Genomic DNA, 72089 nt, shown 5'->3' with positions numbered 1-72089 from the left:
AAGTAATTTTTTTGGTATTTTGAAAAAAGCCTCCATTGAATTTATTTTTATTTTTTAACATGACTGTTTCTTGGTCACTTCACTAAGAGACATTTATTGCCAGCAATTGTAATAAAATTGTATTCATTGCGGGTTTAATCTGGAGCAATTCAAATGAAACATTCAATATGTTCTCCTTTGTCCTCCTTTTTGTCTTTCTATGTCCTCCTTTTGGTACCAATGTATCTGGTAACCCTATTCATGACCCAGTTCATGGATCCCATTTTGCCGAAACAAAATGAAACACTTAACTTTTTTTGTCTTTGGCATTTTGTTTGCTTCAGCAAAATGGGATGCCCTCCTGCCCATTTCCCACTGCCCCCATCACCTCCACCTATATGTTCCTGCTCCTACTCCCCTTGCCACTTACAAGGAGCCAGCCACCGACTCTGAGCATGCACCCATGGTGGTGATGGACACAGAGGCTGCTGGAGCAGGTAGGGCTCACTGTACTGAAAAAATGAACTGCAAACTGGCCAGTTTTTCTGGGGGTTGTACTGGTTTGTGGTTCATAGCTATGAACCATGCATCATCACGACCCACCAGTTGTCTGGTTTGTGCCCGTTTCTAATTCTGACTTATGGTGATCCTTTTCAAGGTTTTCCAGGTAGAGAACATTCAGAAATGGTTTATCATTCCCTTTTTTTCTGGGGGCATCCTGGGACTGTGCAGCTTGCCCACAGCTCCTTAGGCTGGCTCTAGTTGCAGGGGGCACAATGAGCAATTAAACTCCTAACCTCTGGCTCTGCAGTCAGATACCTATACCTTAGCGATTTAGCCAGAAAAAAATCAAGAAAGTGCCAAATCCTGCGGATAGCAACATCTTGATCCATGCATTGGCCCGACAGATGCATAATCGGATCATTTCATAAATCAGCTTTTGTGGATTGAAATTCTCAAGCAGCCAAGTCTGAACATTCATTCTCTACAACCTTTACACCCTTCCAAAACAATTCAAAAGAGTTCACCTGCCCTTTGAAGCAGATTTGAGGGATGCATGTGGGACTATAGAAATGGTCACCCTCCCTTGTTCCACTGATGATTGAAGCTTAGAATGACCACTGCACTCCTAAACCACTCCATTTCTAATACAAACACATGGATCATGGAAAAACTTCAGTCTGATCTTTGTCAAGGACCCTGCCAGTATTTGTGTGTTCCTAGTTTTCTGGCAGAAGCTGCTTCTTACCAATAGGGAAATGCAAATAGCAATATTTTTATACAAACCTAAATCAGACCCCTTGGAAGATAGAATAGTAGGGATTCAGTTTACCAGTTTCAAACAGCACTTTGTCAAAAACACAGAAGTAAAAGGGATATGTGCTCAAGAAGTCATGTGCATGCAAGCGTCTGGACTGTGCCTAGTTAAGCTTCATCATTTGGATCCAGGAAGAGACACCACAAGCTCTCAAAGGCCTTCCTCCTTCACCCTCCCCACTCTCCCTAGGTGCTTCCCGAAATATTGCTTTGGACTGTTTCCCAGTCCTCCAGAGCAGATGTTGAAGGCATTTGAGGCTGTGTAGGATTACTTCTTCCTGGATCCATGACGATTTACTGTCAGTGAAAGTAGAGAACTGGATCTTGGCCAATGGGAATTTAAGTTAGACATGAGTAACTCACCCCAGTGATTTCAGTGGATCTACTGTAAAGTCTGGATTCCACTCAGTGCTTTCAAACCATGTAGATATCATCCTTGTTAATCATACACATTGGATTAATTATGTGAAAAACTATGGAGGATCTTGAACAGTTTTTATGCAAAATGATTCAAACAAGAGACGTCAAGAAATGAGATGTCTGAGCTTCATCATGGTCCTTCTTTCTGTAAAATGAGACTATGATCTGGACTTTTGGATTTCCCCTTTTTTAAAAAAAATCAATTCCCCTGTTGGCCAGACAAAAAAGAAAACAACAACAACACAACAATATTTAAATCCCTTTCGTCTCCATGAAATACTTGAAGTTTAACAATTCTCAGAACTTTTCCAACATTTAAAAATGCTTTTATGCAATGTCAAATGTGTACTTTTTTTTGACAGGTAAGTTATACACCTAATTAAAATAAAAAGGCAAACGTACTGCAAGGAGCTGATTGTTAGCTTCTCTCTTAGCATTGTGAAGAGAAGGAGGCAAGGAGGAGTGTAAAGGCCTTACGTCAAAACAGTTTAAGCTTTTCACCTAGCTGTCTGTCAAAGTGAATCACTTCCAAGAGACAACAAATTATAAAACATTTCCTTAGGCTAGCAAGAAATGCAAAAAGGTAAATTAATACATAGGGTACAGTGTGATGCAACAAAGCAATCTGCTGGTTAAGACTGATTTCAAGTTTTGTAAATAGTAAAATGAACATACCAATTTAATAATTACATGCCATCAAGTTGATTCTGACTTACAGTTACCCTTGCCAAGATTTAAGATATAAGAAGGGGGTGGGGTGAGGACTAATAGTTGGGTTGCATGTAAAGAAATTCTTCTTTAGAGTTTTCATTGGCCATATATGTATCAGCAGAACTATAGGGCATAGAGGAATCCATGTCTAATAACATATCTAAACTTAAGGGATATACACTGATGCCTGGGCCTGTTCTTCACCCCCATTTTAGGGACACACTTACCCAATCCCTGTCTCTGGACCCCACGAATATGAAGGGATGAATATTTAACAAATCAGCAATTTTAGACTAATATTGCAATCAATTTTTTTATTCGTCTCCATGTCTAATTGGCGTACACAGATAAAATAAAACAAGCTTGCTTTCTACTGCTTCCACAGGTAGGCCCTGAGTCATGCTTAAGCAATATTTGACAATTTCAGAAACCTATGAGCTCACTCTTATTGGAGGCTTGTAAACAAAGGTTGTATGACTGCCTGTCAAAGATGCTCTAGTTGTGGCTTCCCTGCATTAGCGTGGGACTGGACTAGGGAATATTTTGCGCAGACTTCTATGATTCTGTGGGTGCCTCATATTTCTCTGGTGGACCTCTCATTTCAGTGCAGCCACCAGGTTTTGAAGGGAGTTTTGGACAAGATACTGTCAGCAGGCATTGATCTTCCACCTTGCCATCATCCTTTTGTTTTCTGTCTCTGCCAATAATCCCCATCACTCTTGAGAGGGATCGGGGAAACAAAGAAGCAGGCAGTGACAGTTGTTCCTTTTGCTCATTTTCCTTGCTTCAGGGTGTATTCCCTTCAGGTCTGCATAAACAGGTAGCAATGGCAAGAGGAGGGCATCAAAGCAAATATTGATTCAGCTTAAAGGGGTGGGAATAAGCAAGAGCAGGGCTATGAGTAAATAATTTGAATCAGAAAGAATGGGAGAGCTGAATAGGCTGGAGTTGCCATTGCCTCTTGGACTGCTGAGTCCCTTGCCAACTTGGTTTAGGTTGTTACATAACCATGAATAAGAAATGACTCATTCTGTAAAATTGTGTTTGCAAGGTTCATCAATAGATATCTAAGTAAGCAAATAGCCTCATAAAAGTGTTACACAAGCATCTCTGATGGTCAGTAGTGGTCCTCTATTGCTGGTATGGAACTTTGGCATATTCACAATAAAGTCAAATCCTAACACTGACCACATTTGTCTTTCCTACATTATATACAGTATATATTATGAAAACATGATTTATCAGTGACAGGACACCACCAGTAGCTTCACATTTACATGTAAGCATGGTTTGCAAACAGGGCAGGGAGTGTCAACCTCATTTGAGGAATAAGTGCTCCTATCTTGGTCTGTGAACTGAACCCTCTTACATGGCATTTTCTCTATTAACTATATGTCGTTTGGATTCATTCATTGCTGCAATTCCCCCCTCTGTGTCTTTTTCTTTTTTTGTTTGTTTGTTTGCTTGTTTCTGTTCTTTCTTGCTATATACCAACCTTTTCTTCTTAATAAACTCTTATATCTGGTTGCCAGCTGCGTGTTGTCAATGGCTCATACAGCGTTTTGGCTGGGGGAGCTAAGCAGGCCATCTTTATTCCCATTTGTTTACTTTTTAAAAATAAAACTAACACATTTTTAAAGGGTCACAGTCTATTGCAAACAGGCCTACAGCCAATTGCAATGTCACAGACATTTAACTTTTAAGAGCAGCAAATATTCTCATTTGCAGTTAAAACATCTTCTATCAAGAATAACAATTTATTCACCCATAAGGACATTCCTTTAGAATTCTTCTTTCATAACTCAGTTGAACTGGTAGAAGAAAGCTACATTGGATAAAATAATTTTATTTATAGTTCATCTGGATGGTGTGCCCAATCCAAGACATTTCTGTAGTGTGGAATTGCATGACTGATCAAACTGATTATTTTTACGCTATGGATTGATGTGAAGTCCTTGTATGGGAACGATTTCTCAAGAGGTCTGTTTGTAGCTGAGAGAAAAAGAGCAAAGGAAACAATAAACAGAAAGAGAATAGATGGAGAAATTGAATTTTCTGATGGATCTTTTACAGAGAATAAAATTATCCTTGATAATTCCTCCAAAAGAGCTCTTACTATGTCAGGGAATTATCTAAAACAACATATTCAGTACTTGCTCTAGAGAACTATCTTTTTCTCTTTTGAAAAACAAAAAAATGTCTTCTGTATGAAGTAAAGAATGAAAGCGTAGATGATTTTCAGTGTAATTTTGCATCTGTGAGGTAATGTATATTTCCTTATTAAAATCTCCAGATGGTTAATCTAAAAACTACAATGCATAATTAGCTTGGTAATATATTTTCCACATGAAAATATAGAATTAATGGGGAAAATTCTGATGAGAAAGATAATAGTAAAATAATTAGCATTCTGTTTGTGCCGGTGTAATTTGAAATAACAGATGAAGCATTATTTTAAAAAATAATAGGCATTGGAAGTATCTCACAGTCAATGTCAAACATTAATTTAGTTGTTTGGCTTCACAGTATGCCATGTGACAATTAATTCAAGTTTTTTTGGATTCGCATCTCTGACTTCAGTTACAATATTCCAGAATGAGAGACTATATTGTATCCCAAACAGCATGGCACAGTATATTGTAAGCTGGTAGTATTATGCACAGATCAATGGCATTTTCCAATGGCATCATTTTTTTAAAAAAGCACACTACACTGCCTAGAGCTTTCTAGCATTCTCACATAGAGCTGCAAGCAGGATAAGATTATATTTCTTTTTCTAAAAAAAATAAAAAACAAATGAAATGCCATATGGCATTTCAATGAATTTAAGGAGAAGCCTAATCTTACACACACACACACACACACACACACACACACACACACACACAGAGTGTGGCTGGCATCTTCAGAGGACAGCACTCTGCTGTCCTCTGAAGATGCCGCCCACAGAGACTGGCGAAACGTTAGGAAGAACAACCTTCAGAACATGGCCAAAGAGCCCGAAAAACCCACAACAACCATTAGATCCCGGCCGTGAAAGCCTTCACAAATACAAATAAGATTCAACTTTTCATACTGACTTCCATGCCCTGTTTCCCTGAAAATAAGACCTAACCTGAAAATAAGTCCTAGTATGATATTTTTTTCAGGATGCTTGCAATATAAGCCCTACCCCCAAAATAAGCTCCAGTCAAGTAAAACCCCGCCCTTCACCATTGTGCAGCAACCAGAAGAAGATGACATGACTGTATTTGAATAAAGGTAGATAGTTGTACCTGAAAGAAATAAAACATCCCCTGAAAATAAGCCCTAATGCGTTTTCGGAGCAAAAATTAATATAAGATCCTGTCTTATCTTTGGGGAAACACGATACTCTGCATGTAATCAAGTAATGCATTCAGGTAATGCTCCTAGCTAGGGTAACAGGATGTTCACTATAATTCTTCCACTGGATAAAACAACCCCATATTCCATCCAGGTGGGGACAGCCAAGGGGCTACATGTTCACCTGAAGCTATTTAAGCATGTGTGTAGGAGTATGAAATAGGTAGGCCAAGGATAAGGGAACTCATAGCCCTTCAGAGCTGTTTTGAACTTCTAGAATTTCTCAGTCTTGGCCAAGTGGGCTTAGACTAATGGGCAATAGAGTCTTACAACAAGTAGAGGGTTGGTTTGCTCAGTGCTCAGGTAAGCATTAGCCATGGCCTGTTAAGAGTTGCAGTCAAGGCTTTAGTTTGAGAATGACAAGTTACACACGTATCGAATAGAAAAGAACAATTCTTTGCCTTGACAATAAATCATTGTACCACAACATTAGGGAAGATAAATCACAAAGCTTTGTACCAGCTTTGTTTTTGCATAGAAAGCTTCAACTGGGACTTAATTTTTATGTTTTTGTTTTTATTTTTTTGGCCAGCTGTGAATTGAACATGTCCTGTGCTTTAAATGTAAAGGTCTTTTTAAAAAGTGCTTTCTTTCACCTCCTGTAGAGTTAATGCACTTTGTTTATTGTGTTCTTGAATATAAATTAACATATATTTGTACCATCACATCAAAGATACCCTTGGGCTCTACAATCATACACCCACACACAAAATAAACAAACAAGTGCACTTTGAGGAAGCAGCCTGCTGTGGGCATGCAAATCCATTCCTGAAATGACAAAAAAAAAAAAAAAAAGCTTTCAGTGTGATTTGCACCCGGTAGCCATTGATTGGCCTTCTGTTTCAGAGAGAGTTTGGGTGTGCAGAGAATGGCAGATTGGCCAGTTGTTGTGGCAATTATGAATACAGCTCCTTCCCACTTGCCCAACCAACTGTGCATACTGTAGGTGGGCTAGTCTCCCCCCTCCTCTTCTTTGGCAATTAAGTTATTATTTCCTTCAGGTCGTTTCAGAGAAGAAAACCCTCCCTCAGTTAACTTTTGACAAAAGGGGTGAGACAAACTGCCAAATAAATGTTGAATTAACATGCTGGGCCTAAAAATAAATATTTGCATAAGAGCAGGGACCTATATTGTTAGAACAGCAGATATGGTGACAACTAGGGAAAGTACTCCCATCTCTCCAAGCGGGGAGGCGATTATGTGGGTCACTGCTCCTGTCTTAGTTTCATCACAATCAATACATTTACAGTGTTAAAATCCCAAGGTTCACTCAGCATCCAGAGGAATAGCTGTGGTCAACTTGTTTTCCTTCCTTCAGTAGCATTTCCTGAGAGAGAGGTGCCTCAGCAGTCGGATCTCCGGCTGCTGCAACAGCCAATGTGAAACTGTAAGAGCTCTGCTGGCACAATGTTGTGCTCTGGCCATAGCAAACAGGATTCTGGTTTTGCAGATTAAACCTGTGTTTGCCCTCTCATGGCTAAGTCTAAAATAAAGCATGCTAAATATAAGATCTGTAGATGAGGAAACTCACATGCAATGACAGCAACACCAGGCATCTTTTCCCCATTTGGGGGAGCATTTCTCCAAAAATGTGATAAATGTATCTAGTTTGACACGAAGTACCACAACTTCACAGGATTGAGGATTAGGTTGAAGGCTGGTGAGCATGTTTTATATGTTTCTGCAATAATTTTGATAGTATGCAATGCAATCTTGGGTTATAAAAAATGTCCTAGTCTCCAGTGGCTTTCTGTGAAGTAAACAGCTACTTGCCAGAGATATGTTTATGTTTAAGCTAACATCTTTTGGTTATGGTTTTCATGGGATTCATCACAGGCAAACACACACACACACACACACACACACACACACACACACACACACACACACACACACACACACACACACACACACACACACACCAGTTCTTAATAGAAATACCTCAGAAAATGACAATTTTCAATTTCAACATATGGACCTTGTACAGAAAGTATGTTTATAATAAGACAGAGATGATGGAACTCATGTTTAGACAATGGCAGATGGAAAGTGCATTGGGATAAGCTCTTGCTGCTTAAAAGGAAGGATATTAATGCCGTCCTCTGTGGAAATATCTTCTAAAAATGTAACAGTGCATATCATCATGGAAATGTACTCTGAAGTATCTCTCTTGGTATGAGCTGCCCTTCAGGATTATGAAAAAGGGTGAACTTTTGAAAAATGACTATTTCTTAGGACAAGGGTGCACAATATCCAGCAGTCTAAAGGCTGTACAAACTGACCCTTGGAATGTGGGCAGCCAGACCCAGTCCCACCGCTTCTCCACTTCAAAAATACTCTTCTTTAAAGAAGCCTCATTTAAAAACTTGAATGCTTCCCCTCCCCCACATGCTCTTTAGTAGGAAGTCTTTTAAAATACTATCATAAGGTCAAGGATGTTGAAGTGCTAACTCCCTCCACATATGGCAAAATTTGTTGCCACAGCTCCCAGAGGCTATAAGGTTGCTTTTTAAAAGCCATATTTTTTAGTTGGGGGGCCTTGATAAGACTGTCAGTTGCCAGAGGCACTGGAGGAAAATTTGGGCCATGTGGCACCACATACATTCTGAGGACTACATATTTCCCTTGTCTCAAGCTTAGATGTGAACTGGGTGATCCAATGCCACAGCCCAACAGCATGGGAGCATGCTGCAAAGACGTTTCTGTGTTAATTCCCCTCTGTACAAAGACAGAATGGCTAGCGTTTGTAGGAGAGTTTGTCAAATTGTAGCTTTATAAATTACCACTTGTAAGAGTAAGGAGGATGGATGCTAATAGAAAGCTCCTGCTGAACCCGGATAAGACTATTAATAAATTAGCTGTGGAAGAATTGTAGGAATTGGACTTGATTCTGCCTACTGTTGGCACTGTTTTCACATACATTTTTTCCTCCCAAGCCAAGATGCCTCTTAGCTTAAAATGTCCACTGCTGCTTTGCTTGGTGTTCACCCCTGTGCAAGGGGTGCAAGCATAATCATCCTTGCTCACCCTGGTTCCCAAGGGAACAGGGCTCCTGCCAGCCCGTGATGCACCTGGAGCCTAATTCTGGACTGCAAGAGCAACTTGCTGCTTAAGTCCTGTTTCTCATCAGAACCTGGAGTTCCAGACAACTCCTCACCCCTGTTGTTCATAACATTGGAGGCACTACTAAGGAAAATAAGAAAAGAGGAACAAATTAAAGGTTTAAAATTGAGAAGCAACACTTTAACAACCAAACCAGGCCAATTTACCAAACTTGGATTGAGGCAAGCTCACGTTTTAATAACCAGGCAGTCTTTTCCTCTTAAAAGAGAACCATTTTGACATACCGAATCAACGCCTCCTCTGATGGGACCTTGAGCTGCACATATAGTCGACACTATGTCATTTGTCTAACAGGGGGAATTAACATAGAGCAAAAATATGTGCTACACCGCCCAGATGGCTTAATTCAGAGTCAGAGCAGTTGTGAAGGAATGCTAACACATTATAAAGTCCAGGAAGCAAACATTTCACCCTGAAGAAGACCCCATATTCTTCTCAGAGAAGTTTTCTTATAGATCAAGTGAGATAAAACTTATAAAATAAGGCAGGATTTTCTGGAGTATCCAGATCTTGAAGTTTGCTGGTGCTCAGCCTTGTGAAATGAAGAACAAAGCTATTTGTTTATACAAGCTTTTCAGGACCCTTTTGGAATAGACAATATGTAACTATCACATAAGGGTCTCTTTCTTTCTTTCTTTCTTTCTTTCTTTCTTTCTTTCTTTCTTTCTTTCTTTCTTTCTTTCTTTCTTTCTTTCTTTCTTTCTTTTTTTTGTGCTATTGATGTTTTGACATACTGATTTCTTTTACTTTTTGCTAAGCTGCTTTTTAAAAACAAATGCTACAAACTGTCTTATTTTTCTTACTCATGAAATTACTGGACCCTGTGATTAGATTACAATCGACAGCACTGAACTCTGATAATGTGATAAGAGTTAAATCTTATCTCTCACGCAGGGTTTAATGCTAAGGCGAAGGAGCTGACAAAGGCAGTAGAAATGAGCACCAAGTCTTACCTGGGCACCCCCATTGCCATGTGTTGGTGGATCCTGGGCTGGTGGTAAGTGCTGGAGGGGATGGAGCTGGGCTGGTATGGTGGCACCCATGTAGTGTTAGCTGGGAGCTGGGGAGACCAGAGGACAATGGTGAGGGATTCATCCCCCCCCCCTGCTGCTTCTCATGGTGGGGGAATTCAAAATGAAGACTGCAGGGCAGGTGGACCAATAAACACCATGAGTGCTGTCCTCTGAAGATGCCGGCCACAGAGACTGGCGAAACGTGAGGAAGAACAACCTTCAGAACATGGCCACAACAAAACCCACAACAACCAAACACCATGGGATTTGGTGCATGGGTATTAGAGGTTATTAGTAAGGTGTCCTGCATACTATTGGGTTTGATGTTATTTTGGTTAATTTTGTCACAACTTTGTTAGAAGTTTGGACCTGGACAATATGATGGCAGCAAGCAGGAGACTGTTCACCTGGGATGGTAAAAGAATCTCTCTGTGGGGGTGGGGCCCTGCCCACAAGTGGTAAAGAGTCATAGAGTGGTGTGCACTCACATGGTCTACAGAGGATTGCTACTCCTGGTGGAACCTTCAGCAGCTGCTGAGGAGGATGGTGGTTGGCACTGGAGGTCATTCAGACCTCTTCATGCACTGGATCCAACTGCCCAATGCAAGGCCACAATGTTGTTGTCTTCTCTCTCCAAAGGATCGTCTATTGCATTCCTTTCATGTAAAGGTAGACAGCCTGGTGCCTGCTCAGCAACTAGCAACTAGACATCCTGTCATGTTTAGGGATGGGCATGAACAAAAAAGAAATAGTGGTTCATCGTAGTTCATGGTTCATGACTTCTCATGAACCACAGACCATGAACTTTCCAAAATTTAAACACACACACTTACTGTATATGCACAAACTAGTTTATTTCTTTAAAAAATCATCCCTGAGGGGGAGAGGAATCTAACCTCCCCACCCCCACTGCCACCCACCTGCCCCCTTCCCACTGCCCTGTTGCCTCCCTACTGGGTCCTACCTCTTCCTCCTCCATCGTTGTTCCAGCTACAAATAAGTGATCCAGCACTGCGTGGTCCCCATCTGGTGCTGCGTGGCCGCTGGACTGCCCATGTACAGCAACACAGCCTGCCCCACCCCCTTCCCACTGACCCCATCAACTCCCTACCTGATCTTGCCTCCTCCTCTTCCTCTTCCTCTTCCTCCACTGTTGCTCTGGCTACAAATGGGCAATCCAGTGCCAGATGGTCCCTATCTGGCACCACACAGGGCTGGGTTGCCCATTTACAGCCCCACAGCCCTCACCCTGCCCTCTTCCCACTGCTCCATTGCCTCCCTACCTTGTTCTGCTACCCTTCCTCTTCTTTCTGCCTCATCGTTTTGGCTGCAAATAAGTGATCCAGTGCTGTGTGGCCTCAATCCTGTGCAACATGATCACGTGGCTGCACAGCTTACAAAGAATGTTGGTCCCAGCTGATCTCCACGATCAAATGGGACCCTGGTGCGTGCTCATGGAAGCCAGGCTGCTGTCTCTGCACATGCACATGCCTGTCAGCTGATGGGGGGAACATGCACAAAGACAACAGGCCCAGCTCCTGGAAGGGAAGCTGGGTCACTGTCTCTGAAGATGGCCACGGCAGAGGAGGAAGATATGGTGGCAGCACAAGGCAGGGAGGTGATGGAGGTAGTGGGAAGTGGGTGGGGGCAGGCTGTGGGGTGGGGGGCACAGGAACCAGGAAGTTAATTAAATTACTGAAAAAATTAATTGGTTCAGTTCATTTTGGTTCATTGGTTTTGATGAACCTAAACTGACCTGAACCAATGAACCAGCGACTTTTGATGAACTTCCTGGTTCAGTTTTTAGTTTGTGCCCATCTCTAGTCATGTTCTTCCTCTTTCCTTTCTATCTTATTGTTGTTTCATGTTGTCAAGTCTCAACAGACTTATTGTGACCCTAGCACCCTTGCACCATCAAGTTGGAACTGATTTATAGTAACCTAAAGAGGGCTATCAAGGTAAGTGAGATATTTAAGGGGTGGTTAATACTAACAGAGTAAAATCAGCAATATGCCAAACTGGTCCAGTTACTAGGATATAATCACAAGAATATTCCCAGTTTCTGATTTTGCAGTGGATTCTCTGTATTTTCACACAAGACATCAACATGCTGATTCACATATGAAGGAAGCCAGAAACATTTGTTTAGAGGCTGTTCCATATAACCAAGGAAAAGTTACTTTAAAAAAATCTATTCTCAACTACTGTTGATTTATACACACCCACACCACACAAAAAATAACTTCATGCATGGACCAGAAACTTTGAAGGGGGATCATTATATGTCTGGCAATGTTTTGGGTTCATAATTGAATTGAGCCATATAAGCATATAGATCTGAGTGCAGAAAGATCTGAGTGCTTATATACTTCCAGACTTTCCAGTCAACACAGGAAGATTGGAGTGGAGACATAAGGGAAAGTGATCTTGGGGGGCGGAAGTGGGACAATATGTGCCCTGCTCTACATCTATGTGTTCAACTAAGATGATTCAGCTCCAAAGAAATTGACCGTCCATAGCTAGTTCCTACAAGGATGGATCTCTGTGGGCTATCACCATAGACTGCTTTTGCTTCCATTATTCCTCCCCAGCCAAAGGAGAACTAGGAAATTTTTCTGTTTTGGAGTAGAGTTCCCAGAGTCCTCCTGCCAGCATGGCTACTGTCCATACTGCTGAGGGGATTCTGGGAGGTGCTGTCTCAAAAGAGGTTTTTTCCCCAAGATAAATGTGTAAGAGATCTTTGTGTTGCATTATAGGAATCTTGTTTTTCTTGCAACAAGAGCTGACAGTTTGGTAAAGATATTTGCACTTATAGGCCCCTTTCAGGATAATGTTGTACAAGGCAGTAGTATGTATTTTGGTGCAAAAGGAAAAAGACAATGAAGAAGTGGACTATTCACCTTGTTCCTACTGGCATTTTGCAAGACCAGAAATCAAAAACATATTAAAAGAGAGCCAAATGGCTGCACACATCTGCATTCACCTTTGGGCCGGAGAAAGAATGACATGAGGGCTGACCCTTCCTTGCAGCATGGTGAAGTGAACCGCTTCAGGCAGCACCACATGGGGAGAAGTAGGGGAAGGCAAATTTCTGAAGATGCAGCTTGATGGTCCAAAATGGGTCAGGGAATCAGGGAGGCATCATTTATACTCCTTTTGAGGCAGCAAACCATCTTGCACCACAAATAATTAAGTACTTTGTGAAATACCTAATAAAACCACCACCAAAAAAGATGGAGAGCCTTCAGAAGAACCACATTTACCTCACTGTTACTACTGTCTGCTCAACCCTCCCTTTCCCTCCTCAGGATCAGCATTATAGCAAAGATAACTTACCTCTTCCAGTTCTTGACAATATTTTGAACAGGGAAGGTAAGAATCCTTCTAGAGATTAATTTTTCATATCAGGATGAGGTGTGAGCAAACAGTGATTCACCTCATCATGCACTGAAAATCAATCACACCATGCAATGAAGCAATCAGATTATCAGTTAGCTGTTCAGCCAATTGAAATGTACATTGAACTCCCTACACAGACTTGGTCAATTTTCAGGCATGTCAGTTGACCCAGAAACAAATTCATTAGATGACTGATTGTCTGGAATTTGTATTAGAGTGGATGAATGAAGAGTGAGAGAGAATTATTAGGCCAATTATTTCTATTTGCAAAGCATTTAAAGTCCAATTCACTCATGCCTCCTTATCAAGTGGGATCGGCAAATCATGCATTGACTTGCATGTGTAAAATAGTTCTCATATATGGAACTTAAGGCAAAACCTTTGTCTTGACCCACATTACAGTGTGCTCAGAGCTTTGCAGCAGTTGACACAGAGTGCAATCAGATGGATTTTTGTCCCTCTATTTGGTCTGCTGCAGTGAGGGGTTGATTCACTCCTTTTGCTGGTGATCAGAAGATGTAAATGCTACAGTGAACTAGCCTATTTCCAGAGTGTCCCTACCCTCATCTTTTTGGCTCCCTGGCAGAGGCTACTGCTGTGGGTTTTCATGCAGGTAGGATCGCTTCATTTTGGTTCATTTTAAAGATGTGTGATTACTGGGAGCAAACCAAAGTCCAGTTTGTTGTGGTAAATTTCCCTTCTGCTTTCTATTTCCCTACATTGCTGAGTGGTTTAAGAAAACAGTTTACCCACTTAATGATATTGGGAAATTAAGCACTTACCAAAATCTCTGTGGAGAACAGAGGAAGATAAGTTTTTTTTAAAGGAGGAGGAGAGAGGAGAGGGCAAAAAGAGATCCTTTTTTGGTTTTTTTTTTTGTCTTTTTTTATTATTTTTATTTTTTGCTTTCTTAAGGGAGTCAGACCAAATAGACTCACCTGAGGGGCATATGCTATTTGGATGCAAGGGTTGCACCAGATGGCATGCCAAATATCTATTTGACCTTAATTGTTCTTATTTAGCCTAATCCAGCTCACTCCAATTGAACTGTACACACAAGCCTACACTTAGCTATGAGCTAGTCTCTAACTGCAGAATCCATTCATCATGTTTTTTTTTTTGTTTTTTTTTTGGAGGTGCTTTCCTAAGAGGTGAAAACAAGTCTATTTGTCATGGTACATGACTTCCCCAGTTACCCATCTTGTGTTTAACTTGGTTTGGTTTGTAAACGATTCCTGGAAGTTAGCATCCAGGTCTAATTGCCGAGGCATGTGTCTTTCACAAAATTTCCCACTGTGATAGAAAACAGGCTAATGTAGAAAGTACTCAGTAACATCCATGTCTAGTTTGACCCCAGATGAGGAATAAATTAATGCATGCCTAGTGATGGCATGACATTGGCAACTTGGAGTTTTCTGATAGGGAAAAGTTCCAAACCCCACCTAAGGTTTATATAAGCTGAGTCCACACGCCACTTATGCCCAGGCTCATCTCAAACAAGCATACTCTACAAGAGATTAAATAAATGAAATTCAGAAGACTTCCATCTCCCAACCAAGAAAAAAAAAGTTTCCTAAGGTTTTTGGTTTTCATTTGAAGTGAATCTCTAAAGTTTGCTTCCCTAAATGTACTGCAATCCACTTGGGTTGCGTATCATTTTAAATTTATTCCTGCATAGTCAGGGAAATAAGGTAAACACTGTGAAGAGAGATTCAACTTAATACAGACATTATATCTACGGTAGCTGTGAAAGGGAGATAATAAGCAATTTAAAAGAAGATACAATGGAAATAAAGTAAACCTCAGAGAAGATGGTAGAAAAAGAAAGTACGACATGTGGAAAAATCTATCACGGAACCCTTAACAGAAACATATATTTGTAATCTCTCTGTGAAATTTAAATTAACCACAGTTCCTAACTCCAAACTTAAAAGACTAGTACATGTTAAAATTCAGCTGGAGGGGAATCTTAAACTCAAAATAATTTCTCAGTTATTTTAGAACTTGCCAAGAAAGCCAATGGTGATGGCTTTGAATAAGGGTACAATCTACTTATTTTAAAAAAGGAATCTCATGAAATGGAACTCATATTGCACCAGAGAGACATGGGGAAAACACTGCTATAAACCATACTGTTCTCACTGGAAGAAATATGTTTGCATAATGTATCAAAGCAAGGCAGGATATTTCTCATTCCAAGAGGAAATTAATATTTCATTTTGAATTGAATATTTGCCATGCAACTGTGGGAAAGGTCTGTATTTGTTTTTATCTCTGCAGTCACATTTTTAATATCTAAATGACAACCCAGATGAAATTAACACACATTTATTCTACTGGTGATTTTTTCTTTAAATTGAAACACAGTAGAGTTCTGCACCACAGTAAAAATCCTGTTAGAATGACACTATAGACTTCCAATTGCTACATCAAGAAGACATGCAAATCTGTGATGTTATTATTGCATTCTACCTAACTATTACAGAGTTTTGTAAAATGCCAGCAATATCTCATTATACCATCACCATCTCAGTATTCAGTGATGCACTTCATTTATCAGCTTAATCTTACATTTCATCTTGTGTCACAGAAAACAATAGCTTATCCCAATCACACTGAAGTTGGTGCCATTTGTGGCTTTGTTTCTAACAATTGTTTGTCTTCTTTGGATATCACTGTGGGTGTTTGATCTGTCACATATCATATCCTAAAGGGAGTTTGATCAACGATGCCTCAGAGGAGGAGCTTTGCTCTGTTCCATGCATGTCCTTTGGTGTACCTGGAGCGGAGGTTGTGACAGGGACATTATTTCTACATTCTTCCTTGTACCACTGACTTTGATTTGCTAGGTTTTGTTTCCAAGGGGCACTTTTACATGGATAGGGCTTTACCCATCAGATGTTGTATCTCATGCTTTGTGTCTTAGAAGTTGAGGTCGTTTCTAGAATGGGCCTCATAGATCTGAACTGGAATAGTGAGCATTGCACACTGCAGCTTTGTGTGTTCTTGAAGAAACCTATGTTGATTCAAGGTAAGAGGGTGGTCTTTGCCTTTCTGGCCAAGACAGGAGGTCTAACTGATATTATAGCTGACTTTCAGCCCAAGGAAACGCTGGAAGGCTGGAACCACGAGGCAGGTGTCAAAAGCAATGAACACTGTCATTTGTTACCTGCTATACTGAGAGGGATTCAGGCCAGTTGTTAGGAGATCTGCATGGATAATGATGAATTGCTGCTATTTCATGCAGTGACAGTGATTGCATTTTTCAGTGCCCTAGAGGTGGGAGAGTTAGTGGCTCCTTCTTGGAGAGATGAGTCTCATAAGGCTCTTGAGTATAGGGACATCCAGCTTGGGATAGCCATAGTGATCAGAAAAGGAAGGGAGAAAATGTTTATTTGGAACAGTGTGGTGACAAAGTCCTATACTTGGATCTAGCTGTCTGGGACTATTTGGTAGTTCAAGGGGCAGAAGAAGACATTTCTTTTGCCACTTGACTGGACTTCCCATTCCTCATTATCACTCATGCATTAGACATTTGATACATTGGATTTATTTAGGTCTGTTTTGGAACATGTTCCTTTAGGATTAGGACCATGTCCAAAGCAGCAGCTGTGGGTATGAAGATGCCAGTAATCAAGCTGCTAGGAGAATGGAGGCCCAGGTTTGCTTTTGGTTTGAAGAAATCCTGGTTCTGACTAATTGTTTCTTTTAGGAACAATTTTGTCTGCCCCGGTGGCAGACACAAACTAATTTGTGGCTATAATATCATTTGTCGCATAGTAGGCCATGCCAAGAAGATGGTGACGGATGCTCAGTAGGGCTCAGCATGTGTGCTACCATTGAGTGGAGAGGGAGGAGAGGCAAACAGAAATGGTGGGCAAAAAGAGTTGCGCTTCATACTTCCTGAATTGCTGTGGCAGGAATGCAGAAGGATAGATAGGAATTGTGAACTATTAGGGAACTACTTTTCAGTGAAGGGACCTCAACAGAATGGCCTCTAGGGTCATGTGGTTCAGGAGTTCTGGTGTAGGGGCAATGTTTTGAGATGAGAAAAGTTATTATGGCCTCTTTTGAATCTTGGGATTAGAGGAAGAAATAGACTTGGCATTATCTCTCCAGATTGTGAACGTCCAACAGAGCCCAGGTGGTAGCATACACCGAGTGATGCATGCAACTGCCAATGTTTATTTTATTTATTTATTTATTTATTTATTTATTTATTTATTTATTTATTTAATTTATATGCCGCCCACACTACCCAAAGGTCTTTGGGCGGCTTACAGCATTTAAAATACAATAAAGATATGTACAATTAAAATACAATTAATATATATATAAAATTGCCATCAGACCCACAGTTAACATTATTTCAGTTAAAAGCCTTCTGGAACAGGAAGGTTTTGACCTGGCGCCGAAATGTCATCAGTGTCGGCGCCAGACGAATCTCAGTCGGGAGGGCATTCCATAGTCTGGGGGCAGCTGCCGAGAAGGCCCTTTGTCTGCAAGCCATCCCTCTTACCTCCTTGAGGGATGGCTCTTTCAAAAGGGCCCCCTGGCTAGATCTTAACTGCCGGGTAGGCTCATATGGAAGGAGGCGGTCCTTCAGGTATCCAGGGCCCAAGCCGTTTAGGGCTTTATATGTCAAAACAAGCACTTTGAATTGGGCCCGGGCAGCAACTGGTAGCCAATGTAACTTGTACAGAATCGGCTTGATATGTTCCCTGGCGGCCACACCACTCACCAGCCGCGCCGCTCGATTCTGAACCAGTTGCAGTCGCCGGACCGTCTTCAAAGGCAGCCCCACGTAAAGCGCATTGCAGTAATCTATACGGGATGTTACCAGTGCATGTGTAACTGTCATGAGACTCCGCTCGTCCAGGTAGGGCCGTAGCTGGTATAGTTTCCGCAGCTGGAGGAAGGCGCCCCTGGACACCGAGTCCACCTGGGCTTCCAGTGTTAGACTGGGGTCCAGAAGCACCCCCAAGCTGCGGAACCTGTCCCTTAGGGGGAGTGTAACCCCATTCAGGGCAGGGAGATGGCCCTCCAGCCTGTCTGGCGAAGCACCCACTAACAGCACTTCCGTCTTGTCTGGATTGAGTTTCAATTTATTGACCCTCATCCAGTCCATTATCAGGTCCAGACACGAGTTCAGGACAGAAACCGCCTCACCTGGATTGGTGGAAAACGAGAGGTAGAGCTGAGTGTCGTCAGCATATTGCTGACTCCTCAGCCCAAACCTCCTGATGACCTCTCCCAGCGGTTTCATGTAGATGTTAAACAGCATGGGGGACAGTATCGAGCCCTGAGGAACCCCATGACATGAATGCCATGGGGCAGAGCAACTGTCCCCCAGCACCACCCTCTGGACACGGTCAGCCAGGAAGGAGCGGAACCACCGTAAAACAGTGCCCCCAACTCCCAATGTTCTCTCTTTTATTGCTCAGTAATCTTTCTAATACATCATCAGCACTTACAAGACCTCAGACCACATGCACACACACGCACGTGTGCACGCACACGCACACACACACCTCTTTGTCTGAAGGAAAATCAGCTGTGGTAAGACTAGTTTCCCTCATCTCAGCTCTGCTCCATGGCAGCTGCTCCACCCCATTATAAATGGCCAGCAGGACTTAACAAGAACAATTGCTCTGGACTTTACAGTACCCAGCAGTTAATGGGAACATGCATGGGAGCTAGGCTAGGCTTGTGTGGGCTTCACTGATCAGTGTACATCAGTGGTCCCCAACCTTGGGCCTCCAGATGTTCTTGGACTTCAACTCACAGAAATCCTGGCCAGCAGAGTTGATGGTGAAAGCTTCTGGGAGTTGTAGTCCAAGAACATCTGGAGGCCCAAGGCTGGGGACCACTGGTGTACATAATCAGGGTACGAAGTCACTTCCCAGTTAGTGCAGACTTTGAAAATATTCTCGGAGGCCCTGAGTACTGCTGCCGCCACCAGAGACACTCAGTCATAAAATGTGTTCAGACAAGAAGTAAAACAATTAACAAGAGAGGCATTGTGGCTCTAGGGCACAGCCTTTGGTAAGTTCTCTAAATCTGAAGCTGCCTCATGATATCAGAAATTCAAACTGGAAGGGGCCTTGACAGCTGGGGAGGTTCACTATTGGTCTGTTCCAAGTGATGACATATGCTGGAAATGGACCAAAAAAAAGTGATCCTACCTGCACCAAAAAAAGGTAGAAACTTCTGACAGGTTCTCAGAAAGATGTGGGTAGGACAGCTCTGGAGGGGTTTGGTTCACCAAACAGCGATACAAATGCCTATCTGACTGAGTCCTTAGTTATGTACACACCCTCCTTTTCCGCCACTGCGTTTCTGCCCTAGTGTTCTCCTTATATGGAGAGCTAGCTATGGGGTGGGGAATATATCTGCTTTTGCAGACTGCCTAATTATCTGTGTTCTTTTGAATGGTTTTAAGGTACTGGAGAAGTAAAACTGACCAATATTTAAGTTAGATTGAGTCTTTGGCAAGTCTGTATATGTCTCTAGTGAAATCCCTTAGGATACTCGGATTAAATGTGAAATTAAATAAAAAATATATCTGTAGATGCAAAGTTGTTTCTTAATTGACTGTTTATTTCTTCGTAGCAACTAGCAAAAGAAAGCAAGAGTTATTATTATTTTTTAATTGCATGAAAGGTCTGGAGAAAAGAGTATTAGAACATCAGAGCATATAGCCATTCCGATGGACTGCCAGAAGCAAGCCGGCAAGATTTTCTTGTCAAGGACATGTTGACCTCTTAAAATGAGATGCTTTCCCACAGGAACTGGTGGAAGATACAGCAGAAGGGTCTAGGCTCCAAAACTAATTGTAGAGAAATCAACACAAGGTGACTTTTCTCATGCTTTGGATTCAACATTAATGCTGTGCAGCAGGACTGACTCCTATTTGGTCACACAAGTTAACATTCAGCATGGTTCAAGATATTTGCCTGGGTCACTATGATGAAGGTTTCAAGAGATAGGCTCACAGTGACAATCAATGAAGCGAATTGGTGCTTCTCTGTTTAGCTCAAGGTTGACCATTAAAATGTTCTGAAGTTATTTTGGTTGTAATAAATCAGAAGATACATTTGGAAGGCTGTGACTCTTATAAATAAAATGAGCTGTGCTGTTCCTTGTTTGACATTTTGTTTAAATATTTACATGATTTTTTTTTAAAAAAAGAACACTTGCTAACAAGATCCTTGCAGTCCAAAAGACAAGATGGGATACTACTAAAATTGATGAAACTGCCATTTTAACAGTACTGTATAACATAATTAGTTTAAATTATGACAGTGGGATTTTGAACAAGCAGCTTTTCATGCTGATTTGACAGAATTTAGCATACTTCTTACATCTTTCCTTTAAGAGGGAAATGCTCAAATTAATCTGATTTCCCTGCTGCCATCAAAAGTAGTTCTTGCACTAAAGAAATCAAATGAGCCCATAATATTTGGGCCCATAATCTGCTTTGAGCTTATCTCCTCTGCCAAGCTTCAAAGGGTTGAACAGCTAATTTTCCAGCCAAGATGTAGCATAGGACATGACACTGTAGTTCCTTTCCTGTCTTCTGTCATTTCAATAGTTGAACTACACTAAAAAGTTGGTTGGAGTGGATGATGGGCAATCCAACTCTCTCTCATGTGGGCTATACCTGGCAGAACATCTGCTTCAAATGCATTCTGCCCACACTACTTGTTCAGCCCAGGTGGGGCGGTTGAGGAATCTGACCCTAAGAGAGGCCCCAAAGGAAAAGACCAGAAATCATGCCTTCTTGGTTGTTGCACCACATTTTTAGAATCAATTCCTGCCTGATATTTGCCTGGCCCTTCACTGGCTATTTTTAAGAGATTATTGAAAACCTGGTTATTTAGATAGGCCTTTGAGAGCATACCACCAACAGAACACAGAACACCTTCCAACCCCTAAGTTAGCGATCATGCCATCTTGACTGCTTTTATTAATTGTTGGTTTTGTGTGCTGTTTTTAAGTTCAGAATGCTTATAATTGATTTTTAATGCTTAGTGTATGTCTGTTCTTCTAGATATTTCTAGACATTTGACCTTAATTTATTTTAGTTTATTATGTTGATTATTGTCTTATTTTCTGTTGTGAAGTGCCCAGAGTGTGACCTTGGTAGCCAGAGGGACAGTATAGAAATCAAATCAAATCAAATCAAATCAAATCAATCAATCAATCAATCAATCAATCAATCAATCAATCAATCAATCAATCATTCCTTTTGGCCACTGTGTAAACTATGTCACTGGGTTCAGCTAAACACAGGTGCATAGTCCTCTGCAGACATTTGTGCAGCAAGGAGTAGTCTGGGGAGCAGAATTTAAATGCAAGTACACTTTACAATCCCACTTAAGATCTAGTGTGTTCAAGTGAAGACTAGAACAGATATTAGGTTTGAGGGCTCTCTTGCTTTTTAAGCCAAATGGGGTCCAGTGCCTTTATTCTAGAATCCTGCCTTGTCTCCATCACTGTGTGAAAGAATGCAAGACTGGGATTGTTAGGCATTTGTTTCCCCTGCCCAGATTTTCACATCTCTCAAAACTGTTATTTTCATAGCAAAACAGTGAATCTCATGAAAGATTCAGCACAGAACTACTTGGCCATCCTCTGCAATTCACCTATGCAAAGGTTATAGCATCATGCATTAAACATGACTCTTTGTCTTGACCTATGGTCAGCTAGAGTAACACAAAGACATAAAAGGGACTGAAGATGCACACCTCATTAAGAGCAATAGCTCTTACGCTCATGTTGTGCCATCTGTTTTGGGAAAGTAAGGTGGTTTCTTGAATCAATAGACATGGCAAGAATTCTGAGAGAGTATTTTTTTTTCCTAATAATTATGGTATCCCAAATGGAAATTAATTGACTGAAAAGGTTCAGAAATAGTTGGAAAATCTGTTTAGAAATGTCCCCATCGGATATGACTCATGTTGTAATAAATGGAGATGATAAAGTGAGGAAAATTATAGCTCTTAAGTGACAGCAAATACCACCCTCTCTCTTTGCAAGCCATACGATTCCCAAGGAGCAAGGCAATTTATAGGCTTTTAATGAAATTTCTAATGCAGAACAGTAGAATTATATTGTGCCCATCAGTCATCATTGAGGCTTATTTTTTATTCGTCTTTTCCATAAACATAGCAAACAGTAATTAACTGATGTTTAGGCATCATAAAATGGGCATGCTCATTGTCTTGAAAAGTGGCTCATTTGTGATTCTCATGAGTTTTCCAAATAGATGTGAACAATACAGTGAACATTAACTTTTTGGTGCCATTGATATCAGATGCGGAACTCTTCCCTTGAAATCAATAGGAGTTAGCTGATTTTGATACTGTTACTCACCTACCTAGTCCTGGGGTGCCAAACTATAACTCCCTTCTAGTTTTCAGACCCAGCAAACTAAACAATGTCTCTTTGATACTTTCATATGTAAAATTGTATGGAAATTATGTATGTTATCTTACAATGGGGGTAACTGACTAATAACACAGGGAAAGAACCAGGTTGTTCTTGCACACATCATAACATTGGCTCCAAACTGGCGAAAGGGGAGGGGGTTCCATGTTGCCAGCTGATCCCTATCTCAAAGCAGTCAGTTGGCAAGGGAGCAGTTATATGATAGCTTTGCAGTGGTATTTGTAGGCAAAATATATTCATCTCCACACTTCGTGTATATAATTTTTAAATTTTTATATACTTTACCTTTTATTGAACTAATTCTGGCCAGATAGCAAAGAGTGCCTCTTTTGCAAACATTAGTACAACAATGGTTGTTGTGGGTTTTTCGGGCTGTTTGGCCATGTTCTGAAGGTTGTTCTTCAGTTGTTCTTCTTTGGCCGTGTTCAGAAGGGTGTTCTGAAGGAAGAACAACCTTCAGAACACAGCCAAAGAGCCTGAAAAACCCACAACAACCATTAGATCCCGGCCATGAAAGCCTTCGCAAATACATTAGTACAACAGTTTGTTTTTCTTTGGTAAAGAATCTTGATGGTACAATTGTCCAAGGAAAATAGATCAACCTTGCCTTAATCTCAAGGATCAAGGATTAGTTTACTTTGTTATTAGCATTTTTACAGTCATCATACAAAATGGTTTAGATTAACCAGGATTTGAACTGGAGACTTCCTGGCTTCTATACCAAGAACATAGTGAGAAGATCGGGAGAAAATGTGGGCCTTGCCAGGTTCATGAATTGCTTCAAACCAAAACAGCTTTCAGTTTTCTTGTGAACCAAAAATACATACATACATACATACATACATACATACATACATACATACATACATACATACATACATACATACATACATACCTACCTACATACATACATACATACATACATACATACATACATACATACATACATACATACATACATACATACATATATTGAACCTTACTGCCATGGCCGTGCTGTGCACTTTACCTGCTTTTTTCAACCTTTGAAAGACCACTATCTCTGAGGGCAAAGACAGCCAAAACCTGTCACTCATATTTATAACTGAAACTATGGTGTCCAGAGAAATTACTCAACAATTATTATTGTTGTGGTGGTTGCCTTCTTTTGGAATAGATCATTGTTTGTTGTCTTGCTCCTGCTTTTGGGGGCTACTTTTGAGGGTTTTGTAGGGTTTAATTTGCTCTTGTACCAGTTACCTGAATGAGAAAACTGAAATGAAAAAAAATATATGAAAGATTCAGTATTTTTGGGTTTAGTGAAAGGGCAGGTGCCCAAAAGACTCCAAAATGAATGTGACATGAAATCCCTCCCCCTTATCTGCTGCTGCCTCTAATCGCAGAAGTGGCAGCTTGTAAAAAATTAAGAGAAGGGGATTTTTATTTGTTTGTTTGTTTGCTTATTTATTTAATTCCTAACCCACCTTATTCCTTGTAGAGAAACGCAGGGCAAGATGGGCAAAGATAAAGAAGTCTGCTGAGGTCATAGTAAATGTTACTGTAAAGTAGACAAAATGGTTTACCCACCCATACTCCTTCAAGAATAATAGGACTCTCTATAACCTTGTTTTTGAGACCAAGAGGGCATTTTCTAGCATTGCAGTCTGCAGCACACTTATAATCTAAGCTCCATTGCAAATGGCTGTTGAAATGAGAAGAAAGCAAAGCATTTGTCCTGATCATGATTTCCTGTGTTCATGTCATTCTGCCAACTCCTGCGACGTTGCTGGAACCAGTTGTATTGGCTCTTGCCTTTCCATTGGACCATTTCAGCAACGTGGAGAGGGGGGATTTGCTGCTTGGGTAACAGCCTATCCTCCATATTACTTTATCCAGGCTTCATGCTCTGGAGAGGACACTTCTCGATACAGGGCATGTTATCATGGTCTCTCGAGACTGAAGGATGTCTATGATGATTTCCTGTGGTAGTTCCACTTACAAGAATTCTTACATGTGAGGCAGCACAAGCTACAAGGTACCCTGTGCTTGGAAACATACTGGAATCGCACAATTACACTAAAGGTGTAACTTTTGGACGCAAATTACCATAAATTAAGAGAATTCTGTAGATATAAAGTCTACAGAGATTTCTTAAATCAACGACAATTTGTTTCTAAAAGTTATTATTCTAAAAGAAATTATTATCTCCTGTGATCAGCAGTAGTTGTTTCTAAGGGTCAGCCTTCCTTCCTACATCACCAGCAGTGACGACCCTTTGAAGTCCAACAGTGATATTTAAATAACATAATCTCCCTTTTGAGCAGTTTCACTCCATTAGCTGCAGGGAAATGTGCTAAGCAAGTGTCTTGAAGGGGATTACCTTCTGTAAAAGGACTGACAATGTAGCAATTTAAAAAGTTTGGGGATGCATGCCAGCACTTTGCTATTATTTTAAACCATTCAGCTCTATGATCTTCGTATCAGTGGAATTATTATTTTATTCCATTATTATTCCATATCAGTAGAATTATTATTACACTAACAACTTGTTGCTTTCCTAAAGGGAATAAGAAATGAAATACCTTATCTTGACCACCCCCTTCTAGAGAGCCGATCCTAGTTCTAATTCTAAGAATGTTTTATCTCTTCTGGGGACCAAAGCTGGTATGTAAGACATGTATTTTGATGGAAAACTACAATATTATGCATTCAGATTTCAGTAATGACATTTTCAATATCTAAGCTGCCTTTTTGCTTCCGTACAATGTGATCTGAGAAGAAAATGAAGAAGTAAGAGTGTATCAGGGATGGAAGACAATTTTGTTCCAAAATACCTCATGTGCATCTGTCTACCTCACTCACTGAATGACAACTCCTTGAATTCTCAATCTCATTTTAGCTCTTGGTTGCTGAATATATGAAGCCATCACATTCTGAGTCAGAGTATTGTTCCTCTGTGGGCTGGATAGTTTAGTGTTATTTGGGAGTTCAATTCCGCACTGCGCCACCCAGGAGAAGAGCCAGCCTGTGTAGTCATGGGCAAGCTGCACACTCCCAGAGTGCCTCCAGAAGAAAGGAATAGTAAACCACTTCTGTGTATTCTCTAACTAGAAAACCCTGGAAATGGTCACTATAAGTCGGAATTGGCTTTAAGGCACACAACAGCAGCAACAACAACTGCTACAACAGCTTGCTCCACTGGTGAGCTTGCTTGGCTGAGTGGAGCTGCTTTGCCCTCCCTCCTGAGATAGAGTAAGACACATTAGTCTCGCCAAAGCTACCCTGGAAGGGAGGGAGAGGGAGCACCTTATTTAAAGCTGCTCCTTCCTGGTTTCAGCCTCTTTTGAGGCCTGTAACCTGCCTGCCCACTCTCAGTTCTAGTGTGAATTTTACTGGTCACCTGTGGGGGGCTGGATAGGAATTTTTGACCCACTTCCTGATTGGCTGATGAGAGCAGGGGTTTTTCACCTATCCCACACTGGCAGATTATTAGGTGGCACTTCTCTTTGGCCACACTAGAGGGTGGTGCTGAATGAAGATGGATTGGTGAGTTCCCTTTGGAACACAGGGGAGGATGTAGCACAACCAACCTCCCAGTGCTATAGATCATAAGATTACAGCGCAGGGAGGGAAGATGTGCTGGGGCCACCTGAGGGGCCAATGGCTGCCAATAGATAGGTGGCTTGAGGGCTGGGGGCAGTCAGATTAGGGCTGGCTGGGGTCGCACTCTCTTCAGGACCACACAACATCGGGACTTGGGATCCACCCATTTTGTGAAAAGGGTCCAGTGAGACCTGTTACAAACCTAATTCTGCACTATGGCAGGTACATCTCTTTTGGTTGATTCTGCTTAACATTATGGTCAGGTTAATAAAGTGTGGCTCTGGTTTACCCATCTCCTCTGTCTTGCCTTATTATTCTGGGATGGGAGGGCAATGTAACCCAGTTGTGATCAGCAATAGTTGTATCAAGTCTCCACTAGGAATCTTTCTGAATGCCTTTGCGAAGGCTTTCATGGCCGGGATCTAATGGTTGTTGTGGGTTTTCCGGGCTGTTTGGCTGTGTTCTGAAGGTTTTTCTTCCTGACGTTTTGCCAGGCATCTTCACAGAGTGCTGTCCTCTGAAGATGCCGGCCACAGAGACTTGCGAAACATCAGGAAGAACAACCTTCAGAACACGGCCAAAGAGCCCGAAAAACCCACAACAACCAAGCTTTCTGAACTCTGTGGCTCAAGGTCTTTATTACATCCTGTATAGGAGCTGGGAACTGCATTGGTGATTTTCTATATTTTTTGCCACTGAGCTATGATTCACTCCCTCAGAGTTTCATTGTACTTCAGATATGTTTGCAAACAAAGCAAAGCACGAGACTGTTGAAAGGAGCAAGATGAAAACATAAAACACGCTCTGGCAGTTAGAAAGACATCATCTGGAAACTGAGCTGGATTCTGCAGAATGAAAAGGGAAAGCTTACTTAGAATTCAAAGGAAATGAGCAGAAAAAGTGCTTTCATTATTGCCAGCTAGATGAGCTTTCAAAAGAAACAGCAATTCAGCCTTATTTTTATTTATAAGAACTATTCATATTGGTTTGATTTTCTCAAGGAAAAAAACCCACACAGTTCTTTGCTTTCTGTACACATGTTTTATTTCTTGATAAGACTCACTTTAGAGATGTCAAGATATTAGAAGACCAGGATGGGGAAGTTCAAGGTTTGATATATATTTTCAACTTTAGGTTGATTTTTGTTTTCTGTAATAAAAAATCAGCTTCAGTATTATTTTCATATTTCCTCAGACTACCTATAATTGAGAAATATAGGCTGATGAACAACTTCTCATTTCTAACCAAAGTAGTGGATTGGAGAGTCACATGACAGCACTGTATATTTTTGGAGGAAATTGATCATTTAATAATCTTAGAACTGCAGAGTTAGAAGGAACCCTATAGATTGAGTCCAGCCTTGCAAGGAGGCACTGTGGGGAATCAAATACTCAGCCTCTGACTCCACAGTCAGATACGTTAACCACTGAACTAATGATCAGATACCCAAGGAATCCATTGTCAGATACCTAAATGGCTGAGCTATTTCTTTCAATCTGGCTTCTCCTTGGTTTTTGGAAGCAGCAAAGGATGACAGCTTGGTGCAAAGTTCCAGGTTCGATCTGCAACATCTCCTAGATAGGGCTGGGAAAGATCCTACTTGAAACTTGGGACAGACACTGCCATCCAGTGTTGGCAATACTAAGCTGACTCGATGTAAGGCACATTCACATGGTTTCTATAAACATAAGTGAACAATATGCTTGACTAGCTCTGGAAATGTGTAACAGCTCGGGAAACATGCCCTGTGCTTGTTCCATGACATTGCGTGGTATAGGTAGTGACTTGGTGGCTTTGCTAAACAATCTCTAACAGGGCAAAGTAGTGAGCATAAAGTCCTTGGAATCCTCTTACATCCCTTTGTGATCTTCTTTGTTGTCTCCCATGGTATTCTTTGTTATCACCATTGGGAATGGTGGTCACAGATGTTGCTATGCAAGCATCTGTTTCCTACATTGTGGGATGGTTCTGGAAGAAATAGCCCTATTTACTTCTCTAGGGGTCTACCTAATCTAGCATACTTTTAGAGATCTATCTACATGAAATCACAGGGTGAGGTACTTTAAGATTTTGGACCATTATGTCATTATTATGGTGACACTGTTGAGTTGCCTTTCTCCATTTGTTTAGTTTAGGAATTTCATTTGTTTGTTTGTTTGTTTGTTTGTTTGTTTGTTTGTTTGTTTGTTTGTTTGTTTGTTTATTTATTTATTTATTTATTTATTTATTTATTTATTTATTTATTTATTTATTTATTTATTTATTTGCCTCTGTGCTTGCCATCCTTACTTCTGAATAATCAGACCTTTGGATTTGTGGGTTGAGCAGGATAAGCTGCATTTTTCTACCATACTGATTTTCAATATAATATCTGAGTAAGAATGGAATGGAGTGGTTTTAATGGGGATAATTATGTAAACAAATAGATTTTGAATGCTGTTCACAGCTTCAATTGGGAGTCCTTTAGTGAGCACCAGAATATTCGTTTTGACCTATAAAGCTGCATACGATTTGGGTCCAGACTAGTTGGATCCAGCCACATGTGACTTGGGTTCAGGCCATATATATGAGCTTCCCTGGATTATAAGATATTTGAGGGAGGTCTTTCTCTAAGTTCTGCCACCCCCCATGGGAGCACCTAATAGGAGCACAAGAGAGGGCTTTTGCAACAGATTAGAGACCTCCTTTTTATGGTAGACTAGTCTTACTGCCCTTCTTATCATGGAAGGCAAAGACCTTTCTCTTCAGAAGCAACACATGTTCAGGAGACTTTTAGTGAGTAACTGTCTGCCAAGGAAGAACCTTTTATTGGGCTTAGGTTACAACTTGCTATTTTAATGTGTTTTTAAATTATTTTAAACTGTTTCTGTTCATTATTCTAAATGCGCAATAAGTTTGCTTTTAATTTTGTAATTTATCCTATTTTTAACTTGTCTTAACATTTGTCTTTTAAACATTTTGCAAGCTGCCTTTGGTGAGGTATAAAGAGAACAAATAAAAGAATGAATGTAAGGAGCAGGAGAAGGCAGGGTTAAAGACATATTGTTTGATGGTACCTTAAGGGTTAGAAACACTACCTAGCCTTTGTAACTTCAGGTTTAAAGTTAAGTTACTCCCATGAGCTTCCGTTTCATAAATGATGTATTGCTTCTATACTAGGTGGATGATGAGTGCAAAGCAATCCCATAGTGTTTTGTTTCAGTCAAAGCCAAATTCTCCCCTGACACAGTCACGATTTCTGTCCATTGACTTTTCTGTTTGCAAGTTGTCTTGTTTCACCTCCGGTCTTTAGTTTATCTCTAGTTTTAGCAGGGACAAATCTCTGCAGTATTGGCAGAAAGTGTCTGTTTTGTGCACTAGACAGTTCTGCCTTTGACCCCTTGGCTTTGCCTTAAGTGACACCTTAGCCCCATCTCTTCCCCACCGGCATCAGTGCTGCTGAGATAACTTTGTTCCTGGACTGTAGCTGATGTAAGCTGATTAAGTCTTTCTGCCTAATAAACAAGATCTATTGATTTCTATGGAGACATCATAAAGAATACAAGAAGTCAGCAGGGAGCAAAGTATATGTTAGGGAGGTGGGGCTCTGAAAGGGCATTTGTGTGGCTGGGAAATCGGCTTTTAAAATACATAGCAAGGGGTTGTCCATTGTTCTTTCTACCATATTATATAAACTGCTAAATAAGCTCAGTGGTTTAGGTACCTGGCTATGGAGCCAGAGTCTGGGAGTTTATGTATGTTTATATGTATGTATATTTGTATTTAAGTACTTATATATTGCCTTTCTCCCTTTATAAGGGACTCAAGGCAGTAATGTTCATATGGCACCTTGCATTCAGCTGTGTTCATAAGTTCATTTTTGCTGCATTGCCATGCACACAATTAAATGTGGACAATCAAGAGACAGAAATGTAGAAATGTTCCATACACTTAAAGGTAATCATGTGCATTGCTGTCTTTACTGGTAGTCAAACGATATATGTGATAAAGAACTGAGAAGCATATGCACGTCATTAAAATTAAACGTTTACTCTGAGATGAGTTTTCTTTTTTGACAGCATCTTTACCAATTCTCTTTTTGAGATTCCAACTGGCAATTCTTTCACCCAAAGCTTTCAAACACATGGTTGATCACTGTAGGCACACAGTGATGTGAGTGGGAAAAGACCAGCATTTCAGCCCATTCAGCTGCAACAGCTGACAAGACTGAAGGCATGGATCAGTTTGGACAGTAAGGCAGAACACGTAGTTTCATTTGAACAAGCTGTCTAGTCAAACTGGAAGTGAAGAAACAAAGATATAGCAGAGCTACAGAGCTGTCCTTTAACTAACAGATCCATGTGATGGTCCATCAGTTCTGTCATTTTGCATATGGCCTTCAGTCCAAGGAATTACAGGAAGAAAGACAATAAACCCATAACACAACTAACTTTGAGTACATACTTTACATTGGCGTCTTTTCAGGTTGACATAATTAGAGTAACAGTACCATGTTTGGTTATTGTAGGTTTTTCGGGCTGTCTGGCCGTGTTCTTGAGGTTTTTCTTCCTAACGTTTCGACAGTCTCTGTGGCTGGCATCTTCAGATGTCTTTTGCAAAATATATTGACCACACTAAATAATGGTGTATTTAGAGGTGCATATTTTTGTGGACATGGGATGGAACAGAATTTTGGAAGAACACATATGAAGCTGACATGGAACAGAGAGAGAGAGAGAGAGAGAGAGAGAGAGAGAGAGAGAGAGCAGGCGGGGGGTGGGAAAGGGATCTATCACTCCACCCCTGTGTCACATACATTCTCACTTCTTTATAAAGGTTATATACCAGCTTCACACAACAAGCAAACATTTAATCACAGACTAAATTTATGTAGTACTACAAATATGGTATCTAGTGCTGTCTACTGCAACCATTCAAATATAGTCATCAGTTGTCTGAGTGGAAACTTATTGAAAAATGCTCAAAATCCTGTTACATAGCTTGCACCTGCATAAAGGCTAATGACATAATGAGAAGGGGAGAGTTTCTGGTAATTAAAGACTTCTTCCTTCTGTCCTGGGGCTTGACTGTCTCACAAGTTTGTTCTGTGCAAACTGTGAGAGCTTCAGGAGGGAAAGAAGTCTTTAGTTGCCAGAAATCTCCACTGCCATCTGACATTTCTAGAGGCAGACCTTTTGGATAACAATTTCTTCCTTCTGCCCCAGTGCTCCCATGGCTTGCACACATTGAAACAGATTACTTGTGAGTGGCACAAGTGTGGGACAGAAGAATGATGTTTTTAATTACCTAAAATCTCTTCATCACTCTGCCAAAGGTTATACAAAATGGTTTCAGCCAGTGAAGTCTAACTCTTGATAGGCTTGTCAAGAATTGCACTGTGAATGCTGCAGCTGCTTCTCACATCTATGTCTAGAAGATGACATTCTAGGTAGAGAGCTGCTCTTCAGCACATGCTATCTTATTGTTATTTTTAACATGCTTTTGAAGAACTATCCTGCTTATCAGGAGCCCCAGAGAAATGTTCAGTAATGTCATAAAATCACAATAGAACAAAATCTTAATGAAAACATTTTAAGCAAGCCAGAACAATCCTAATATCCATCAAAGGGGACAGAACAATGCTCTTTGAATCCTCTGTCTAAAAATCAAAGGGACAGAGCGATCTAATCTCAATAGTTCATGTTAACTCTGACCTGTTGTGAGGGGAAAACATGAATATTTGTGGACTGGAATTTTGCCTAAGTCATCAAGTGACATATTGTAAATCCTATTTGAAATGCTCCCAATATTGAACATCTGAAAGCTTATTTCAAATTTATTGAGTAAAATGTCAAACCACACATAGAGTTGGATAGAGGCAGAAATGTCACATGTATTCTTATTACAAAGTAGATGACTTATAAGGTATAGAGATCCAAAGCCAGGCCTTGTTAATAGCACGCTCTAACTAGCAGCACAAGTAAACAAACACCTGCAGTTTCGGCTCTAAGAATGAAGCTATTGCTTACAGTACATGAAAGATCAGCCCATAATCCTCTTTTCTCTGCCATGGTAACCATGCTATTTCCGATTTCTGTTTAAATATTTGAAATGAGGTGAGAATTTAGAATGAAGCTGGAAAGTTCCAGACCCTATATTTATAGATGCAGCCATTTATTAACTGAAAAATTCACCCTCTTTGGACTCAATACAACGGGCAGTGCTCTGCCTTGGCAAAGAACTGGCTATAGAAGGGGAAAAATATTCCCAGAGTCCAGCAACTCTGTAAAAGATGGAGCGTGTCTCCGTGATGGACATCCACATTAAGCACTCTCCTTTGCTGGAGCCAGGAGGAGAGCAACTACTTCTATCAAACTTGTTCAGAATGGATAGAGGGGATAGTTAGAGGTTATATTTTTGCAGCAATGTGGTGGTATATTTTGAACTGCAGGGACTCACTGAGATATTCCCCATAGCCAAGCACCCCAAAGGCCATTAAGAGTATGTTGCACTTGGATTGGTCAACCAATTAGTTCTAATGCTTTTCATATTGTAAAGGAGAAGGTCTTTTGTGAAGGAGTTTGTTGTTATGTACCATCATGTTCTTTGCAATTTATGGAGACCAAATAAATAAGTAACCTCGCAAATGGCTTGTTAACAGTCTTGCTCAGCTCTTGCAAACTCAAGGTGGTGACTTCTTTTAGGGAGTCAAGCCATATCATGTTTGGTCCTCCTCTTTTCCTGCTGCCTTCAGCTTTTCCTAGCATTATTGTTCTCTCCAGTGAGTACTGCCTCTTCATGATGTGTCCAAAGTATTTCAGCTTCAGTTTCATCATGCTTGCTTCTAGAGAGAGTTCAGACTTGATTTGAACTAAGACCCATTTGTTTGTCTTCCTGGTGGCCCGGAGTATCCACAAAGCTCTGCTCCAGCACTGTATTTTGAACAAATCAATGTTTTTCTTGTCAGCTTTCTTCATTACCCAGCTTTCACATCTGTGCATAGTCATTGGGAGTAAAATACTGTGGGTGCTGTTGGTCTTAGTCTCCAGTGACATATTGCTACATTTAACTATATTTTCTCATTTCTTCATACCTGCCCTTCTGAATCTCAATTGTCTTCTGATTTCATGGCTTCTATCTCCATTTGGGTGCATGGTTGAACTAAAGTATACAAAACTTTGACAATTTCAAATTTTTAATGGTCAACATTCAAGTTATGTATTTATTCTGTAGTCATGATTTTTGTCTTCTTAATGTTCAGTCTACAGTCCTGCTTTTCTATTTTCTTCTACCATCCTCTTCAGGCTATTTTGGTTTTGGTCAATAACATACAGTGGTGCCTCACTAGACGATGATAATCCATTCAACTGAAATCACTGTTTAGTGAAATAATCATCTAGCGAAAAGCATTTCCCCATTGGAATGCATTGAAACCTGTTTAATGCATTCCATTGAGAAGAATCGTCGTTGTCTAGCGAAGATCAGCCACAGGAAAGCCACTTTGTGAACCACTGATCAGCTGTTTAAATAGCTGTCTTGCGAAGCTTAGGTGCCAAAAACACCTGTTTTGCAAGCGCGGAGGGAGCTGTCAAAATCGTTGTCCAGCGACAATTGGTTTGCGAAGCAGAGACCAAACATTGTCCAGCGAAATTCCCCGGTAGGAATCACTGTTTTGTGAATCGCTATAGCGATCACAAAAAGTCAATGTCTAGCAAAAAAACTGTCATGGGGGTAACTGTCTAGTGAGGCACCACTGTAGTGCTATCTGCATCCCTTACACTTTATTCTTTATAAAAATTATGGCCAGCTCAGAGAGGCCCACACTAACCAAATTTTCCTGGTATGGATAAATTCCAGGAGGGCCAAATGTGCTGATGGTTAGGGAAAATCTTCTTGCCCGATACCCTTGTGATCTGTAATTGCAGGAAAATAACCACTCCCTGCTCCCTAGCTATTGTGACGACAGCAGCTAAACTAGCACCTTAGCTCAGAGGAAATGGGGAAGCCTGAGAGTGGTGACATCATTGTCCTTACTAACCACAAAGTGTCAATGATCTGATCCTGCAGAAATCCATCCACCTCTCAGCCCTGTGGCTGTTTGCTATCATAATTGTGTCAAAGAATATAAAAGTCTGTGGGCATGCGGAAAGTGACAAAATCAACCCTACCAAAGAAATGTTTTTGCTGTTTTGACCTTGTAAGCCTCAGCTCCTCCACCACAATGCTATATCTATGTCTTTCTCACCACAGGTTTGTCAGAAACAATTTCTGTCAATGGTAGATGCTGAAGCATTTGGATAGTTAAAGTTGATGTTCAGGATGCCAAGAAAGGAGAAGTGGAAGAGTCTTACTTTTGTACATCAGCAGGAAGTATTTGATGTGAGGAAAATATTTCAAACATATTGACCGAATTGTCATTCTAGTGGAGATATGTATGGCTGACATTTAGCGATGAGCGAGAATTTTCTTTGTTTTTTTTCTTTTTTAATAAATTCTCACATTGCTTCAGACATGTAGGAGAAAGAGCTTGAGTTTCCGAAAACGTTTAATGGTTGCTGATGAGGAGAATCATATTCAGGTGGAAGACTATAAAAACTAGCTTTACAGCTCTCAGTATGAAACCATATTTGTGCTACTGGATTAAGATTTGAAGACCCAGTATCTGGACCTCTTAAAACAGAGATCAGAAGCAAACTCACCCTTAAGCACAATTGTGTTTTTATTGGCTGGATAGCTCAGGTGGCCGCACAGCTGAGTTAGATTTCAGTCACTTTAGGTCCTTTTTAAGGAGAAAGGCAGGGTAAAAAATATTTTAAATAAAGATATATACATAACAGAAGCAAGAACAAACAGAAACTTGGCTAGTAATTTCAAAAATACTTTCTCATTTAAAAAAGAAAAATAACAACAACCCTAAAACCTATTTCCATTGGATTGCACTCCTGCCTGAAGAGAAAGGTCTTTGGCTGCTTACGGATGGAAAGCAAATATATATATATATATATATAAATTGTCTAAAAGTGGTTGCTCTTTGTCCTTCATTTTTCTAGTCTTCTGATTTTTCTTTTCTGTTTTTTTTTCCCCTTTATTCTCCCTTCTGTTTCATGGTTTGGAATGATTTAAGTATTGGAGAGATATTAGCTGAATGAAAGAGAAATGCAGGGAAGCAATTTTGAATGTTTAAACTGAAAGGATAGAAAAATCAATTTATATTTAAATTTCTCTTTTTAAAAATCCCAATTTCTTGTAGAACTATGGGGGAAAGATGTATAGTCTGTTCAGCACTGATATCAGCCTCATTATCAACCTTGAATTTGTGTAATTTTACCCTGCCTTTCTCCTTAAAAAGGACCCAAAGTGACTCACATCATTAAAAAAACAATATTGAATAACTAAAAATAGTAAATATAAAATATTTTAAAAGAATTACACAAATATTATATTAAAAAGGTAAATCATAGCAATGCTAAAAACACATTTAAAAGCAACAAGCCACAACAGTCCATTAAAAAACTCCTCTCAGATATCCACTCACAAAGGGAAGGCCTCCCTGAAGAGAAAGGTCTTTGTCTGCTTACGGATGGAAAGCAAATATGAGGCCAGCTTGGCCGTCTGTGGCAGGGAGTTCCAGAGTCCAGGAGGAGCAACAAAGAAGGCCCTCTTTCACCAAGTGCACCTGTGGAGTGGTGGACTGAGAGAAAGGCTTCCTCGAAATATCTTAATACCCAGGCAGGCTCATAAAGGGAGACATGATCAGGATCCCTAAGGGTGCATCCCAAAGTCCTTTTTAGCGGAATGAGCAGGATGAATGAGTAGTCTCAAAGGTAGCTGAATGGCTTATCACATTTTCAAGCAAATGAACACATTGCCATTGGAAGATGGCACCCTTGTCTAACTATTGGAGGTAAGGGAAGCAATGGGCATTGCTTTATGAAGGGCCATTAGGTTTAGAGTCCAAATTCCCTAACTGCACCACTGAATCTTAATGATTCTGAAAGCTTAACAGATGACATTTGCAATTGCCTTTTTTTTCAGCCATTTGTCACAATGCAGCAAAAGAAAAAGTTAAATGCTTTATTTATCATGCTGCTGCAAATAATGAATTCAGGAGGGAAGCCAAATAAGGCAGGTTTGATTTTTGGCTTGTGATATAGATGTATTAGTGTTTCTGAGAAACAAAATAGTATTCCAATCTGAAATGCAATTTATTTTATTTTCCAAAATCAATATACTAATTCTGAAAATTTTAGATTTCTTATTCCAGACATGATATCATTTTTTAGAGCTGCAGGATGGTTCCCACCATTCAGAGGACATAAAAATTGAGCAGTTTATTTTTCATCTGCAGCATTAACATTTATATTGAGTTGAATGGGCAATATAATCTGGAAAGAAGGAGGAAAGACCGTTTATTCCCTATTTTGCAAAGTTCATCTGTTTCCTATTTACCGAGAGATTATTTGCCCTGATTTCATTAAAATGGAAATATATTTTATAGCAGTAAAAGGAAGATTAAATTTCAAACTTGCTTACACACACACACACACACACACACACACACACACACACACACACACACACACACACACAGAGAGAGAGAGAGAGAGAGAGAGAGAGAGAGAGAGAGAGAGAGAGAGAGGATATCTGTAGAAGGATATTAATGAATACAGAAATTTATCTGCATACATAAATACACGAAACAGTAGATGTTCAAAAAAATCTTCCTTTGGTCACGTATTTATTAGATGGTCCCATAAAAGTCATTCAAGAATAAATCAATAATAATAACAGCCTTATCGTACGTTGTCATTGAGAAGAATGAGCCAAGAATATTAAAGTAGACTTTATAATTATTTCAACAATAATTCAGTAGAGAAAGCCATACATTTGTAAAATATAGCAGGTACACACCTAATTTTAGATATTTTTTCTGCCCAATTCTACCTCTGTAGTTCCCTTCTGTGTTTGCTGAATATTATAGGAATGCAGGCACCTGCTTTAAACTGAATCAGGCCATTGATCCATCAGGCCTAGTAATGTCAGCCCTGACTGGTAGCATCTCGGTAGGTTTTTTGGCAGGATTGTCTTCACATTCTGTTTGGAGATGCTAGGGTTTGAATCTGGGACCTTCTACATGCTCTACCAGTTACAACCTGTCTCTTTACATTCCTCCAATTTTTTTCCAATGCAAAATCAGACTTGTGACATAGGAGGGGATGGAGCTACAGGGCTTAGGATATGAAACTCCGTTGAATTCAATTTCTGCTGTGTTATTTTTATTTTTGAATTCTTTTCATTTTCATTCTTCTTTCCTTCCTTCCATCCCACATGAACAACTTGTACATTTGGGCAAATACTTCAAACATAAACTGAAAGGAGATCCTCTCCCCCCTGAACTGGTTCAGTTCAATGGATATAGCTCTTCTCAGCATGGAAAACATCACATCATGCCTGCCTGCCATGAGAAGCCTCTCACAAGAGAAGAGAAGAAAAGAAAAGAAAAGGTGGCAACCCTAATTCAGCACCGATATAGCTGAATATATTAGGATTTACACACAGACTTTTAAGGGTGAAGCACTCAACAGCTTGCTGGATGAGTCTGTCATGTGAATTTTCTCCCATTCAAATTCAGAGCTGAAGGAAAAGGATTGGTGGTGGTTTTGTTTGTTCATGGATTTTATTTAATTTTATTTTTGAGGGTAAACTCATAAAAATGAAGTGAACTAAAATTGTCACCAAGCCCAGCTGCTGTGGTTAGCTGAATCTTATGGTACGAGTAGAGATGGGGACGAATATAAAAACGGATTGTGGGGTTTTTTTGCTGATTTTTTTTGCCGATTCGTCAAATATTTGTTGATCCGTATTCATAAAAATATAAATCTAAATGAATATTTCCCTCGGTTTTATTCATCAATCTGTTAATGTTTGTATATATTCATTACTTTTTTGGAGGTCTCTTTGAGCTTGCTGGTGCCAATTAGAAGCTCTGGCGAATTAGGATAGAGATTGTGGATTGGCGTGTCCAGCAGCCAATAGTGCTGCCAAGAGGTGCCGAGAGGCTGTATATAAGCTTTTCCCCTCCAGGCGTTGAGCACTTCTGTTCTCCGGAGTGAGAACAGTTGCTGTTGGCTTGCTGTTGCTCTGGTGGTTTGGTTTCACTTTTGTGGCAGCAAAGCAAATGAACATGTCATTTTTCTTTTTCAAAATTATCATTCATCATCATCATCAACAACAACAATTGTACTGGGAATTTGGGAAGGGCTTTTCAAGTAGCTTAGGCTACTTGGAAGAGCTTTTTTCAAACTCTTTTCCCCCCGGAGGCTTGTGTCATGTCATCTTCAGGCAAGTGGAGGCTTGCATCTGAGGCACAGTGGGTGGGGGGAATTTGTTGGTGTGGCTTGTGTGTTTGTGTGTGTGTTTAGCTGGCAGGACTACATTATTCAATCAGTTTTCAAAAGTTTAACTTGGGACTTGGATGCTTGTATCTCAGGCACAGTGGGTGGGCGGGGGGGGGTGTAGCTGGATCAATCCTTTCTTCTCCTTTCTCCTAAAATGAAATTGGTGTGACTTGTGTGCGCGCTCGTCTCTGACTGAGACTTAGCTGGCAGGGCTTTTCTTTTCAGATTTTTTTTGGCTTTTTATTCAGCCACAGTGGGTCAGGAGGGGGGGAATTTTTACTAATTACATTATACTGAGGGGGGCGTTGTTTAAGTAGGGAGGTCACATTTAAGTAAAAGAATTAATCCACCACCCCATCATTCAAAAAATAAAATTTGCATGGTCACTCCCTCTCTTCATTGTTTATTATTATTATTATTATTATTATTATTATTATTATTATTATTATTATTATTATTATTATTATTATTATTATTATTTGTTTAGTTGGTTTGGTAGCCAGGCAGTAGAAAATGAAGGGATTTCTTCACGGCCAATCCAAGGGGAAGAAGGCTGTGAAGCTACGGCAGTGGCACCATGTCCATCATCACCATGTGTACATCTACTACCACCACCATGACCACCACTGTTCCTCCTCTGGTGGCCTTGGAGGCAAGCATGGAAGCAGAGGTTCCAGAGGTGCCTAAAGAACTGCCACTCCTCTTCCTAGAGTCTGAGGAGTTACTCGTTGTTTCTGAAGATCTCCAGTCTGATTTGGAACCAGTAACGGCAGGGCGGGCTTCACAGTTCCCCCCACCCCTGTCCGCAGGGTAATCTATTCCTTCCTCCCAGACAAGCAACACCCCTGGGACAGAGAGTTCTTCCCAGGCCAGCAGTCAGGGGTGGGTCCTCATTTGGGCAAACATGGCAGAGGGGTCATGCGGGCTCATTTCATGATGCTCAATGACCCACAGCTGGCACACTGCAACGCCTGCCTTGTGGTGGTCCAGAGGGGGCCAGACCCCAGGCATCTGTTCTCCACCACCCTCCGCCAACATCTGGAGAGGCACCACCCAAGGCTCCTGTCCAGGGAAGGCACTTTGCCCATGCAGTCTGGGAGATGAGAAAGAGCAGCTCCAGGGGAGGCAGATGGGAGGCAGGAGGAGGCACCTCCTTTCAAAAGGGTAGCCACAGGGGTTTCTGGGGCTGGGAGCATGAGGCAGGCCACGCTCCATGAAGTGGCACCCATTGGGTCCGCTATGACCCTCAGCTGGTGGTCGAAGGGCAAGGCCCAGCAGGTGGCCACTTGTCTTATTGCCGAGACGATTGCCCTGCTCAGACTTCCACTGTCTATCATGAAATGCCAAGCCTTCCACAGGTTGCTGCATTTTCTTGCCCCTGGTACGACCTCCCCTCACAGAGAACTCTCAGTTCTAGAGTGCTGCCCTCGCGCTATGACTCTGTGAGGGAGGTGGTCCGTGATCATTTTCATGGCTACATGGGTGCAAGGTGCACTTCACAGCGGACCTGTGGAGTGGAGGTCAGCACAGCTACCTCTTGCTCACAGCCCACTGGTGGGAGCCAGAGGACTTCAGTAGTAGCAGATGTGACATTCAACTGTATGAAGCACCTACTTTTTGTGCCCTCACAAAGGTTCCAGTCTTTGTTTCCCTCACTGCCACCAGTGGATTACCTTTATCCACAATATATAATTTTGGCCACCTCTTCCAACCGTAAGTTGGAAATGACACAAACACAGAAGGATTTCACCCTCCTTACAGAAATTGCAACTAGCTCCCTGTTTTGCACAGTGTCAACGCATGCCAGACATTCCGTCACAACTTTCAGTCAAGGCCATTTGAAGCATTAGTGGTACTGGACTCTCCCAGTGTGGATTTCCATATGGGAATGTGAGCCATACCCTGATTTGGAGACTGTGAGCCCAGCCTCACTCTTGGGTAGTAAGAGGAAATAACGTACCAGTACAGATTTGTTTTGGGCTAATATCTTGCCACTAATGGACATACACTTGCATTGGGGTTGAGCGAGTGGGGCAACGGAAGGCAAAAAGGTCACCCAGTGTCCGGGTCCTTGCCCTATCCTATGCCCAATTTTGCTACCAGCTATAGACAATAAATCTGTGGGCATTCCTTCAATAGTTGTCTCTGGTTCTTCCTCTTCACTGTCCTTTCTACAGAGCATCCCTTTGCCATTCACCCCCCCCACACACACACACTGGATTGGAGAGACAGAGTGTGACTCTGCATACAGTACATACAGACCCTGCCCTCCCAATGAACACTTTGCGTTGGAGGACAAGTTAGCTTGAGAGCAATATTTCAACTATTTGGAATTCTGGTTTTCTTGATTCACAGGAATTTAATGTACTGAATATTTTAGTCTTAGAAAGTGTGCGTTACAGGTCATTGTCAGTAAAGATCTACTTGGGGGGAATTTCATTCCACTGCATATTATGTTAAGCTCTTCCTCCTCTCATTCCTCTGAAGTCCTGATTTCCTTCAACAGCTGTAGACATGACTTGGGGCTTGATTTCATGTAACAACAAGAAATTGGGGTTGGCACTCAGTAGGCTCAGGGAATATTCATCAGATCTGGGATGAGGTAAAATAATTTTACTTGGATACAGCTGTATGTGGATACTGAGTTTACCTAGTTTCTTCAGCCCAGCCCTCATGATGAGGTTTAGATAGGAAGTGTAAAGGGTCTCATGATAATCATGGCCTTTGCTGGTAACATTAGCTCCACCTGCCACCTGGCGGTAAAACAGACATGCTAGCCATAGCTGGACGGGAGACTTTTGCCTGGGGCTCTCCTCCTTTCTTGGCCAGCAAAATGCCATAATCCCTTTTCCTCTCTAAATCTCAGTCTAGCCCATTGATGTTGCTCACACTATAGGAGAGGAAGTGGGGATATCCAAAATGGATCAAGCTCAATGCCACTATCCCTGGTACAGGAAAAGCATTTGGGATACATTTTTCCTTCTGCACCCCATATTTTGGTACAAGTGAGGTCCCTTCCCCTCCAGAAAGACAGGGCCAAGATTTGCATAAATGCCCTGAATGAGGTTTCGTTTTGTTTGCTTTCTTTTGCACTGATGCCTTGATTCTATGACTTATTATATAGCACAGGGCACATGCCCCCCTTTTTGTGGTACATCTCAGTTTGAATTCTGTTGGTTGCTGGAGCTGATGGGGTCACAGCCCTGTTTTTAGAGACTGGATCTTCCTTATTGATTTTATCAGGTTGTTTTTTCTTGTGATGCTGAGTCTGGATTCCTATCAGTAAAAAAGCTCTTTTTTCTCCCTCTCTCTTTCAAAATGCTGTTCCATAAAATTGCAGACAGACAGGGAATTATATGACTTACACCCATTGAAGCAGCTTGCAACTTGTCACATAAAAGAGCCTAAACTGTTCCATTACTAGTGACACATCATCTTTATTTAGCTTAGATGCTATCTTGGTTTTGCACCAAATCTCTTCTAGGCATACTATGGGTGATACAAGGCATAATCCACTGCCCTTTTCTTTGGGTGACACTCCTGAACTGACAGTGATGCTTAATGCATGCTATTTACTAAATGCCTCATCATCCTACTGAAGGCAGATGGGAGACAGTTATCAACTTTTATTGCAGTACTTTTTCCTCCCACTTACTCGGACCACCTCCTGATTTCATTTTTCAAAATGGGGATAGAGTGTGTGTGTGTGTGTGTGTGTGTGTGTGTGTGTGTGTGTGTGTGTGTGTGTGTGTGTGTGTGTGTGTGTGTGTGTGTGTGTGTGTTTAAAAGCTATTTACGATATTCAACATTGTCTGCAGCTTTTAAATTGAAGTGCCAATTCACCGATTTAATTACTTCATCCCAGATGCCAGACCCACAGTAAAGAGCGAGGAGTGCCTTTTTACCCTTAGACAGAAAGCTGTTTCTGCCAGAAATGAGGAACAGGAAAAATACTGGTCAGGAGGGGAGGATGAAATATATTGATTTGTTGATAAATATTCAGAACAGCACTAGCCTGGCCTCTCATGTACCCCTTCTGTCAGGCATCGCAGATTGGCAGCATCAGGTAGCATTTGCCATGGCAAATATTGTTCCAGGTTTTTATCAGATTGACAATGATCCTGGGTTCTTTGAAGCCATCGATTGGGTAGTTCCATATCTGAATGCCTTGAAGGAAATATATGGTTTTCCAGTATGGTCTACCTTCAAGTCCTATATTTGAGGCCCTCAGTTAAATATAGTTCCATCTCTAAAAAAAGAGAAAATATGACTTTCCAGCATGATCTACCTCCGAGTCCTATATTTGAGGACATTGATAAATTAGCTCCATATCTAAATGCCTGGAAAGAAAAAATATAACTTTCCCTTGTGGTTTACCTACCATTCCCTTCTTTGTCTTCATGTTCCCAGTTTTTTCTTTTCTTTTTCTTTTTCCTTTTTCTCTTTTAAAAAGGCTGTGCATTCATCCGGTGCCAAGGATGAGCCTGGCAGAAGCTGGGAGAAATAGTGTACCGGGAGAGAGCTTCTTCTGGAACCATTTAATAAATGGAAATACATATTTGGTAGACATTTCTCCTTCAGAAAGCAGTAGCTGAACTCTACACTGTAAGGACAAAAGCTGTGACAGATCCATAAATAGTAGGCAGAAATAAATATTGAAACTTGTGTTCCAGGGTGTAACGAAGACCGCCTAATCAGGGTTCTTTTAACTGTGGATTTCTTGCATTGGAAATGGGTTAGGCTAGATGATCCTGGTGCCCCTTCCAACTCTCATTTAGTTTAGTCATTTAGTCATAGTCTGACTCTTCGTGACCACATGGAACAGAACACGCCAGGCCCTCCTATCTTCCACTGCCTCCCGGAGTTGTGTCAAATTCATGTTGGTTGCTTCAATGACATTGTCCAGCCATCTCATCCTCTGTCATCCCCTTCTCCTCTTGCCCTCACACTTTCCTAACATCAAGGTCTTTTCCAAGGAGTCTTCTCTTCTCATGAGATGGCCAAAGTACTGGAGCCTCAGCTTCAGGATCTGTCCTTCCAGTGAGCACTCAGGGTTGATTTCCTTCAGAATTGATAGGTTTGTTCTCCTTGCAGTCAAGGGGACTCTCAAGAGCCTCCTCCAGCACCACGATTCAAAGGCATCAATTCTTCGGCGGTCTGCTTTCTTTATGGTCCAGCTCTCACTACCATACAGCACGACAGGAAAAACCATAGCTTTGACTATTCCGACTTTTGTTGGCAAGGTGATGTCTCTGTTTTTTAAGATGCAGTCAAGGTTTGTCATCACTTTCCTCCCAAAAAGCAGGAGTCTTTTAATTTCGCGGCTGTTGTCTCCATCTGCAGTGATCATGGAGCCCAAGAAAGTAAAATCTGTTACTGCCTCCATATCTTCCCCTTCTATTTCCCAGGAGGTGATGGAACCAGTGGCCATGATCTTAGTTTTTTTGATGTTGAGTTTCAGGCCGTTTTTTGCACACTCCTCTTTCACCCTCATTACAAGGTTCTTCAATTCCTCCTCACTTTCTGCCATCAGAGTGGTATCATCTGCATATTGGAGGTTGTTGATATTTCTTCCAGCAATCTTAATTCCGGCTTGGGATTCCTCCAGTCCAGCCTTCCACATGATGTATTCTGCATATAAGTTAAATAAGCTGGGGGACAATATACAGCCTTGTTGTACTCCTTTCCCCAATTGAACCAATCAGTTGTTCCATATCCAGTTGTAACTGTTGCTTCCTGTCCCACATATAGGTTTCTCAGGAGATAGATAAGGTGCTGAGGCACTCCCATTTCTTTAAGAACTTGCCATAGTTTGCTGTGGTCCACACAGTCAAAGTCTTTTGCATAGTCAATGAAGCAGAAGTAGATATTTTTCTGGAACTCTCTGGCTTTCTCCATAATCCAGCACATGTTAGCAATTTGGTCTCTAGTTCCTCTGCCTCTTCGGAATCCAGCTTGTACTTCTGGGAGTTCTCAGTCAACATACTGCTGAAGCCTACCTTGTAGGATTTTGAGCATAACCTTGCTAGCGTGTGAAATGAATGCAATTGTACGGTAGTTGGAACATTCTTTGGCACTACCTTTCTTTGGGATTGGGATGTAGACTGATCTTTTCCAATCCTTTGGCCACTGTTGAGTTTTCCAAACTTGCTGGCATATTGAATGTAGCACCATAACATCATAATCTTTTAAGATTTTAAATAGTTCAACTGGAATGTCATCACCTCCACTTGCCTTGTTGTTAGCCAGGCTTTCTAAGGCCCACTTGACTTCACTCTCCAGGATGTCTGGCTCAAGGTCAGCAACTATATTGTCTGGGTTGTCCGGGATATCCAAATCTTTCTGATATAATTACTCTGTGTATTCTTGCCACCTCTTCTTGATGCTTCTGTTAGGTCCCTACCATTTTTGTCCTTTATCATGTCCATCTTTGCACAAAATGTTCCTCTAATATCTCCAATTTTCCTGAACAGATCTCTGGTTTTTCCTTTTCTTTTATTTTCCTCTATTTCTTTCCATTGTTCATTTAAGAAGGCCCTCTTGTCTCTCCTTGCTATTCTTTGGAAGTCTGCATTCCATTTTCTGTAACTTTCCCTATCTCCCTTGCATTTTGTTTCCCTTCTCCTCTCTGCTATTTGTAAGGCCTCGTTGGACAGTCACTTTGCTTTCTTGCATTTCCTTTTCTTTGGGATGGTTTTTGTTGCTGCCTCATGTACAATGTTGCGAGCCTCTCTCCAAAGTTCTTCAGGCATTCTGTCCACCAAATCGAGTTCCTTAAATCTGTTCTTTACTTCCACTGTGTATTCATAAGGAATTTGGTTTAGATTATACCTGAGTAGCCCAGTGGCTTTTCCTACTCTCTTCAGTTTCAGCTTGAATTTTGCTATGAGAAGCTGATGATCAGAGCCGCAGTCAGCTCCAGGTCTTGTTTTTGCTGACTGTATAGAGCTTCTCCATCTTTGGCTGCAGAGAAGATAATCAATCTGATTTCAATATTGACCATCTGGTGATTTCCATGTATAGAGTCGCCTCTTGTGTTGTTGGAAAAGAGTGTTTGTGATGATCAGTTTGTTCTCTTGACAAAACTCTATTAGCCTTTGCCCTGCTTCATTCTGAACTCCAAGGTCAAACTTCCCTGTTGTTCCTTTTATCTCTTGGCTCCCTACTTTAGCATTCCAGTCCCCTAGAATGAGAAGAACATCTTTCTTTGGTGTCAGTTCTAGAAGGTGTTGTAAATCTTCATAAAATTTTTCAGTTTCAGTCTCCTCAGCAATGGTGGTTGGTGCATAAACTTGGATTATTGTGATGTTGAAAGGTCTGCCTTGGATTCATATTGACATCATTCTATCATTTTTGAGATTGTATCCCATTACAGTTTTTCCCACTCTTTTGTTGACTATGAGGGCTACTCCATTCCTTCTACGGGATTCTTGCCCACAATAGGAGATATGATAATCATCTGAGCTGAATTCGCCCATTCCTGTCCATTTTAGTTCACTGATGCCCAGGATGTCGATGTTTATTCTTGCCATCTCCTGTTTGACCATCTCCAGCTTCCCAAGGTTCATAGATCTTACATTCCAGTTTCCTATGCAATATTTTTCTTTGCAGCATCGGACTTTCCTTTCACTTCCAGGCACGTCCACAGCTGAGCATCCTTTCGGCTTTGGCCCAACCACTTCATTAGCTCTGGAGCTACTTGTACTTGTCCTCCGCTCTTCCTCAGTAATATGTTGGATGTCTTTCGACCTGAGAGGCCGATCTACCAGCGTCATATCTTTTAGCCTTTTGTTTCTGATCATGGGGTGTTCTTGGCAAAGATACTGGAGTGGCATTGCCATTTCCTACTCCAGGTGGATTGCATTTAGTCAGAACTCTCCACTATGTCCTGTCCATCTTGGGTGTCCCTGCACGGTATAGCCCATAGCGTCCCTGAGTTACTCAAGCTCCTTCGCCATGACAAGGCAGCAATCCATGAAGGGGGTTCCAACTCTACAGTTCTGTGATTCCTACACAAAAACAATGATGGCGATCAAAAGCTGGGGGAAGGGATGTGTGAATAAATAATTTGTGAAAGTTTGAGTTTTCATGACAGGAAGATGAAAGTGCAGACTAAACAAAACCCCTATGATGCAGTGCAAGGAGACATGTAAAGATATAGATATATATTGAAAAAGAGGGGAAAGGAACTGAGAAACACTGAGAGGAATTTCAATTATATGCATATTTAGCCATTCACATTGAAAAATATGTGCACTGTTTTGTATGCACATTCTTTTACTGCATGTTGTTTCTCCAATTCAATGGGCTGAATCACAAATCCTGAATTAAATCAGGGCAGTTTATACTAATACAGATTAGGTCTAATCTGTTCAAATCAATGAGTTACTGAAAGCAAATTAGTCCAGGTGCAAAAGAATGATTATGTCTAGACACATGAATGTGTTGATCCCAGAAGCTATATTCCACACTTGCTTTAATCAGGTTTCACTGTTCTGTAATGAAGAGGGGACTACTGCTGATTTTTTAAAAAGTGTAAAGTAAAAACATTAATCTGATTTCCTAAACTTTAATATTAGATAATTTCAGCTACTTTCGTTTGCCCATAACTAAAAAGCCTGCTCACTGTGTGCTCACTGGAAGGACAGATCTTGAAGCTGAGGCTCCAGTACCTTGGCCATCTCATGAGAAGACTCCCTGGAAAAGACCCTGATGTTGGGAAAGTGTGAAGGCAAGAAGAGAAGGGGACGACAGAGGACGAGATGGTTGGACAGTGTCATTGAAGTTACCAACATGAATTTGACCCAACTCCGGGAGGCAGTGGAGGACAGGGGGACCTGGTGTGTTCTGTTCCATGGGGTCACAAAGAGTCATACATGACTTAACAACTAAACAACAATAAAAAGCCTGCAAATCAACAAACTGTTCCCTTGATCTAGCTGAAAGTCAGTTTTCAACTGCCTTTCCCTTATTTCCTATCAATCTGGAGCACAGTAGGATATAAACATTCTGAACATAATACTATCACTCTGAACATAATACTGTCAATATGAAGAAGGGGAGAAAATGCAGATAACTAATAAGATGCTTTTGGTTGTCTGAGAGTATTGGAGATCTATGATGTTTACTGAATGAGGATTTCTTTTTTTTTCCCCTTGGGTTTCTTTCTCAGAGTTTTCTGTTCCTTCCTGTTTGCTTTTCTTCCCTCACTATTGGACATATAGGGAGAAGAGAAAGAAGTGAAGATGATGATGATGGCAGTGGAAGCAACTTAGCAGTTTGCTGGCTGGCTATGAGCAGAAAGAAGAGCAAGACGAAGAAGAGGATGCCTCACCCCACACTTTAGAGGTCAGCTCTTTGGTGGGAATTTCTTGAATACCTGGGTCCTCAGAATCAAGAAATATCTGTTTCTCAAAAGATACAGCCTTCAAATTGTGATATCTGAAGATGGTCCCTTTCTTTCACTGCCAGCCAACCTGCCAACCAACTAGGAAACCCTTGGTGGGTGAGCAACTACTAACACCTCCGCTGCTGCTTTCTCCTCCTCTTCATCTTTGATTAGGTGCTTCTGCTGCCGCTGCCACTACTACCAGCCTCCTCCTTCTCACCATCCAATGGCAAGGAGGAAGGAAGGTCATTGGAAGGAAGACATTGTCATCTCTTCTTGCCTGTCTTTTCCCTTTCATTTCTAATACCAAAGGAATGGGGGTGCGACCGTTCCTACACCATAGGGGCTGCACACACAGAAATATATGCATGGTATGCCACTTTGCTCCACACATCAGGCACCAGGAGAACATATGCTGAAAGCCAGACTGGTACTTCTGTTTCTGTTACACCCATTTAATCTACCAAAACCCAGTTGGTACTTTTGAGAAACTGTACACCAAAGATGATAGGATATTATTGCACGGGCCTGGAAGGCAAAGATTTACTTGCAGCATAGGACCATGGGTTTATGTTGCTGATCATACAAAGGCTTCCCACGTGCTCCCTAATATTATCTTACCTTGAAAAAAATGTGCCTGCTGTGCCATTGTTTTAATGGAGGATTTTAAAATCTGTGGGTTGGTGTAATTGATGTACACATGTGCTTCAGTAGGTACTTTTATTTCAGCCAGAACATAACGAATGGGTATACAGAATTCCAGTCTGTATATGGCTGGTAATGTACATGTAATCCACTTAAACATCAATTCCCCACTTGATAAGTACTGGAAATGGGCTATGCTGTGAAATATTTTTTAAAATAACTTACCACAGGTAATAAAATAATATGGTTAATGACATTATTAGAATCCAGATAAGCAAAATTACAAGGATAGATCAACAGAAAGAGAGGCAATAATGAAGCTATCCAATCTGAACGGTTAGATAGCTCATTGGTTAGGTCTCTGGCCACAGAGCCAGAGGTTTTCCCACTGTGTCTCCTTAAGAGGGGCTGGACTCAGTGATCCATAGGGCCTTTTACAGTTCTGCAGTTCTAAGACGATGGTGGTTGCTTTTGATACCCTCAAACGAGAGCAAGCAGGTCACGGAGGGAACCAAAGAAATATATGCAAGCACAGAATTCTATCAAGATAAAATTCTTCAATTATATCCCAAAGACATGAATTGTCATTTTTCTCTCTGCCTCGTGCATTTTTTGCACTTGGATAAAGTGCTGCACACTGCAGCAACTTTAAATTAGATTATTTTGAAATAGAATAAATTTGCTTCAGGGTGTGTGTGTGTGTGTATTGTTCTTCACTTCCACTGTGTATTCATAAGGGATTTGGTTTAGATTATACTTGACTAGCCCAGTGGTTTTTCCTACTCTCTTCAGTTTCAGCTTGAATTTTGCTATGAGAAGCTGATGATCAGAGCCGCAGTCAGCTCCAGGTCTTGTTTTTGCTGACTGTATAGAGCTTCTCCATCTTTACCTGCAGATAATATAATCAATCTGATTTTGGTATTGCCCATCTGGTGATGTCTATGTGAAGAGTTGTTGGAAAAGAGTGTTTGTGATGATCAGCTTGTTCTCTTGACAAAACTCTATTAGCCTTTGCCCTGCTTCGTTTTGAACTCCAAGGGGAGTTAATGGAACATGGGGACATAATGGAACTATCTTAAATAAGCCATTGTTATTGCTTGGCACATACACTCTGAACTTTCAGAACTGAGCCATATAATTTAAATCCCAAGGAAGCCATCATTCTCAATGCCAAAAACCTTAGAGGTACCTGTGGGAGTAAGATGTTGCACTGGCTTTGGCCAAAGCCCAAAATGCTAACCAAATGTGGTCTGAGTTACACAGATTTGTGTAAGCTAGGATCAAAGTGCAATGGCCAGATTCAGTTTTGTGGTGAATCAAAGGAAACATACAAACTTCTTTGGATCTGGGGCACAAAGAAAATCAGATGGGACATAAGCCACTCCAGTCTAGTAATTTTTTGTTTGTCTTTGAATGACCTCTACTGAAGTTAGTTATCCAACATTTGGCGTATTTATTTTTCCTCTTTAGCGTTTAATATGTGTCCACATTTCATAGAATAATAAGAATTGTGTGCCATCAAGTCAATTCCGACTTATGGCAGCCCTTTTCAGGGGTTTTCTAGACAGAGAGCACTCAAAAGTGGTTTACAATTCCCTTCCTTTGGAATTCCCCTGGGACTTTACAGCTGGCTCATGACTAGTCCAAAACCAAAAAAGTTATACCAGTGTTGGTTTTCCAAAGCTAGTCCACAGGAGAGTTTGCACGCTGATTCAGAGTCGGGACACAAATTGTATCAGATGGAGCACACATCCTTTCCCACCAGAGTGGGATCCAATTGGTCTCTAAACCAAATCCAGGGAAATCATCCACAGGACTGTCTAAATGAACTCAGATCAAGGTTCAGAAAATCACCCTTTAAGGTTTATACAACTATGTAAGTGAAGACCATTTTATATTTGCACAGGGAACAATACAAGAAAAACATGGTTATTATAGGTTTTTCAGGCTGTTTGGCCATTTCACCAGTCTCTGTGGCCAGCATCTTTAGAGGACAGGACTCAGAACTCTGTCTGTGCTCTAGAGCAGTATGAGTATCTATAGCTGTGGGATCAGCTCAAGGATCACCCAGCCACATCACTGCATACAAAAGACCAGCTAACAGCACCCATCAATCACAGTGACTGATTGTCTCTCCCCTTATCACAACAATACACCCACAAAAAAAAAAAACTGATCACCATAATCACCCAATCTCCTGAAAAGGACAAAAAGCTGATCCCACAGCTATAAATACTCAACTATCCCACAAACTGCACCAGAGCACAGACAGAGTTCTGATTCCTGTCCTCTGAAGATGCCGGCCACGGAGACTGGTGAAACATTAGGAAGAAAAACCTCAAGAACACGGCCAGACAGCCCAAAAAACCTACAACAACCACCGGATCCTGGCTGTGAAAGCCTTCAAGAATACACAAAAAACACTTATTTCTCTACATATGGAAAAAAAGAGATTCAGATCAGTCTAAAGGGTCATTCAGGTACACCTTTTTCTGCTCATTGAAAACAAAATGTTAAGCATTAATGCATAATTCTTCCTATTTCCAGCTGCAATGAGTTTGACAAATTATTGCTAAGGACATCCCAGTTTATTTTTTAGCCATAGCTTTTGCTGAATGATCAAAACTGAGGGGTGTTAACATCTTACATAGTTCATTATCACTTTAAAGTATTTTCTAGAACATTTTCAAGCACACACCTGGTTTATGCAGATTTGGGGCTTCACTTTTTGATACAAACTCATCTCTTTATCTGTCCAAACACACACACACACACACACACACACACACACAAACACACACTTTATTCAGTGTTCCTCAAATAGTCACAGTCTTGAAAGGAAAATCTGAAATTCTACAACAGTTTAAAATATGGCCATCTCACTGCAAAATGCCTCACTTCAGCAGCTGTGTACCTGAACAAGTAAAACATTTCAAAAAGCCCCGTGAGAAGTGAGAGGGGAAACCTATTTATTATGTTAATTATAAGGTTCAGAGACTGAGAGAATTTCTGCTCTATAATCATTTGACACAGCTTTAATCTACAATAACAAAGCAGAACTGTCAGTTGTATGGCTTCTCTTCCAGATGGCTGAACCTGGTTTATTTCTCTTACATGTGTCAGCATAGCAGAGCCAAACATCTGGACTGATCACCTTTACCAAGGAAGGTGTATTTTCAGTTATGATTTAAACTACAAATAATGGTAGATTTCAGAGATATGCAATGTTTCACTCATTGATAACTTTTGTGGTATGGTCAGTAATATCAGATAACTTAAATTTTAAAATTTATTGCTTTACAGCTTTACAGGTGAGGTTTTTTTAATTTTATTTTTTTATTGTGTGCTTTCAAATGTAAAAACAAAGTATCCTATGGAAACCAGTCTATTGCAAGGTCATTTTAAGAAAAGAAGGGGGGAGTTTCTATTTGAGGCATACATTTTTAAAATCATGCTCCTTGAACTGTTGAAGTGAAACTACATCATTCTGGTCTGAGCAGGCTATTATTCTACTACTGTTGTGAGACAGTGCTTTCACAAAAAAACCCACAAAAACAAAAAAACCCAACTTGAAATATATCCAATAATTTGAGGAAAGAGATGGCTTTGTGAAATGGCTCCCACCAAATATGGCATTCTTGATGATTTAACTGATTCCTTCACTCAGTAGCAGATCCCACTGCAGTCGGTGGGTCTTTCTCGTGATTAGATATTTGTCATTCTTATGTGGTGTCAAGTCAAGATTATAGCAACTCTAAAAGGGCTTTCAAGGTAAGTGAGGTATTTAAGGAGTGGACTTACCAGTCCATTCCCCAACTGTGGTGGGTTTCCATGGCTGGGTGGGAGATTGAACCCTGAGTCTGTCACTCTCTCAGCTGAACCACACTGGGTACCTCAGTTATGTATAGGAGTATATTATTAATGCCCAATTTACTTTTACCTCAAACAAAATGATATTCAAAACATTAAAAAATACTTCTGGAACAGTAGCCTGTCTGAGATTTTTATTGTAGTTTATTTTTTGGCAGGGTTTGGTTTATTTTGCCATACAGGTGGAAAATTCGCAAATGAAAATAACAATTTTCATTGGAAGAGCTCCAGACTCTGTTGCATGCTGGCACAACTGCCCTTGCACTGGCACAGTCCCCTGGTGCTGGCTTATTTCACATATTCTGGCACTGTGCAGTCTCTGGGCGCAACTCTAGTGCTGGCTTAGATCAGCTGGCAGAAGAGCTGAAAAAAGAGGGTGGAGAAGAGGAGGAGTAGGGGAAGTGCTGAGTTATGCTGGATCCCCATCCCAGGCTCATGGCCACTATTCCAGGACTAACAGGGAATTGTGCCGGTGGAAATTCTGATACTGTTTACTTGAGATTAATTTGAATTCAGCCCAACTTCAGTTGGCTTGACATCAGCTCAGCTGCCACTCAAGCATCTTGGCTAGTTAGTATTGCACCCTCAGGCATCAGTTATGAATGATTAACTGCAGAGCACAAGTGGCTTGTGGTCTGAGCAGGAAAAGGCATTCAACATGAAACTGTGCCCACCTTCTGTTCCGGTCTTAAGTCACACTTGCTACAAAGATACTTCTGATTTCAAACATAGATGTTTCCTGAAAGGATTATGTGCCTACTTAAATTTCTTTCAGTTGTAGGTAAAATGACATTTATTCAAGGTGCAGGAAGAAGGGAGAGGAGCTTAAGTAAATGTCTTATCTGGGGCATCCCAGTATGTTAAAAAATTATTCATTTAGTGATGTAAATCCTTGCTTGTTAAGGATGAAGAACAGCAACATTATTTCCTGAGGCTGTATGAGAGGAAGACATTTTCTGAAGCTTTTGGCAAGAGAACAAAGATGCTAAGAATGCTTTTGGAGTTTGTTGTCTCCTATTGTTTCAATGTCTATCCACTGTGGCAGAAAGACCACTTTGTAGTCAGGATAGCTGAAGGGAAAGCTGCTTGTAAAATGAACAACAGATAAATGTACAAACAAAGTTCATGGGCAAAGAAAAATGCATACAAAAATTGTTTTTTTACTTTTCTGTGTGGACTTTACTTTGCCCTCCCAACCCCGGAATAAAGACGTGAGACAAAGATTTATGGATTAAAACATGGACCACACTTTATTAATCATAATCAATATTGCCATCCTTTGGCAAAGGGGGGGCTGCCATAGTGTGGAATTAGGTTAAATCATAGAGATGTCAAAAGACCCCCTAAGCAACAAATGGGCGAGTCCCTGGCCCCCATGTTTTTGTAGTCTTAAACAAGAGCGAAAACCCAACTGGCCATAATTTGACCACCTGCAGACCTCAAGCCAGCTTGATTATTGGTCTGGTTGTGTCCCAGTGCACCTTTTCCCCCAAGCACTGTAATCGCACAATCTGCAGTGGTGGGGGGTTCAGAGGGGCTATAGCTTACCTGAATTTAGACTGGGACTCACCAGAGAACTTGCTATATCCACACTACCTGCCACAGCATAGGGACTAGCCATGCTAAATCCCATGCCTGTTATCGAGCCTATCAAGCTCAGAAAGCACCCCCCATGTCTTCAATGAAGACATCCAAACCCAAATCAGACAGATGTACACCATCGTTCCGGGAAAAAAAAACATCAAAAGAGGTGTAGTGCGAAGTTCCTGAGGGATGGCATCATTGACCGACTCTCCCTCAGGGTAGGACAAATGATGTATCAATCTAAACTTTCCCTGGACAATTCCTAAAGGCGAGATCCTTGAGGTTTACAGAGGGGGCAATGCGAAACGACCCAACACTTTCCCTTCCTTTACTTCCTTGGAATTTTTCCCCGACGCAAATTTTCCATTTCGCACACAGATTTCAGGTTCTGCACAAAAAATGCTTTGCACTCACCAATAGCCAGGATCCTAAAGCTAAACTTAAAACCGTCCAACAAATAAACCCAGTAAGCTTTTTTCTTTCTTTTTTGAGCTAGACTCAGTAGTTGGCTAAGCTTTGGTCACGCCAAAGCACGATCCACACTAGCCATGCAGTCGTGATCCCCCCTTCTCTCCAATCCACCCACCCCAATAATAAGAAAATTATTTAAACTTAGATCAAATAATTAAAATAATTGAATTCATGAAAAGATTGATAAGGCAACTAAAAACCTGTGCAAAACAAACAAAATTGTCAATCAGACCGCAGAGGGTAGCTGATGCTACCCCCCGACTCTCCAAGCATTGCTTTCACAGGCCTTGAACGATGATGCAACTTGCCAAAGCGCAGCGTAGCGGATCTCTCTCCTTCTCTGATGCAAGGAAAGGAAGGGGGCGGGGAGAGGGGGGATCATCCTTAAATAACCTAATGTTTCCCCCTCTGGCCAACAACGATTCCTGTGAGACTAGGAGTCTCACGTCATCTGGGGAGGGAGGCAAAAGTGAGCTGCACTGCTGAAGCTTCCTGCTCAGCAGCAGCTCCATCATTGGGTGCAGTTGTTGTTGTTGTTTGAACTGGAATCTAATGTGGAAGTGGGAAGGGAAAAAAATGAAGGCTGGGAACAATGGAAGACATTGAGACCAATCAAAGCAATGAGTTCTCTCATCCTGAAAAGTGGGAGCTTTGTAATGTGTAGTTTGACCCTGATTTGTTTGGTGCTGTCTGATTGTTTCAGATTATACAATGATTTATTCTATAAACATAGATTAACAAAACAGAACCTGCTGAGTTTCAGATAAGTTATTTGTTATCTCACTGTATCAGTTACAGCACTGAGGTATCCAGGTATATAATACATCTCTCATACCCCAACATTGAGTACATAGGTTAAAGTAGGATGTTAATTTATTAAATAGCCAAGAAAACAAGTCCGATTAGAGATAAATGTGATGAGAAATAACTGGGGAAATGAATTTTTTTAATGTGCCTGTTGCTCAAACTAACCACCAAGCTCCCACTTGACAATACCGGTATCTATTTAAGGCACAGAGAGTGGAGGAATTTTATCTCCAATACACATTGCTTCATCTATTTGAACTCACTTGCATGCCAAATCAAATGAAAAGCTGAACTGGTATCTGAGCTTTCTAGGCTATCAGCCCCAAAATAGTTAAAGGTGAAGAAGATTATGGACTTCTCAATCCGACAATATCTGAGGGCCACCTGTTCTCCATCTCTATGATAATCAGTCTGTTTCCAATTGGGACATTGTTACTTTCACATATACATTCATCTTCTTCTATTTCTACTCTGATGTACTGATTATATATTTGCATTTTAATTGTATCTGAATCACAATCTGTAAAAATTATTTTTTGGAGTTGTTATTGATCCCAGTGGAGTCTGGCCTCCTGACAGCATTGCTCTCACTTCACTGACACAATCAAACCCCTTCACCACATTAAGGTGTGCATCCAAGAAGGGGAGTTTTTGGAGTGCAGCTTTTCCAAATTCCCCAACCAACATAACTGCCATCATCCAAAATGAGACTTTTATTAACTCAGATGAACACGTAGTCTGAGAGAATTCTCCCTCGAAAGGCATTTAAGAATCATAGAACTGCAGAGCTGGAAAGAACACCATTGGGCGCTGAATCCATCCCGCTGCTAATACAAGAAAATATCACTGATAGATGGCTATCCAAACTTTGTTCCAAATCTCCAATGAAGGAGAGTCCACCACCTTCCAAGTAAGTCCATTGCATTTCTTACTGCCTGAAAATTCTTCCCAATATTCACTCAAAATTCCCTTCTTATAGTTTGAATTCCTACCCTCTAGAGGCACAGAAAACAACCTTACTCCCTCTTTCATGTGGTATCACCTCTCAGTCTCCAGGTTAAACACACCCAACTCCTTCAATTGTTCCTCAACAGGCTTGGTTTCTAAGCCCCCCCCTCTCTCACACACACACACCTACCTTCCAGCAGGTTGATATTATCCATAAATTGGGTTGCCAAGGACTGGTCATAAAATTTCATGTGAGGTCTTACCAAAACTTGACGTGGCACTGCTGACCCCTTGATCTGGATACTACATTTTTGCTGATGCAGTTGATATTATATTAGCTTCCCCCCCCCACATGATATATCACACTGTTGACTTCTCTTTAGCTTATGGTTTCCTAAGACCCCTGGTTCTTTTTCACTTTTGAAACTCTGTTCCACAAATCTCACTTGCTGCTGCTGCTATTTCTGCTACAATGGCTACTATTAACATCACCACCACCGCTGCTAGTGTTATTACACTACACACCTCACCAATGGAGGCAGGCATGTATGTTATTTTTTTCCCTAGTTCTGTATCCCTACACTGTCAAAACAGGCTGGTAGGAAGTAGACTGTTACAGAACTGAGCTTGACTGAAACACAAATGCTTTTCAAAAAAATTTATATAGATTCTGAACTTTAAAAGCCATTTGCCTATGTGATCATTGGTATTCAACTTCCAGATCTGGTATCTGTGACATCAAATATACAAGGGTTTGTATCTGACATCTGGCAGCCTTGGCTACCTGAGAGTTGACATGTGACATGCATCAGCTGAAATTTTCTGACAGTTTTTGATGTCTGAAAGCCAAACATATTTAACGTTTGACTTTTTGTAAGTAATTGGTGCTGTAACTATGTGATTTGATGCTCTATGTATCCCATGAAAAATGCGACACACTTATCGTAAGCGAAGCTATTCGTTAATTAGAGGTCAGCTTGTGAAACTCCAAGGATGTCAATTTCTATTCAGTGTTTTACATCCAATACCTTGTTTTAAATCATGAAATGTTTTATCCTGTATTTTAAAAATAGCTTCATCTACCCAGTGAATGTATGTACGACACGGTGTATCAGCCACCTGTGATCTGTATTCTACATTAATAAATATTAAGGTATCAGTGGCACCTTGCTGTCCAAATGAGCTTTTAAAATGGTCCATTTCCTACACTGATTTTTTAAAACCACCAGTTTAACCAGTGTCAGTCCCTGTAGCCTCCAGACATAGGAAGACACAAACCAACTGGCAGGCTGATTTGCACAGTAATGAGATCTGTCTCCCAGCTTGTGCTGGACTGATTGAGGGAAAGAGGTTTCTGTCCAAGGTGGCTGGTTAAGTGTAATTGACAAAGTGGAGCGATCTATGCTTCAATTTCCAAGCTCTTCCGCCACCCTGTCTTTCGTAAAGATTGGCAGACTTTAAGAAGTTGAAGAAGAAAAGTTTCTTCTTAGAGAAGGTTTAATCAGAAGGTGGAAAAGATACATGTTTTTATTAAAATCTCCAGATCTGGCCTTGTCAGCCATGGAAAATTTGGGATATTACAATACAAACAAATAACTTTTCAAAGCTCTGCTTCTGTCTCTTTGGACAGGAAGCATGGGTTTACAGACTTCTGTGTACGTCCACAAATTAGGCTAAGTGAGGATTTGGGTCAGTTTGGTTTTTTAAATTTGTATGGGCTTTGTTGTTGTTGTTTCATAAACATGAAGGAGAATTATTTGAGGGTCTAAATTCTACAATCTAACATTCAAATAATGTTTGCCCACCCCATGCCAAAATCTCAGTCAGCACAAGGAGAACAAAGGGAGGAATTGTCACCTTGTTGTGACCCCTACCCTAGAGATTAGGAGTCAACGCACTACTGTTGTAACACAAGGTCAGTGCCAGTTTTTAACTGTCACTTTCTGTGATTCTGTGACAGCTAAGACTGTCAGGTGACGAAAGACAGTGCCTTGAAATTATTGACAAAAGCAATACACCATTCAAACTTGGGGGCTCATTTCCCACTAGAGTGCCTTTTCATACATTTTCCTTGAAAGAGAGGCCCCTTCATGCTTCAAGTTTGAGTGAGTGAGTAAAAGGGGTCAGTCAAAATCCATGCTAGAGCTCTGGTGACATTCTCCAGTCAGTATTGGATCCTCCCTTTCCATCCTTTTTGTTTATGATGATGATGATGCCACATTTCTCCCAACAAGGGACCCAAAGCAGCTCACAGCATTAAAATTCCCACAATTTAGAAACAAGTTAAATATAAAGTTAAATATAAAGCTAAATTAAACAACACAGTATATGATTTAAAATACAATCAGAAGATTAAAACATGAAAAAATTAAAAAAGATTAAAATTACTTGCTAAAATAGGGGTCAGGGATTCAGTTATAATTGTTAAGAGTCTGCCTGAAGAGATGGGCCTTTAGCTTTTTTTGGAAGGATAAAAGGGAAAGGGCCATCCTGATCTCCAGAGGGAGAGCCTTCCATAGCCTGGGAGCTGCCACAGAGAAGGCCCTCTCCCATATCCCCATCAGCTGTGCTTGTGCTGGCAATAAGACAGAGAGGAGGGCCTCCTCTGCTGATCTTGTGTGTGTGTTTAGTCGTTTAGTCGTGTCCGACTCTTCGTGACCCCATGGACCAGAGCACGCCAGGCCCTCCTGTCTTCTACTGCCTCCCGGAGTTGTGTCAGGTTCATGTTGGTTGCTTCGCAGACACTGTCCAGCCATCTCATCCTCGGTCGTCCCCTTCTCCTCTTGCCATCACACCTTCCTAACATCAAGGTTTTTTCCAAGGACTCTTTTCTTCTCATGAGATGGCCAAAGTACTGGAGCCTCAGCTTCAGGATCTGTCCTTCAAGTGAGCATTCAGGGTTGATTTCCTTTAGAACTGATAGGTTTGTTCTCCTTGCAGTCCAGGGGATTCTCAAGAGCCTCCTCCAGCACCACGATTCAAAGGCATCAATTCTTCGGCGGTCTGCTTTCTTTATGGTCCAGCTCTCACTTCCATACATCACTACTGGACAAACCATAGCTTTGACTATGTGGACCTTTGTTGGCAAGGTGATGTCTCTGCATTTTAAGATACTGTCTGGTTTTGTCATCACTTTCCTCCCAATAAGCAGGAGTCTTTTAATTTTGTGGCTGCTGTCACCATCTGCAGTGATCATGGAGCCCAGGAAGATAAAATTTGACACTGCCTCCATATCTTCCCCTTCTATTTCCCAGGAGGTGATGGGACCAGTGGCCATGATCTTAGTTTTTTTGATGTTGAGTTTCAGACCGTTTTTTGCACTTTCCTCTTTCACTCTCATTACAAGGTTCTTTAATTCCTCCTCACTTTCTGCCATCAGAGTGGTGTCATCTGCATATCGGAGGTTGTTGATATTTCTTCCGGCAATCTTAATTCCGGCTTGGGTTTCTTCCAGTCCAGCCTTCCGCATGATGTATTCTGCATATAAGTTAAATAAGCTGGGGGACAATATACAGCCTTGCCGTACTCCTTTCCCAATTTTGAACCACTCAGTTGTTCCATGACCAGTTCTAACAGTTGCTTCCTGTCCCACATATAGGTTTCTCAGGAGATGGATAAGGTGCTGAGGCACTCCCATTTCTTTAAGAACTTGCCATAGTTTGCTGTGGTCCACACAGTCAAAGGCTTTCGCATAGTCAATGAAGCAGAAGTAGATATTTTTCTGGAACTCTCTGGCTTTCTCCATAATCCAGCGCATGTTGGCAATTTGGTCTCGAGTTCCTCTGCCTCTTCGGAATCCAGCTTGTACTTCTGGGAGTTCTCGGTCCACATACTGCTGAAGCCTACCTTGTAGGATTTTGAGCATAACCTTGCTAGCGTGCGAAATGAGTGCAATTGTACGGTAGTTGGAGCATTCTTTGGCACTGCCTTTCTTTGGGATTGGGATGTAGACTGATCTTTTCCAATCCTCTGGCCACTGTTGAGTTTTCCAAACTTGCTGGCATATTGAATGTAGCACCTTAACAGCATCATCTTTCAAGATTTTAAATAGTTCAACTGGAATGCCATCACCTCCACTGGCCTTGTTGTTAGCCAGGCTTTCTAAGGCCCACTTGACTTCGCTCTCCAGGATGTCTGGCTCAAGGTCAGCAACTACATTGTCTGGGTTGTCCGGGATATCCAAATCTTTCTGATATAATTCCTCTGTGTATTCTTGCCACCTCTTCTTGACGTCTTCTGCTTCTGTTAGGTCCCTCCCATTTTTGTCTTTTATCATGTTCATCTTTGCGCAAAATGTTCCTCTAATATGTCCAATTTTCCTGAACAGATCTCTGGTCTTTCCTTTTCTGTTATCTTCCTCTATTTCTTTGCATTGTTCATTTAAGAAGGCCTTCTTGTCTCTCCTTGCTATTCTTTGGAAGTCTGCATTCAAGTTTCTGTAACTTTCCCTATCTCCCTGCTGATCTTAATTGCCAAGAAGGCACATATTGGGAGATATGGTCCTTCAGGTAGCCTGGACCCAAGCTGTATAGGGCTTTATAGATAATGACCAGCACTTTGAATTAGGCCCAGAAATGCACTGGTAGCCAGTGCAGTTCTTGTAACAGGTGTGTTATATGCTCCCTATAGCTGGCCCCAATTAGTACCCTGGTTGCGGAGTTTTGCACCAGCTGAAGTTTCCAAACCATCTTCAAAGGCAGCCTCACATAAAGCGTGTTACAGTAATCCAAACAGGATATAACTAAGGCATGTGTCACTGTAGTCAGGTCTGACATCTTAAGGAATGGGCACAGCTGGTGCACCAGCTTTAGCTGTGCAAATGCACTCCTGGCCACCACCAAGACCTGGGCATCCAAGCTGAGGGATGAATCCACGAGTACACCCAAGCTGTGGACCTGAGTTTTCAGGGGGAGTGTAACCCCATCCAGCACAGGTAGTATCCCTCTATGTGGCCACTGTTTTCTTCACAATAAAAGCATATTACTCTGTTTCAGATGCGATGGACTTTTCAAATCTACAGAGGCTAGAATCCTAATGCAAATTACCAGGTGTGTAAGGCAAATTATGTAAGCGGTTTTCAAAGTCTTTTGCCTACTTGTCACTTGCCCAGGTGTGCAACTGAGTGCATGCCTGGGGTATTCCTGAGCTGGAACAATCAGCCACACTAGCAGTCCACTTTTGAGTTTAGTCTGTGCAAATGCAACAGGATTTCTGGCCACTGTTTATATATTTACCATTTGTTATATTTGATGTGCTAATCCCATTGCTGTTCTTCCTCTATGTAAGGACATATTTAGCACGCGGGGAGTTTAAGAAACTTTGGAGCATCTTTCCAGCTGAGAACAGCTGTGACAATGGTAAGTGATAAAAAATTTAATGTTTCTGACAAATGGGTAAGGCTGCAACAAGGACAGGAAATGTGTACATCTAGCACATAAATCACTTGGTATATGATAAAGAAGTCAGTAAAATTTCTTGGGACCCAGTGTGGTGTAGTGGTTAAAGTGATGGTCTAGGACTCAAGAGATATGTGTTCAAATCCCCACTTGGCTAAGAAGACTCACTGGGGTGGTGCTGGATTGACCACTCCTTAAATATCTTGCATACTTTGAAAACTCTATTGTCATAAGTTAGATCTCACTTGACAGCATGTAACACACACAGAATTTCTCATTTTTGCTCTGACCTGGGTTTTAATGACTAAAATAGGAATACAGAGGCAATATTATGAATGCTGGAGTGGGAATTGAAAGATCACTGTTCTGCTCTCTACTCAGCCATGGAACTCATTGGGTGACCTTGGCCAAATCACTTTCTTTCTGCCTGACCACCTCATAGTGTTACTGCAAAGACAAATTAGGGAGAAGAAGAGCCATATATACTGCCTTGGGTTAACTGGAGAAAAGTTAGCCTGTAGATAAATTAATAAATAATTTGAGTTCCACACCTCAGGGGAAAAAGCGACATGATATTTTAAATAATATGAATAAATATCTGACCCAATGATGTTCTCATCTGGTGTACTAGGTTCCAATGTGTTCTCCAGAGAGAATATCCTTGGTCAGTCTGACACACACATGATAACAATGCCAAAACGAGATAATTTTACCTAAATTAAATCTGCTGTCTTAGAATAGACAAAGGAATATACAAAACACCCTTAAAATTACAAACTGGCCTGTTTTTAATAACAACTGTGATTGTTATCATAACCAATTAAAGAAGAGGATCAGCTCTGACACAGGACAGACCTTTAAACAAATTAGGAATGGCTCACAGCAGCTCACACTGATCCTCTCTCTCGATAATGAGCAAATGAATCAGTGATTATGTTCTGCTACAAAGAACATCTGTGAGGAGCTCAACAAAAACCAGAAATGATCAGGAAACTGGGCTCATTTCCCTTCAGCCTGTCCTCTTCCAGGCTTGCTTGAAGATGATCAGCTTCCAGAAAGATTATTGATGTTGTCCTTCTGGCACCATCGGGCCAAATGCCCATTCAAGTGCTGCTGGTGACGAAGTCAAGTTCTAAGAGTCATATGTGAGAAATGCTATTTGCAAGATAGGATCTGCAGCTCTAATTGGAATTCTATTTTCAGTGGCCTGTGACAGTCTCTCTCTCTCTTTCTCTCAGTCTCTGGATAATGCGGTGCATTCATATTACTAATATTTAATGGCAGAAGATAACGAGTGTGGCAGAGGCAGAGACTGCCCCACATATCCTGTGACCTTTTATGCAAAGTATGGGGACAGAAGCAGTGTCCTAAGCAGTGACGGGGTATAATAAACTCTAACCTTGATTGTCCATGCATATTAAATCTTCTTGTTACAAGATTTTGAGAAAAAAGCCAGTCTCAGAGATTTTTAAGTATTTACAAGTACAAGCCCGGGATTTGTGCATTTCTTTTAAATATGTATTGTTGGAACAATTCACTAACTGTTGCCTTCATGCCTGAATTGCCAAACATGAAGCACATGTGACCTCGAGTCTTTGAGAGGTCTGATCTGGCCACGGTGACAGTGGAATACTCACTGCATTACTGTAACACACTTGACAAGGGGGCCGCCTATGGAAAATGTCAGGAAACTTCAGAGGGTCCAAAATGTAGCAGCCAGATTGCTAACTGTGACCAAATTGCTGGTCACAGGGATCATATAAACCAACCAACCCCCCCATAGCAACTTCACTGGCTGCTGATTCCTTCCTGGGCTGAATTCAAATTCTGGCTTTAACTTAGAAAGCTTAAGATGGCCTGGGCCCAAGCTATCTCAAGAACTCCCTTTATGAATCTGCTTGAGATAACTAGGACAGAGCTTTCACTCAATCCCAGCACTTTCACAAGTGGGGACACGGGAGAGGGCCTTCTCTGTTGCTACTCCCAGGCTCTGGAATTCTTTCCCACAGGAAGCTAGGCTGGCCATATTTACTTTCCTTCTGCAAGCAGATAAAGACCTGTCGCCTTAGGCAAGTGACTGGTTGCCCAAGTGGGGTTTGAAATTGACTCTTGTACCTTACTGCTTTGAATGTGTTTTGATGTTCCTTGTGTTTTTAAATGGGTTATTGTTTTTTACTTACTTCTGCCAAGAAGCTGTGAGAAACATGCTTCCCCGCTCCCAGTTCTATCATGAGCACAAACTGGCGAAGTATGAAGGGCTGAGAAAGAGTCAGATCAAGATCACTTAGAGTCAAGCCAGACAATAATCATGCAAATAGTAGTTGAGGTTTGTTTTAGTCTGGTAAACTAGTGTGGGCATGAGGAGGTGGAATCCACAGTAAGACTGGAGTGGCAGGCTTTTAAGTGTGTAACTGAAAAGGATTGGGCCTTCCATGCAACTGCTGTTTACATCAGGAAGACTGGGATCTTGCTTCTCAATGCAGACAACAGACATCATGCCTCTAAGTAGGACCATGGTTTGGCAAAGGGTTACATTCCCAGTGAAATGCAAGTCCCTGTGGCTGACATTAACTAAGACATGAACATATCCATAGACAGACTGGACTTTTCATTGCCAAAACTTTTCCCTTGTGTGAAACTTGGGGTGGGGGAGACAACCATGAAAAGATCAGCGTAGAAAATCCAAGAAGTTAGTGTTTGAACTCAGCATGCCATTTTCATTTGCTCATTGTATTTGCATATTGTATAGAGATGCGATGTTTCTTTGTAACTGCTGGGATAAAGTAAAGAGCAAGATAAGATTAAGTCACTTGTTCAACTAGTTGGTTTGTGGATATGGAGGGTGGGTGGGTATGTCACCCTAAGGATCTGACAAATGAAAGGTTAATAGCTATACTATCATTCTGCTTGTGCTAAAACTGTTAGTGTTTATGGGTGCCTAATTTTAGGTATGTGCAAGGGAGAAATGTAATGCAGTTTCCAGTTGTGCAACCACACAGTGGGCGTATGCCTAGGAACCACAAAAACAGAAATGCTACAGCTTGGAGAAACTGGGGACCCAATGGAAACCTGCTATCATGAAGTTCCCATCAGTAACTATTACACTGGATTAGGCCAAAGTATCTTTTCAGAAATGACTCCGGAAGGCATCAAAGAACATACATGCAGTCAACCCTCGACTTACAAATTTAATCCATTCTGGAAGGAAGTTCATAAGTTGAATCAGCATTTCACATAGGAATGCACTGAAAACCAATTAATCCGTTCCGGCTGTTTTTGGTTCTTAGGTAGAGGGGCAGTTTGTAACTCGAATCATTAATTCCCACAGGAACTAATGCAAAGCCGGTTAATCCGTTCCTACCACTGGGGCCAGAATTTTTTTATTTTTTTCCTTTTAACCTAAGATGACTTAGGTTTTAAAAAAAGGAAAGAAAAGAGGGAGGGAAGGAGGGAACAGACACCTTTTCAACAGAACACCTTGAAAAGCACCTTTTCAGCAAAGATAAGCACCTTCTGGGAAAAACCAAGCACCTTTCAGACAACAGATCACCTTGAAAAGCACCTTTTCAATCAATACAAGCCAATACAAGCACCTATTGGGGGAAAGGGGGGCACCAAAGGAGGGAGGGAACACCTTTAAAAAATCCAAAAATGAAAATTTTTTAAAGAGCTAAAAAATAAAAATACAGTCCGTACAGCACTGTACAGTGGTGCCTCACACAACGAGCACACCATTTAATGATGAATCCGCATAGCGATGCAGATTTAGCGATTGCTAATGCGATTGCATACCGATGGTCTAAATGGCCAAAATTTGCTTTGCGACGATCGGTAAGCGTTTCGCTTACCGATTTTCGCATTGCAATTTTTTTTAATCAGCTGTTCGGTGGTTCCAAAATGGCCACCGGACGCCCAAAATGGCCACGTGCAGCGTTTTTGTGCCCTGCCCTTGCTTACTGAGGGCGCAAAAATGGCGGCCGGATGGGGAAACTGCATAACGGTGAGTTTGGGCCCCATTGGAACGCATTAAACGAAGTTTAATGCATTCCAATGGGTTTTTTTGTTCCGTAGAGCAATGTTTCCCCATAGAGAAGGTTAATCCGGAATGGATTAACCTCGCTATGCGGGGCACCACTGTACCAGGCAATACCAGGCAATACTAGGCAGTCTGAAGACTGTCTCCAAATCCACTCTCAAAACTCTGGGGAGAGTGAGGAAGCAGACAGGCATCCTCTTCACTGGCCAACGGTTAACTCGAATCTAAGTTTGCAAGTTGAGTCAATATTTTTCTATCAGAGCAGTTTGTAAGTCGAAATGTTTGTAACTAGAGCTGTTTGTAAGTCGAGGGTTGACTGTATGTACAGTAGTGCATTGTTAAGATATTAATTTCAAACGCTAGACTAAACATGATTGGCTTCAAATGCTCTCTCTGATGCTAGATTTATGATAACACTCATATTTAATTGGACCAGATGCATAAGATTTCATCAGGTAATATCTTTGGTTGCCTATTGAACTTCCATGCTTTGAACGACACTAATTCAAAACAACTTTAATATGTTTACTTGAAGATTACTTTTAGGTATTATATGTAGGAAAAGGGTTCCAAACTGTTGCATACCATCTTATGCATTTATTAGCATTATTACTGCGTTCCTCTGAAAACGTTTCAGATGTTCATTGACACATGCTGCCAACAGCAATGTTGTATTGATGGCTTTTATTAACAAATCAGGAACATTGCAAGGATGACTGCTTTTCTGATTAAATCAGACGGAGTATTTGCTTTTTTTGGAAATTTAGCACTCCAAGCAAATAGCCAAAAGGTAATGAGAGTTCTTAAGTCTGACATCTGTTTTGTTGAAAGAGATGTGTCATGTGTTTCTCCAGTTCAGTTGCCAAAGTGTTGATATTTTTACTGACATCATCCACTACAGCAGTACTCTTTCTTCCTATCACTCTGTCTCTTATTGGTATCTGATAATAACGATAGTCAGTTAATCCCAGCCATAATGGAAATGAGGGATCAGAGAGCTCATCTTTGCCTTTTTAAAAACATTTGGAGATGAAGGAAATATGCAGCTGTTACTGATAGAATGGTGTGGGGATGGCCTTCAATGAAATTTACAGGACAACCCCCCCCCCCCCAGTTTCTCTTGGTTTGAATGAAGGAATGCCTTCATATAGCTTTCTGAAACTAATTGTTAGGAAAGCAACACAAAAAGAAAAAAAACTGGGACCCTGTTGTCATCTTCTTTTAGTCCATGTGCTGAAGATAAATAGATCTGCATAGCAGTGGTGGAATAGCAGAATTGAAGTGTATGTGTTCACTTTCACAAGCTACCATGCTAAAGGAGCATAGGGAGCTGTGTTAAACAGAGTCAGATTCTTGAACTATCTAGGCTTGTTTTTTGTTCCTCAGAATTTCAGATACATTTCTTGCTAGGGATCTTACCTGAAGATTCCTGTCATTCCATAGTGATCTCCCACCTGAGTACTAACCAGACCCAACCCTTAGCAGTAGATTCGTGCTCCGAGTAGTACAGTGGTCCAAGGAGCTTTCATAAAGGGATACAACCCTGTCTCTTTGTGTGTTTGTGGTTATGGGTTTTGTGTAATACGTACTATATTTATCTTTCCAATAAATGATACATAAACAAGACAAACCAAATTATTAAGATCATCCAAAATTAACAGAATAATAAGGTGACAAAGGGCAACAGCTGACGTGTTGAACTTTGGAGAGACCAGGGCTCCATATCTCTCCTCCAGTACAGTTGCAAAATAAACAGTTGTGTGTATGCATGAAAGAATGAGAAAGATAATCTGGATTTCCTGGGTGGATAACATAATATACAGGCATCTTCAAGCTGAGCTAGTGAGCTCTGGAACCACCATCCAGTTTCCCACTTTTCACCTTTACCCAGCAGCTAAGGAAAGGTGAAAAATTTGATCTGCTGAGGTTTGCAAAGATGGGTTTACTTAATTTACACATCCTAGACCTGGCTATAGAATCAAACACAATTTGCAATCAGAAATCTGTATATGTACTGAAAAAATGTTCAAGGAAAACTATGTAGAATTCTAAAGTATGTGCAAACATACTTCAATCAGTGGTTGCATGTGTACAAAAAATGTAAACATCTGGGGGTGATGGTGAAAATATATGTACCTTTCTATGTTGGGGAGAAAACTGATCTCATAATGAATTAGAACGAAGATGGCTTTGGAAAAAGGAGATGCAATATTGACAGATGCATTTTTGACCCTTGACAGCAGGTGTTTTGCAGAAAGAAAGGTTACTTACCTGTAACCATGGTTCTTCAAGTGGTCATTCTGTGAATTCACACAACAAAGGGTTAAGTCAGCGCCTGCGCGTGTCCCTCGGAACGTTCTCGAGCTCTGTAAAAGAAACATAGTTAGGAGTATGTGTACTGCGCATGCTCCGCCCGCCCTAGCCTCAGTTCCATTTATCCGCCAGCTAGAATAAATTGAGAATGCTAGCACAGTGACGGATAGTGGGGAGGTCGGGCGGGCTTGTGTGAATTCACAGAATGACCACTTGAAGAACCATGGTTACAGGTAAGTAACCTTTCTTTCTTCAGCGTGGTCTTCTGTGAATGCACACAACAAAGGGTGACTAGCAAGCTTGCTTACCGGAAGGAGGGCCGTCACTGAAGGGCAGATGACAGGACAGCTCTACCGAACCTCGTTTCTCTCTTAGCCCTCGTGTCCAGCCGGTAATGAGAGATAAATGTGGACACTCTGGACCATGTCGCTGTCCTGCATATGTCAGATAAATCAATCCCCCGAAGGAGTGCTGTTGAAGAAGCCACTGCCCTGGTGGAGTGTGCGCGAAGGCCATCAGGAGGAGATTGCTTCTGGAGCTGATAGGTTAGAGATATTGTAGTAATCAGCCATCGAGAAATTGAGGAAGGAGAGGCAGGAAGGCCCTTTTTGCATCCAAAATAACAGAGGAAAAGTCTTGGGGATAAGCGAAATTCCTTCGTGCGGGCCACATAAAAGGATAGCGCCCTTCTGACATCGAGGGTATGGAGCATGCGCTCGGTATCGGTGGTAGGCTGAGAAAATAGTGTAGGAAGTATTAATGGTTGGTTCAAGTGAAACTCAGAGACGACCTTGGGAAGAAAAGAAATATCGGTATGTAAAATGACCTTATCCTTGAAAAATTGCAGGAATGGCTGGTCGGCCCTTAATGCAGCCAACTCGCTGGCTCTACGGGCAGATGTGATGGCAACGAGGAAAAGGACCTTAAGAGACAACAGTTTCAGTGAGCAGGTAGCTAGAGGTTCGAAGGGGGGGCGCATTAGCGCGTTGAGAACCATATGCAAGGACCACTGTGGTACTATAGGCTTCACCGGTGGGCGGAGGTGGGTAATTCCTCTGAGAAAAGCTTTAACCGTGGGGTGAGAAAAGAATCGAGAGGAAGGAGAGTCTCTGGGCTGGAATGAAACAATGGCCGCTAGGTAGACTTTCACTGTAGAGACTGACAACTTGAAATCAAATAAATAGCGAAGGAACTGCAACGTAGTGGAAAGAGACGCCGGGGAGGCTTGAAGTCCTTTGGATTCCGTAAATTTAAGGAAACTTTTCCATTTATCGGAATACAATTTGGAGGTGGATGGCTTTCTGGAATTATCTAATATCTCCCTGATCTCGGGGATATCCTCCACGCCGTGAGGTGCAGTGTGCTCAAATCTGGGTGACAGATTTTGCCGGCGTCCTGTGTTATCAAAGTTGGAAAGTTGGGTAGCTTCACAGAGTCTATCGCCATGCTCAGGAGGGTTGGAAACCACGGCTGGCGAGGCCAAAAGGGTGCAACTAAGATTGCCTCCGCTGAATGATGCCGGAGTTGTACTAACGTTCTCTGAATTAGCGGAAAAGGAGGGAACAGGTAAAGCAGACGGTCCCTCCATGAGACCATGAAGGCGTCTCCTATTGAATTCTGTCCCTTTCCTGCTCTGGAGGCGTATAGAGGGCACTTGGTATTCTGCTGGGTGGCAAACAGGTCTATCTCGGGATTGCCCCATTGGCGGCACAGTCGACGAAAGACGGAGTCGTTTAGCTCCCATTCGTGCATCTGGTTCATGGTCCGGCTCAGTTTGTCCGCAACCACGTTCTCGGTGGTCGAGACGTGGATTGCTCTGAGAAATACATGCTGCTTGTAGCACCATTCCCATAGAGTTACTGTCAGGAACAGCAATGACTGAGAGCGCGTGCCCCCTTGTTTGTTTATGTAGTGGAGTGCGGTGGTGTTGTCCGTGACGATTTGGACTCCACGACCTCGTACCAGGGGAAGGAAAGCCCTGAGCGCCTTGAAGATAGCTAGTATCTCTAAATGATTGATATGTAGTGCTCGCTGCCGTGGTGACCAAAGAGCGTGTACACGATGTGGGCCACAATGCGCCCCCCAGCCGGTAGGGCTGGCGTCGGTCGTGACTTGGAGAGTAAGACGGAGGGGACGAAAGGGTCGCCCGACCTGTAGATGTGGTACGTAGTTCCACCATTGTAGTTGCAAGGCTAGCTCCGGTGTAACAAGAAGGCGCTTCTTGTGATGGTCGTAAAAGGGATTGAAGAGAGACAGGAACCAAGCCTGCAGGGACCTCAGCTTGAGACGAGCATGAGCCAATGCTGGGGTGGTTGATGACATAAGCCCCAGCAGATGCTGAGCAAGTTTGGCTGATACTGTGCGGTTCGGTCGAAACTTCGCTATTGCTGCTTGGATCTTGACAATTCTGTCCATTGGGAGGAAGATTCTTCCCCTGCGGGCATCTATCGTGGCACCAATATAATTTACCACCCTGGAAGGTGTGAGGTGCGACTTCTTGTAGTTCACCTTCAGACCCAGGGTGTTGAGGACATGAAGGGTGAACTCTGTGTCCTGTATAGCTTTCTCCCTGGAGGCTGAGACCACTAGCCAGTCGTCTATGTAGGGGAAAACCTGTACTCCGTTGAGTCTGAGGTAGGCCGCCACCGGGGCCATGCATTTCGTAAAAGTACGGGGTGCTGTCGCCAACCCGAACGGAAGAGCAAGGTACTGATAGATAGTGTCCTGAAAAATGAACCGGAGGAATTTGCGATGATCGGGGTGAATCGTGATATGAAAATAAGCGTCTTTTAAATCGATGACTACAAACCAATCGTTTTCTTTTAATAGGTGCACAATGGACTCCAACGTGACCATCCGGAAGCGGCGGGGACGTAGGTAAGTATTTAGTTGTCTGAGGTCGAGGATGGGTCTCATCCCGCCATCCTTTTTGGTGACCGCGAAATATCTTGAATAGAAGCCGTTTGTAAGGTCCCCCTTTGGTACCTCTTGAATGGCACCTTTTTGCAGTAAAGAGTGAACCTCCTCCTCTAGGACAGGGTCGAATGTAGTATACTCTGCCCTTCCTAAAGGAGGATATTCTTTGAACTCTAAACGGTAACCGAAAGAGATGATACTTAGAACCCATGAATCTGTTGTAATGGTGGACCAGGTTGAGAGAAATGGGTGCAATCTTGTGTCTGGAACGGGATTTGCCTGAAAAACCTCTGAGTCAAAGATATTGCTTGTGCTTCCTCGTAGGTGGCTTATAAGACTGACGACGCTGGGATGGCGGCTGTGGACGGTAAGTGGACGTGGCAGAAGAAGCCGGGGGTGGTCTTGACTGCGGCTGATTCTTGAACTGTCTGTATTGCTGAGCAGGCTGATTATATTGAGGGGAAGACTTTTTCCACTGGTACCTGCGAAATCTAGATTGAGGTTGAATGTAATATGATTTGGCAGTCCTCTTAGCCTTGTGGAGTTCCTCAAGATGACTGTCTGTCCTTTCACTGAAAAGGCCCGAGCTGTCAAAGGGAAGGCTCTCCACCTTGGCCTTTACATCTTCGAAAATGTTTGCAGCGCGTAACCAAGCGTGTCGGCGAAGAGTAATAGCTGTGACCAGTATCCTTGCTGCTGCCTCAACTGAGTGTCTAGTAGCAATCCTCTGATGTTTTGAGACAGTCTGGGCCTCCTCGTAGATATTAAGGAACGCTTGACGAGCATCGTCAGGTAGCATTTTTAAACCAGCGAGGGTCTTCAGCCATAATTGTTTTTGATAAGCCTCTAGTGCGGTTTGGTGGTTAGCCACACGCAGCATAAAGGAGATGAGAGAGTAGAGCCGTCTGCCAATAAATTCCAACTTCTTGCCCTCCTTGTTAGTGGGGACAACGTGGG

This window comes from Pogona vitticeps, chromosome 5, assembly GCF_051106095.1.
Source record: "Pogona vitticeps strain Pit_001003342236 chromosome 5, PviZW2.1, whole genome shotgun sequence".
Lineage (NCBI taxonomy): Eukaryota > Metazoa > Chordata > Lepidosauria > Squamata > Agamidae > Pogona > Pogona vitticeps.
Note: the sequence above shows the minus strand (reverse complement) of the source record.